Source organism: Sorex araneus, chromosome 3, assembly GCF_027595985.1.
Source record: "Sorex araneus isolate mSorAra2 chromosome 3, mSorAra2.pri, whole genome shotgun sequence".
Classification (NCBI taxonomy): domain Eukaryota; kingdom Metazoa; phylum Chordata; class Mammalia; order Eulipotyphla; family Soricidae; genus Sorex; species Sorex araneus.
Window position 1 is genome coordinate 193361050 of NC_073304.1, and position 60948 is coordinate 193421997.

At 42.3% G+C, this 60948-nt stretch overlaps 1 protein-coding gene across 6 annotated transcripts; it reads right to left on the reverse strand.

Moving 5' to 3' along the window:
• Positions 1-22503: 22503 nt before the first annotated feature.
• GOSR1 (golgi SNAP receptor complex member 1) lies at positions 22504-59513 on the reverse strand. Of its 6 annotated transcripts, none has more exons than XM_055131573.1 (10): positions 57924-59408; positions 57279-57303; positions 57011-57125; positions 52531-52618; positions 50858-50965; positions 48119-48210; positions 43212-43286; positions 33689-33718; positions 27314-27396; positions 22504-24497 (listed from the first exon to the last, which is right to left on the reverse strand). In XM_055131573.1, the coding sequence occupies exons 4-10, from the start codon at positions 52573-52575 to the stop codon at positions 24373-24375; spliced, it is 558 nt and encodes a 185-aa protein (XP_054987548.1). In that variant the 5' UTR covers positions 52576-52618; positions 57011-57125; positions 57279-57303; positions 57924-59408; the 3' UTR covers positions 22504-24372. The 6 variants fall into 6 exon arrangements, with proteins under 6 accessions (XP_054987548.1, XP_054987546.1, XP_054987547.1 ...); XM_055131571.1 differs by having other exon boundaries at positions 57005-57125; XM_055131572.1 differs by having other exon boundaries at positions 57005-57125; positions 59358-59385.
• Positions 59514-60948: the final 1435 nt, after the last annotated feature.

A 60948-nucleotide genomic window follows, 5' to 3' on the forward strand; every position in this document is an offset into this window, starting at 1 on the left:
TGTCGTTTTCACTTAGATATGCCAAAAACAGTAACAAGTCTCACAATGGAGACGTTACTGGTGACTGCTCGAGCAAATCGATGAACAACGGGATGACAGTGTTACAGTGCACTGTTCTATCAAAGACCTTGGTCTGTACTGATAAAAATCTTACAAGATTAAATTCTAAAGACTTCAAATCACATCTGATTAATTAACCGAGACAAAGGTCTGGTGCAAGTTTAAAACTGAATGACCCTTAATTTACATTCAGCTCAGTAATATGAAAACCTCTTGCTGTCAGTTGGTTTAATGTGAAGAGTTCACTTTTTTTCTTTTTTTTTTTTTTGCCATGCCTGGATGTGCTCTGGACTCACCCTTGGCTCTGCACTCAGGGATCACTTCTGGTGGGCTTGGGGTTCCAGGGACCAAACTCAGGTAGGCTGCATGCAGGGCAAGCACCCTATCCACTATACTATCTCCCTGGTCTCTAGCATTCTCTTTAAAATTTTCCTTTAAGAGTCCACTTTTATTTATTTGAAATGTAAAGCTCTATGCTTGCAAAAACATTTAGATGATTGTGGAAAAATTGTGGTTAAAGCAGGAAATGGTAATAGTTTCTCAATGGCATATATTGATCACTTCAGATGAAATATAGTTAAGTATAGTTATTAATTACAAGTATATACTTTCCATCTCTGTGTGTGTCCTTGCAAAACTGAAACACCTCAGAGTAGCTTTTCAGGTGCTTTGGAATTTACTGTCTCTCACCAGCAAAAGCAGTTTAAAAGCATGATCCAATAAGAGCTTCTGGAAAGGGGCTGGAGCAATAGCACAGCGGGTAGGGCATTTGCCTTGCATGCAGCCGACCTGGGTTCGATTCCCAGCATCCCATATGGTCCCCTTAGCATCGCCGGGGGTAATTCCTGAGTGCAGAGCCAGGAGTAACCTCTGTGCATCGCTGCATGTGACCCAAGAAGGGGGGAAAAAAGCTTCTGGCAAGTTCCAGCTTAAAATCCAAAACAAGCTCTTGAGCACTGCAGGTAGGCCCTAAACCCAAATATCAGTGGCCACTGGGCATTGTCAGGAGAGGCCCCAGGCTCCCAGAGCACTGCTGCTGTGATCCCTATAAAGATGTTTAAATAGAATCACATCCAACACCAGTCTTTCTGTCCTCAGATCCAGACTGTGCCTTTCTGCCTCCTTTGGCTCTCTGGCTTGGGTGTTCCCAGGACTGAGGTGTTTGGGAGTCACCCCCCTCCCCCCCCCCACACACAGGTGCTCTGGGACCAAGCCTGGGAAATCCTGTGCTCAGTCCTGTGAACAATTTCCTGAGCCCCAAAACCATCATGTTGGTTTGGGGGTTGCAGCCACCATTTCTAGAGTTTATTTCTGAAAGTTTCCTGGATCCAAAGCTGTTCTTCATGGTGGTCTGCCCATGAGGGGAGGAGTTTTACTTGTCCTTCCTGCGTTGCTTCTTCCAGAGGGTTCCTCTGCCTCTGGACGCCTGCTTTGCTTAGAAGCATCTCCCTAGATAGATCAGGGGTGTGGGGCTTGGGGGACTGAGTCCTAATCTTTTCTCTGCTGCAAGAAGGGATTCAGTGATCCTGGGAGAGAGAGCCCTCCATCCACAGGGACCTCAGCCTGCGCCTGCAGAGTCAGAGGACAGGGAGACATCACTCTCTGCCAGGCTGAGAGAGGGCAGACAGGCAGAACACAGAACATGGAGAGTTCCACAAGAAGCAAATCACAGATCTTCATTTCACTACTTCAATCTCATTCTTTGCTTTTTGGCTTTGTTATCCTCGGGATCCAGGCCCGGCTCTGTCCAGGGCTTGCTTACTCCTGGATCTGTGCTAGGGATCACATCTGTCCTAGGGACACCATATAGGTGATGGGAATTGATCCTGGGTTAGCTGTGCGCAAAGCAAGCACCCTACCCGCTGTACTTCCTTTTTAGACCCATCTCATTTTTTAAAAAATTTTTTGAGTGGAGCTGTGGGGGTCAGGGACTGGACCCAGGACCTCACACATTCGAGGCAACACCCCAACCTTCAGTCTCATTCTTCTGTTTTTGTTTTGTTTCTATACCTGGTGGTGTTGGGGGTACTCTTGGCTCAGTGCTTGGGGGACTCCTGCCAACAGTGCTCTGGGGACCATGCTGTGCTAGGGTGAGCCCAGACCTCTGCGTATAAGCCTGTGTCACTCCTTTGTGCTTTCTTTTTGGTCCCTATAATCTCATGTTTTCTTTTTCTTTCTGTTTTTTTTTGTGTGTGTGTGGTGGGGAATATTTAAATTTATTTCTTTTTAGACACTGCGATTTACATAGTTGTTGACAGTAATTTCAGACAGATATGTTGCAGCTCCCCCCTCCCTCCACCAATCACCTGGGTTCCCTCCCACCCTACACCTATCTCCTTGACAGACAGATTTTTACGAGCATTAAGCAATGCTTAAGGCTTACTGCTCTCAGGAATCACTTCTGGTGGACTCGGAACCGTATGGGATTCTGGGGATTGGACCAAGGCCAGCCACGTGCAAGGCAAGTGCCCTACCTGCTGCGCTATTATTGCTCCAGCCCAGTCAGTCTCATTCTTGATGTTCCTCGTCTGGGGATGACGTGCGTGCTCTCTACTTCACTCACAGAAGCTCTGCCTTATATTAAAAGTCAGATCCAGCACACATTTATTGACCACTTACCATGCACCACTCCCTTTCATTACGTGATCTCATTTGATCCTCATGTGAACCCGTTTTAATTTTTTATTCATTTTTGTTATTTGTTTTGGGTCGCCCAGGCAGCGCTCAGGGGAGCAGGGGACTCTCCAAGTGATTTTCAGCCAATGAGGACCTATGGTTTAAGGAGGACTGAAGAATGTGATACTGTTCGGGCTCTGTGGTGCCAGGGACCACCAGGGCTATCCTGATGATGCTGAGGGACCAATGGTGCTGGGGGCGCCTCTGGTGTCGGGGGTGAACTGTAGTCCCATGCGTGCAAAGCATGTGCCCTTAAGCTCTCTCCTAGGTCCCTCAATCTATTATAAAATAAGCTTCAATCTTTTTATTATTTAGATGAGAACAAAGGCCTGCAGATGTTGAAGCTGTGCTATCCAAGACACAAAATCCTAACTACTAGAGAATAAAAATAGACATCTTTGCCTTCTATCCTGACTGCAAAGAGTCTCTCCCAATTCAGTCCCTTTTTTCCCTTCTCCTAATTCAGTTTTTTTTTTTTTTGCTTTTTGGGTCACACCCAGCGATGCTCAGGGGTCACTCCTGGCTCTGCACTCAGGAATTACCCCTTGCGGTGCTCAGGGGACCATATGGGATGCTGGGAATCAAACTCGGGTCAGCCGTGTGCAAGGCAAATGCCCTACCCACTGTGCTATCACTCCAGCCCCTCCTAATTCAGTTTTAAGCCCATTAAAAAATTATCGTAGGGGCTGGAGTACAGTGGGTAGGGCACTTGCCTTGCACAAGGCTGACCAGGGTTCAATCCCTGTCACATATGGTCCTCTGAGCACTGCCAGAAGTGATTCCTGAGTATAGAGCTGAGTACCTGAGCATTGCTGGGTGTGCTCTTCTTCCACCCCCTGCCCTCCTCTCCCCCACACAATCATCCTATTTCAAGCCTACTGTTTGGTGTGCTGGACACATTCACAGCCAATACTACCACCCAGCTCCAGAATTCTTCATCTTGCAGCGGGAAATTTTGCACCCCTTAAATAACAACTCCCCATTTTCCCTTTCCCTCCAGCTCCTGCAACCACCATTTAGCTTTGTGCTTCTGTAAATTTGACCACGCAGTATTTTGCAGAAGTGGTCTCCTACATACAGTATTGGTTTTTTTTTTGTTTCTTTGTTTTGTTTTTATGGCTGGCTTTTCTCACTTAGTCTAAGATCGAGAATGCCCTTCTGTTTTAAGGCTGAATGGTATTCTGTTGTACAGCCACTTCACATTTCATGTCTCCTCCCATTCACCGGTTAAATATTTGAGTTGCTTCTGCTTTGAAGCTATCACATGATATTGAATTTGAACATGGGTATGCACATAATCACTTAGAGTACCTGTTTTTAATTCTTTGGGGAGGGAGTGGTTCATAGCTAGAAATAGAGTTGCTGAATCAGCTAAAATGGTTTTAGCAATAAAAATCTTGCCTTTCTGTGCAATGGCTTAAAGGGAGGATGACTAGATTAAGAAAGAAATAGAGTGAAGAGGAAGGGGAGAAAAGATAGATGAGAAGCCACAGCAGCAGGGCCAAGGGGATTCAGGTAGATTGGTGGTGCTAAGAAATGATATGGCTAAATATCAAAGCCACAAAGTCAACAATACTGAAATCACAAGACCCAAGCTTTAATAACCCAAATGTAAAAGGTGCCCGTGAAGATGGCAGGCTAGGGCTGGGGGTCAAGGGTCTGGGTGGAGAGAGAACTTGGGAACACTGGTGGAGAGAAGTTGATACTGGTGGGATAAAATGATGGAGCATTTTATGACAAAAACCCAATTATGAATAACTTTACAATTCATGGTGCTTTAATAACATAACATTTTGGAAATGAAAAAGAAATATTGCATTCTTATTATTATTCGAGGAGCCACTGTTTTGTTTTCCATAGCGGCTGCCCCATTTTCCATTATGCAAAGGGATCCAATTTTCCACATTCCTGCCAACCCAGCACTTGTTGCTTACACTGGGGTGGCCAGAACTTCCTCACCACATTCCATGGCACCAAGATTAAGCGCCAGACCACAATGAGTGCTTTCTTAGCTACTGAGTCTACTTCTGGGCTCTTTCTCTCTGGGGATCCCAAAGAGCAGAGTTACAGGGTTGCCTCCGTGTCTGATACCCAGGCTTGCACCCACCATCTTACGCCTGCCCAGGATGCTCTTTAAGTCATGGAGTCATGTTCTGAACACCCGCTGTGTTCATAGTAATCACCCCAGTGGGTGTGAGATATGAAACCACAAGATCCCAGTTTCCTCTCCTTTTTTTCTATTTGGCTTTTTGCAGCCCTTTATCCCCACCCCCCCCCCTTTTAATTGAATTGTCATGAGATACACAGCTACAAAGTTGTATATAATTGGGTTTCAGTCATACTATGTTCAAACACCTGTCCCTCCACCAGTGTACATGTCCCACCACCAATGTCCCCAGTTTCCCTCAACCCCCACCCCCAGCTCCCCCCGCCCCCCTCCCTTTGTGAATTATGTTTTCAATACTGAACGGTTAATATGTATATCCCTTTATCTCCTTTCAGCAGTCAGTTCTTGTCCAGAGTGGTCATTTCCAACTATCATTCTCATAGTGTTTCTTCTCTATCCTAACAAGATCAGTTTTCTATCCCACTCATCTTCCCCGATAACAGGAGACCCGAAAGGAAGGGACTGCAAAGTTCCACTTATCACAAGGGATCAGGATCTGCCAGCAGGAGGAGAGGAGATACCAACAATGCTTAAATAAGCACATGGAAAGATCAAGTGTAATACTGGAAGATTCAATGTTATAAAGAATTAATTCTCTTATCACCGATCACTTATCAATTACTGAATTGATCAGTCTTTAAAAAAAATTTTTTTTGTTTGAAACTGACAAAATGATTCTGAAATTTAGACAAAAAGGAAAGTGATAACAAATAGCCAGCAGGTGGAGCTGGAGAGTACAGTGGGTAGGGAGCTTATCTTGCATAAACTGACCTGGGTACAATCCCTCGCACCATGCATATATGGTTTTTGGAGGCTGCAAGGAGTTATCCTTGAGTGCAGAGCCAGCAGTAAAGCCCTGAGCACTCATGCACACACACACACACAGACCTCGGTACAACTTTTTGTTTTATGATTTTAGTTCTTTTATGTGTGTTATTTTGGGGCCAGACCCAGCAGAGCTGGAGGCTTCCTTCTGGCTCTGTGCTCAGGGATCACTCCTGGTGGTTCTTGGGAAACCATATGTGATGCTTGGGATTAAACCAAGTGCGCTCCATGTAAGACAAGCGTCTTGCCTGCCGAGCCTCCTATTCTGTACTATATCTTTAGCCTTCAAGCAGCACAGTCTTGACAGGGGTTAAGGGGGGGGGGTGGAGGGGTGAACAAATTTGCAGGACTTATATGATCAGTAATTAAGATAGAATATCTTGACTCAGAACAAAAACATAGGCTAATGGAAAAGATGGCGAATGTAGAAAAAGACCCAAACTTACATATTTTAAATACTGACTTGATTTATGACCAAATAGGCATACTCATGCAGAGAGGAAAGGAAGGCCTGGCCAAGAAAATGTGTTAGACTAACTGCACACCCCTGTGGAAAATAAATCTTGTCCTCTACTATGCACCATACATAGAAATTCATTAGGCAATAAAAGGAAGTTCTAAAGTGAAAAGTAGAAGAATACTTATGCTTGTTTTGGAGCCATATCTGGTGGTGCTTAAGGGTTACTCCTTATTTAGTGCTCAGGGGTCACTTCTGGTGGTGGTACTTGGGAAGCATGCAGCGATGAGAATTGTACTGGGTTATTACCCCAGTATGCAAAGAATACATTCCAGCCCTTTGAGCTATCTCCCTGGCTCCAAACAGCAAACTTTAGAAATAAAAATGAAGAATATCTTCCTGGTCTTTGAAGATAATAATAAACTATATTAACAGGATACAAAAACACCAACTATAAAGAAAAAACTTTGGTGAATTGGATTACATTAAAGTTAAGAATTTCTAATCATGGGGCTGGAGTGATAGCACAGCGGGTAGAGCGTTTGCCTTGCACGCGGCCGACCCGGGTTCAAATCCCAGCATCCCATATGGTCCCCTGCGCACCGCCAGGGGTGATTCCTGAGTGCATGAGCCAGGAGTGACCCCTGTGCATTGCTGGGTGTGACCCAAAAAGCCAAAAAAAAAAATTTCTAATCATAAAGTCAAAAGAAAAACCACAGAATGGGCTTGTAGACTATTAGTCAATGACTATACTTGTAATATGTTTTAAATACATATTATATATTTATTAAAAATGAGAATATCAACTGGAAAAAAGAAATTTTAATAGATCTGAAACAAATTCAGGGCAACTACATAAAGACAGATATCCTCTTGGTAAAAGGCATAAAAATATTTAACCTCATTAGTAACTGGGTAATAAAACTTCAGCCTGGCCACAAGTATGAAACTGGAATATTGACACATTGCTGTCAGGCAGAGATACTCGTCCAATCACCATGTGACAAAATATCATAAAGACAAATATATGTGTCACCTATAAACTGACAATCTCATTCCTAGGTATTCATAACCAAACAGAACAGTGTACGTGTCCCTAACCCATATCTCAGAACATCTGGAGAATCATAAATGTGATGCATCTACCAAATGGAAAGGCTATGTCGAATCTGGAGAGTCATGCAATGGAAAATTCTAGAACAAAGGTTCTCAGACATTAGTATATCTAGTAATTGCTGGGCTCTGTCTGTCTTTTCCAGCAACACACAGGCTAGTTTCTGTTTCTTTCCTTTTGCTGCTCTTGTCATAGTTGCAGGTGATTTCTGGTGCCCCTTGAATATTCTGCCCCCAGCTCAGCAAGAAAAGATGGGGAACTAAGAAAGCATCCCCGGCCTTTTCTCTGACTGTATGTACGAACACAAAAATCACTCTTGCCAAGTCAGCATCGAACCTGATTGCTGAGTATTATTGCCTCATAGAACTCTGACAACATGATTAGGACATAATTATGGCAGATATCTTTGCCCTATTTTTTTTTAATAGAGAAGGAACTAGTGGGACTCATGGCAAGTTCATATTGGTCAGGCAAAGTAGAAATGAGATCCATCTCCTGGCTCTGGGTCTCATGCTCTCTCTTTCATACCGGCTGTCTTCCCACAATGCCAGGCTCTTGCTTCTCGACCAGTCACTTGCTCCCAAACTCCCAAACTGCCCTGCTCTCCGTGAGGCAGTGTCAGCTATTTCTCCAGCTAACTGGCAGTCTGGAAACTGGATGCGACTGGAGAGGTGTGATCCACCCGTCCTCATCACTGGAGAGAACTAGCATAGTTTCCTGCAGGCACCAGCATATTTCAACAGAACTCTTGTTGACAGCACAACAGATAGGGCATTTGCCTTGCATGTGATCAACGCAGGCAATCCCGTACAGTCAATCCTCAGCATCCCATTTGCTCTCCCAATCACCAGGAATAATTCCTGAGTGCAGAGCTAGAAATAACTCCTGAGCATCACTGGGTGTGGTCCAAAGACAAAAACAAAAACAAAGAGAGAAGAGAAAGAAGAAACTTCAACATGAACCAGGGGCTCAAGTTCAGCATGAGGCCAAGACGCCATAAAGTGAAGGATCTCAGCCCTGGCTGCAAGATGGAATAGCTGAGAGTTTCTTTAAACATTCTCATGCCAGGGCTCCATGCCCATCTAACTGGCTAGTAACCTCCAGGGTGGGTCTTTTTATCCCAGGCTTGAGAGGGATGCAGTCATGAAACAACAAACAGGAGGCAGAGAGTTCCCTGGAATAAGCAGCACTGGTGGCTAGAAGACTGAAAATGCAACAGAACCTTGGGCTGGAGAGATACCACAGAGGTTAAGGTGCTAGCCTTGCAAGTAGCAGACCCTGGGTGATTCCCGCCACTGCATATGTTCTATAGAGCATCACTGAGATTGATCCCTGAGCACAGAACTAGGTAAAAGCCCTGAGTACTGCTGGGTATGGTCCCCAAACAAACAAAGTAAAGAAAAGGAGCCTACAGGAGAGTTGTTAGCTCGGTCCCTGGACCCTGTTAGCTCTGTCCTGGACCCTGTGTCCATGAGAATCATACTTGGCCCCATCTCAGTCGGTGAGGCAATGTTCCTCTCTGCCACCATGTCGTCTGCGTTGAGCTCCCTTCTTATAACCACCAACAGCCGAAACATCCCTCATGACAAGTTGGTGGGCACATCTGGTTCTAATTCCTCTCTCTCCCCTGCTCCCCTTCCTCTCTCTCCATCTCAGAAAGAAACCAAGAGGCTCCACACACAACAGTAGTGGGGGCGTTGGCTGGGTTTATATGCTGCTTGAAAGATTTTTAAAAGTCCAGTGTGGCTTGCTAATTTATAATGGAATAAAAATGAGAAACCACTTTGCAGTTAAAAAGTAGGGCGTGGATTATATTTGTACAACCAAACTATTAGCAGTTTGGTGTCTGCATAATGAAACCCAAAGCACACAGTGCCCACTAAACTGCTTCTGAGAATATAATGACCAGCAAGTTGCCCAGGTTTACATGATTACATGAACAAGTCTGGTCACAAGACAATGGGCACCATGGGATGCCATGGCCATGATGAGTTATTCAGGACACACAAATTAAAACCACAATGAGAGAGAAGCTGGAAAGAGGGATTAAGGGCACCTGCCTTGCACGCAGTTGACCTGGTAGAACTCCAGGATGGCATATGGTTGGCTGAGCAATTGCCAAGCGTAAGCCAAGAATAAGCCCTGAGTATCCCTGGGTATTGCCCAAAAACCCCAAGGGGGAAAAAATCTATCAGGACATCATGAAATATCTGGGAGGTGGTCGGCCCAAATGCTGGTGAAGATGTAGATAGATGAACTGCAACTCCAGCTGGATAACTGGAGTTGGATAACACGACACCGTTAAAACAACTGGGCAGTTTTCTTTTCCTTTTAAAAATATGTAAGAGCTGAGCTGAAAGTAGGTAATGGAACATGATAAACTCTCAGTGTCTGTGTTGCAGACCATAACGCCCAGAAAGGGGGCAGAAAGAGGAGAGGAGGGGGGTGGAGGGAGAGAGGGAGGGAGAGAGAGACAGGGAGAGATGAAGACAGAGACAGAGAAGGAAAATGCCTGCCCTAGAGCCATAGGGGCAAGTTGGGACAGTGGGTGGCGGGAGGAAACTGGGGTCATCGGTGGTGGGAAATGGACATTGTTGGGGGTGGGGGTGTTGGGTCATTGTTTGACTGAAACCTGATCGTGATCAGCTATGTAACTGTGTACCTCATGGTGACTCAATTAAAAAATATATTAAAAGCAGGGAAAAAAACATGTAAGAGTTGAGAGGGATAGTACAGCTAGGGTTATGTCCCGGGAAGGGAGTTTCGCTCGCACACTGACCAGACCGGACACGAGGATGCAAATGCAAGGCCCCTTTATCTCTAGCTCGAGCTAGGGTCCAAGTCTCATCCAATGCAGTGGACCCCAACTCTGAATTCTGAGCAGCTTATATAGGGTTTGGTTACATAACAGCATTTCCCCAGGAACTGACAATGTTTCCAATTTTGGTCCCAGTCCTGTCTTAGGTGTGACTTCAGGGACCAACATTGTTTCCAATTCTTAGTCCCAGTCCTGTCCGGGACTCGTCTCCATTGGCCCTCTCTACTTGGCTGGGCGCCACTGCGCATGTGCCCTATTTTGATAAGCTGTTGGCACGGGGCGGTTTATCTGCCCAGGATGACATTGTTTTCTGAGAAGTCGGGACTTTCTGATAGAGGAAACCGAAACTTAGGCCTGCTGAGTTTCGGTCTTAAAGTGGAGCCTGTCATGGCGCCACTTCAGCTTCACACTAGAAGAGATGACACGGTGGGCAGGGCACTTTCCTTGCGTGCAGCCAAAGTGGGTTGAATCTCTCGCACCACATACAGTCTCCGGAGCTCCAGTAGGCGTGATCTCTGGGCCCAGGGCCAGGAGTAAGCCCTGAGCACTGCGAAGTATGGTGTAACCCTCTTTTTTCTTCTTTATTGCTTCTTTCTCAATAACGACTTAATTTTCCATTGATATAGATTGCAGAATTCATTGAATCACCTTCCACTCAGGGTTGTTAGGGTGTTTGGGTTTGTTTGCTTGCTTTTGAGGGGGGCTCCCAGTCAGGCTCAGGTGTCCCTTCCTGGTGCATCAGTGTAAGGGCCTGCGGATGCAGAGCTGCTCAGGTCCTGTGGCTGGCCATGTCTGGGCCACCCCATCGGTGCTTGGTGGCCTCCAGGGCTAGAGTCAACACTGCCTGGGGGACCATATGGTGCCAGGGTTGAAACAAGATTGGCCACTTGGGAGGCTCGCATCTGTCTATTCTAGCTCTCCAACCTAACCCCTGTTCTATCTCTTCAATGCCACATTTAGTTTTTTATAGTCCTTGTTTCCTTTTGGGCTGGAGCGATAGCACAGCGGGTAGGGCCTTTGCTTTTCATGCAGCCAACCCGTGTTTGATTCCTCTGCCCCTCTCGGAGAGCCTGGCAAGCTACCGAGAGTATCGCGCCCGCATGACAGAGCCTGGCAAGCTACCCATGGCATATTGGATATGCCAAAAACAGTAACAAATAAGTCTCACAATGAGAGATGTTACTGGTTCCCACTCGAACAAATCGATGAGCAATGGGATGACAGTGTTTTCTTTTCTTTTTTGAGGGGCACACCACCAGCAGTGCTCATCATGGTTTACTCCTGTGCTCAGGACTGGGGCTGGTGGGGCTCAGGAGACCATATGGGGTGGCTAGGGAATGAACTGAGGTTGGCCAAGTACAAGGCCAGCACCCTACCTGCTGTACTAGCTCTCGGCTTAAAGTCTTTGTTATATATTTAACACTGATATGAACAGCCCTTTTCACGTACAAGACAAATTCTTAGAATCGACCTTGAAATTGTTCAAAGGTTCAGGAAAGCTCATTTATGATTCCCATAAGTCCTATGAAATGGCTGCATTTGTTCCACTGTGCTGCCCTCTGCGGAAAGGGGTAGTCCTGCAATGTGTACTAATTAAAATCACATCCAAGTGTGAGCCACTGGTGGTTCACACCAGCATCAACACTAAAAGGACCTGCCGGCTGAGTTCCACAATGCAGGGTTTCCCGGAGCAGCTCTCCCAAGAGCTGAGAGAGCAGCCTTTAGTTTGCCCTCACTCTGGTTCCATGTTTTCTCTGGCAACAGAATTGCCTTGGAATGGTTGTGGGCAGTCAGCATCCCCAGCTCTCTCTCCCCCTTCCCCAACTGATGGAGCCTCCAGGGAAACTTGGAGGGTGCAGTTAAAGTTGCAGCAAGAGCGCCACCAGCATCCACCCCTAAACTCCATGTCTTGTGCGGGCTCCTAGGTCCTTCATTTCTCTTCCTGCGCTCTCTTTCTTGCACATACATTGAGAACCGGCTATGACCAGTGACAGGGCCTGTGCAAGCACAAAAGCAAATAAATAGGGGGCTCACAGGAGAGGCGGGTCAGGGAGTCTTCCCAGAGGAAGACTTCTTAAGGAGGTTTTGCGCTTCTCACTTAAAAAATTTATTTTGCGATGAAATCCTTCTAACACAAAATACAATACTGATCATTGAAAGCGAAAGGTATACAGAGAAGTAAAGAGACCAAGGTTGAGAGGAGAAGGAAACTGAAGCAGGTTTATGGGGGTGCTCACGAGTCTCTAACAAGGCCAGAGAAGTCACACCCAATGTGGGGCTGCCTGGACATCTTCTGGGGCAATTTACTGTGAGGGAAGGGGTGGGATGGAATGAGGGAGTCGGAGCCTCTGTGTAAGTTCCAGGAATTCCAACAGGATGAAAAAACCTCCGGGCGGTTTCACGAGCCCCGTGTGCAGGCGCTCACCAGCGGTTTCAGGGTGCTGAACAAACCCCAGGCCAACCCAACAGAAAGCAGATGTTCCTGGAGCCTCTGGGACATTCACACGCTCCGCACCCTGGCATTTAGTGAGCAATTATTCCACAGAGGTCAAGATTTGAAAGGAGGAAGCATTTCCCCGGCAGCCTGGAAAGGTCAATCCTAATGAAGCCCTTTACTAGGGCCTGGGCTGGCACAAGCCTGGGTATGGGGCTGAGAAAGGGACAGGGCGAGGAAGGCAGGCCAGGAAGTGCGGTGGGGAGAGCACTGTGCTTGCTCTGTCCTCAGCATCTGAGTGCAGCTGATGAAGGGCAACAGCAGCTGCAGAGCCCCCTGGAATTCCCTTCCTCAGAGGGGGCCAGACCACTGGGGATGCACTCAGCTTATCAGGTTTTTTTTTTCCTCACCCAACTGTGCTCAGGAGACCATATGGGGTGCCAGGGAGTATACCTGGGTCGACTGCATGCAAGGCAAGTGCCCTCCCCACTGTCCTCTTTCTAGCCCTTCACTAAGCTTTCTCAGTCATGGCGGTCCTCACATTTTGGATGAGATAATTCTCTGCTGAGGGGAGGTGTCCTTTGGACGATACTGAGCACCATCTCTGGCCTCCACCCTTCACCCCCTAAGAGCACCCAAGCTCCCCTCCCAACTGGGATGGCCAAAGATGTCTGCAGACATGGCCAAGTATCTCCTGGGGGAGACGCCCATCATCTGCAGAGACTGCTGTCTCTGCTGACTCCACATCCACAGTTCCCACGAGAGGGTAAGCCACCACAGGCCACAGAGCAGGAACCACTCTGAGAGCTGGGACCTGGGCCCCAAGTTTACATACAAACACCAGCAAATGGTGTTGACATTTGGAGGCATTTTATTTGGGAAGGGAGGTGGTTTGGGCCATAGGCGGTGACACTCAGGAGCACTTCTGCCTCTGTGCTCAGAGATTACTCCTGGGGGTTCTGGAGGGCCATATAATTTCATATTTTAAAAAATAAGGGCGATTCCTAGGGGTTCCTAATCTAGCACCATTTGCCTAACTTTTAGGGTGCTCAGACGTGGCGGTGCTTGATGCCACCTGGTCTACATCCTGAGGTGCTAGAAGGGGTTGTCATGTGGTAATGTCAGTGATGAAACGCAGGACCAAGAATTCTGATGAACCCCTTGAGCTCTCTCTCTGACCCTTGTGGTGCCTTAAATTTCCTTCCTCCAAGACTGCAGAGATAGCACAGTGCGTTAGTGTGTTTGCCTTGCATGGCTGACCTGGGTTTGATCTCTGGCATCCCATATGGTCGCCCAAGCACCGCCAGGAGTAATTCCCAAGTGCAGAGCCGGGAGTAACCCCTGAGCAAAGACAAGTGTGACCAACACTGCCCCAGTTCCCACCCCCAGAATTCCTCGTCATTCAACAGCCGTGGAAGGTAGGCCACTGCTAGGGCCCGAGGTGTCTGCCCCTGGGGTACTGCATTGGGATTAGATGTATAATACTTTCTCCTACCTCCACAAACAGGACAGCTTTGTTTCTTTTCTTTTTGTCTTCATTTTCTGGGCCATACCCAGCGACACTCAGGGGCTATTCCTGGCTCAGTGATCAGGAGGTACCAGGATCAGGGCAGTGCTAAGGGGCCCATGTGCTGTGCTGGGTTTGCATTCCCTGCACTCAGTTTGCCCGGCTCGCTGAACTCTCTCCAGCCCAGGAGAGTTTTCTCAGAGAGCAGTTCATCCTAGAGCGGGGAGAGAGGAGGGAGAGGTGACTGAGGGAGAGGTTCCCATGGGAGACAGATGGGAAGTCCTCAGAGGTGGGGGGCTGCCGGGATCAGCTGGTACCTTGCTCCAGGCCAGGGTTCCAATCCCCACACTGGGCTCCTGGGAGTGGCAGCACTTCAGGACAGTAATGAATGCAATGGGGTGCCCCCAGGGAGGCTGAACCTCAGGCGGGGTGAGTCAGAGGTCGAGGTGAGTCACTGTCAGCCTCAAATGTATGAAGACTCATGGGAGCTTCGCACAGCCCAGGAGGCGAAGGGAAGGCAAGTCAATTAGGGCGGAGCTGGATTTTTCCCCCTTGGCCCAGTGGGATGGGGGCTCTGAGTTGAATTTAATTGAATTTAGAAGCTGTATGAGTTTCCTCCCTCACCCAATTCCCTTCCTTTTGCTGCTGAAGTTGTCTCAATGGTGGTCAGGGACGCAGACTTCAGCTGTGCCGTCTGTGAACATTCTGGGTGTGCGGTCTACAATGCCAGCTGCACCTCTGGCCACAAGGCAAGCTCATCATTTTTCAGTTGCAGGGGTCTACCTACAGACAAGAAACCTGAACTCAGAGTGGGCGAGCAACCTGCTAGTGGCCTCAAAGCATCTGTGCCAGAATAGTCTGAATGCCAAGCCCCACCACCTCCACCACACTATGGCAGCGCTGATTGGTCCAGGATGGATGAACAGGCAGAGGCGGCTGAAAACCCAAGACCGGTGGGACAGCTAGGGGCCTGGACTGTGCCCTGCATGCAGAAGACAGCAAGCTCAGAGTGGCTGGTAATGAATAATGGGGGTCCTAGTTGGTGGGACATGCGATGGGAGATGGAGAAGGAAATGGAGAGGACAGGGCTTATTCTAGGTGAAGAACCAAGATGCCCTATTCTCAACAAATAGTCCATGATGAGAGAGGGAAAATATTATATTATACTCATTTGAAGTTAACTCGCCACTGAGAAAAATTATTGTTTAAAACATAACTTTTAGGGGCTGGAGTAATAGCACAGCGGGTAGGGCGTTTGCCTTGCACGCGACCGACCCAGGGAATCGAAATTCCCAGCATCCCATATGTGGTCCCCCAAGCACAGCCAGGAGTGATTCCTGAGTGCATGAGCCAGGAGTAATCCCTGTGCATCACCGGGTGTGACCCCAAAAGCAAAAAAACAGAACAAAAACATAACTTTTAGGGGTCAGAGGTAGTACTAAGGTGCTTGCTTTGCACATGGCCAACTCTGGTTCGATCCCTGGCACTAGAAGTAATCCCTGAGCATCTCTGAGTGTGGACCCAAAACCCAAAACAAAAAAGAAAAAAAACCATGCCTTTGGCATTGCTAAGTCACCAAACATATTTGCACGTTGTATCTTACACTGTAATTTGGGGTCTGGGAAGGTAGCACGGTAGTCAGGGGTGCACATGTTGCATGCACAGGACCCCAGTTCAATCTGTGTGCACCCCACCCCACCCCAGCACCTCGAGCAGTGGCCTGACGCAACCCTACATACACCACAGGGTCTGAGCAGAACTGCATCCTTGGGCCCAAGCAAGGAACTGAGGCCTGGGAGTGATACACTGATGTCCCCCAACACGACTTGGGGGGTCTTCCCCCGACACTGGACATTTGACAAGGTCTCAAAGATACACGTGTGCTGATGACCTGAGCTTGACTATTTGCTAAGAGTTCTTTTTGGGTTACACCCGGCCATGCACAGGGGTTACTCCTAGTTCTGCACTCAGGAATTACTCCTGGCAGTGCTCGGGGGACCATATGGAATGCTGGGAATCGAACCCGGGTCGGCTGCGTGAAAGGCAAATGCCCTACCCGCTGTGCTATCGCTCCAGCCCCGAGTTCTGTTTCTTAAAGGAGGAAAACAGTATAACAGATCAAGGTGGTACTTTTATGAGGGAAACACTGAATCTCTAGGGGTTTCTTGGAGAAAGCTGCAGACTTTTTAGCACCCGACCTCCTTATCTTTAAGTGTGTTCACTCAAACACATTTTGCAAGCTGAGTGGGAAATCTCAGCCAAGTGGAGTGGAAGGCCTCCGGCTAAAGTGCATTCCTCTCCGCACCAACGCAGCCAGCAAATACTAGCCAGAGAAGCAGGAAAATGTGCCCTTTTCCCTGTTATTTAAGAAACAAGAAGAAATCTTTTGGTTGTTGTTTCAGAGACCACAACTTGCTCCCAGTGGTGTCTGGGCAGGGGGCACGGAGCATAAGCTCTGCTCTAACCTTTTGAGTCCTAAAGGAAACACTCTGAGAGCGAACACAGTGCGACCCTCCAGCCAACTCTGTACCAGGCAGCAGACCCGCAGGGCAGAGCTTCAGCTCTTGTGCAGTGAGAGCCCATCAACAGGCGCCAGCCTGGTATACCTGCCACAGACTGAGGGCCCCCTGTGCTGGGGGTGGGGAGGGGGGCTCACTAGGGTTGGCCTCAGCCACCTCTCAGACTTGGAGGGGTTAAACTAGAATGAAGAGTTGGGCAGAAGTTGGGTACATATCAGGAGCTGGAGATAGAGTTTAGTGGGGAGGGCACTTGCCTTGCACGCAGCCCATCCAGGTTTGATCCCCAGCATCCCATATGGTCCCCTGACCACTGCCAGGAGTAATTCCTGAGTGCAGAGCCAGGGGTAAGCCCTAAGCATCACTGGGCATGATCCCAAAGCAAACAGATTTAAATTCTTGCTTTAGTGGTCATTTCTTATGAAAAGATTACTCAATGAATAGAAAAAGAAAACAAGGGGCTGGAGAGATAGCACAGCGGGTAGGGCGTTTGCCTTGCACGCGGCCGACCCAGGTTCAAATCCCAGCATCCCATATGGTCCCCTGAGCACCGCCAGGGGTAATTCCTGAGTGCACGAGCCAGGAGTAACCCCTGTACATCGCCAGGTGTGACCCAAAGAAGAAGAAAAATAAAGAACCACAAAACCCTTTGATCCAATAATCTTACTTTGAGAAATGTTTACCCTAAAGGGAGGGGGGATTTAAATATCTGTCAATTAAATTTAAAAAAAAAAAAAAAAGAAAACAAAACTACTGAATCCTTCTGGCCTTGTTCCTTGACTGGATAAAAACCAAGCAAAGTACCTCAAAGGTGGTACTTTTGATTTGCATCTCTCTGATGATTAGTGATGTGGAGCATTTTTTCATGTGCCTTTTGGCCATTTTTTTTTTTCTTTTTGGGTCTCACCCGGCGATTCACAGGGGTCACTCCTGGCTCTGCACTCAGGAACTACCCCTGGCGGTGCTTAGGGAACCATATGGGATCTGGGAATCGAACCCGGGTTGGCCTCATGCAAGGTGAAACGCCCTACCCGCTATACTATCGCTCCAGCCCCTGTATTTCTTTCTTTTTTGAGGAAGTTTTTGTTCATTTCTTCTCCCCATTTTTTGATGGGGTTGGAGGGTTTTTTCTCATATAATTCTATTAGTGTCTTGTATATCCTAGATATTAATCCCTTATCAGATGGGTTTTGGGTAAATATTCTTTCCCATTCTGTGGTCTCTATTTTGGTCACTGTTTCTTTTAACCTCTCAGTATCTGCATTGAAAACCATAATGCCCAAAAGTATAGAGAGAGTATGGGGAATATTGTGTATGGAGGCAGTGGGAGGGTGGGAAAGGTGGGGGTATACTGGGGATATTGGTGGAGGGGAATGTGCACTGGTGGAGGGATGGGTGTTTGATCATTGTGTGATTGCAACTCAGACATGAAAGCTTGTAACTATATCTCATGGTGAATCAATAAAATTTAAAAAACCAAAAACCAAAAAGATGGTACTTTAGGCCCTGCAAGTAGATGGAGGGGGTTGGGAGGAAACCAGGTGGTCAAGAAAGGAAATAACGGGCCAGAGCAATAGTGCAGTGGGTAAAGTATTTGCCTTGCATGTGGCTGATTTGGGTTCAATCCCTGGTCCTCCGAGCACTACCAGGAGTGATCCCTGAGTTCAGAGTCAGGGGGAGCCCCTGAGTACAGTCGTGTGCCCTTCCCACTTATTCTTACCTAACACCCCTTGCCCCCCACAAAGAAAGGGGTAGTAGTGGAAGATATAAAAGGATCATGAGGAAGGGAGTCATTGTTAGAGACTAGGTTTCTTTTTGTCTTGAGTCCACACTTGAGTCCATACTCCTGGTTGTGTTCAGAGCTTACTCCTGGTTCTTTGCTCAGGGCTAAATGTAGTGCCAGGAATTAAACTGGGTGAGTGTGTATAAGGCAAACACTTTTTAAAATTGAATCACCGTGAAATATACAAAGTTGTACACGGTTAGGTTTCAGTCACACAACGTTCCAACACCCGTCCCTCTACCAGGGTACATTTCCAACCACCAATGTCCCCAGTATCCCTCCCATTTCTTCATCATCTTCTCTCTCTCGCTCTCTCCCCTCCCCCCTTTTAGGCATTATGATCTGCAATAGATACTGAAAGGCCATCACACCTGGTCCTTTACCTACCCACTTTCATCACACATCTCTCATCCAGTCATCCCTCCATCACTGTCATAGCGATCCCTTCTCTATCCTAACTGCCCTCTCCCCCAGCACTTGAGGCAGGCTTCCAACCATGGACTAATCCTCCTGGCCCTTGTTTCTACTGTCCTTGAGTGTTAAGTCTCTTACTACGTTTCTTATATCCCACAAATGAGTGCAGTCATTCTCTGTCCTTCTTCATGTGACTCATTTCACTCAGCATGATATTCTACATCCATTTATAAGCCAATTTCATGGCATCATTTTTCCCCCTCTAACAGCTGTATAGTATTCCATTGTGTAGATGTACCAGTGTATTTAACCAGTTATCTGTTGCTGGACACTCAGCTTGTTTCCAGATTCTGGCTATTGTGAACAGTGCTATAATAAATATTCAAGCGCAGATGTTATTTCTGCTGTGTTTTTGCACCCCTGGGGTGTACTACCAAACGTGGTACTGCTGGGTCATATGAAAGCTCAATTTCTAGTTTGTTGAGGAATGACCATATTATTTTCCAAAAAGACTGGACCTGTTGGCATTTCCACCAACAATGAATGAAAGGACCTTTCTCCCTGCATCCACACCAGCACTGGTTGTTCTTGTTCTTTTTGATGTGTGCCAGTCTCTGTGGTGTGAGATGATATCTCATTGTTTTGATTTGCACCTCCTTAGTGATTAATTGATGTAGAGCATTTTTTCATGTGCCTTTTAGCCATTTTTATTTTTTTGAGGAAGTTTTTGTTCATTTCTTCTCCCCATTTTTTGATGGGATTAGAAGTTTTTTCTTGTCAAGTTCTACCAGTAAGGCAAACACCTTAACCCCTGCACTATTTCTTTGGAGTTTCTATTTTGGGGTGATAAAAACAGCTGAGTGTTAAATAATACTGCTGGTCATACAATTTTATGACTAAAAGTTTCATACAAGATTCATACAACTAACTTTTATGACTAAAAAGTTTCATGAGTCATATAACTAAATGAATCAGTATACCTTAAGATGAATTTTTTCCTTAAATGTTTTTCTATTGTTGTTGAAGTAATGTGGTTATGACAGTGTTCATATTTATCCTTTTGGTGTAGGAAGTTACTAGTTCTTTATCACCACAAAGTACAAGAAGTGAATTTCATAGCATGTGAATTTTACCTCACTTGCCATTAAGAAAAAAAAAAAAAAAGGCAGACCCTGGTTTGTTCCCAGCACTTACCTGGTCCCCTGAGTACTGCTGGAAGTGATCCCAGAGCACCAAGCCAGGAGCAACTTATGCATTGCTGGGTGTAGCCCAACCAAATAAAAATAATAATAAAAGGTTCAGAAAAATGAAAGCATATACTTGGGGAGAGGTAATGGGAAACAAAAAATTTAAAAATCATTATTTAGGAAAGGTGAAAACTTGTTTTCTTGCAAAATTCTGTAAGTTTACATTCCCATAATGTCTCTGACATTTTTATGAGATTCTCCACTTCTTAGGCTAAAATATTACTGAAATGTAGGTGATAGAGTTTCAGACCCATATTGTTTCACTTTGGGTTTTAGGACATTGTGAGAAAAACATGAATATCCAAGATCTCCTAACTGTTATATGAAACTGCCTTGATAGTTTCTGTTTCAATGCAAACAACCATAGGCACAGCCATTTAGGTTTCTAATTTATTATTAAATTACATAACAAAGTTTCTTCTGTACAGTCAGAAATGTGCATTTAGATGAGAACAAAACTTACAAGTACAATAAAACTGGTTCTGAGAAGCCATTTTGAAAGCAAAAATTAGAAACTGCATTTAGAATAGATTTAAAAGAAATCTCTATTGGCATTTTTCATGAGGAAATACCTTCCATCATGATCAAGTGTGACTGGAATTGATTTCCGATTTCCCTCTCTAAAAGCTAATACAGGATAGGATTAGGTGGAAATACCAAGATTTTAAAGTGAGACTTTAGGTACAAAGAAAATGAGAAAAACCTCTTAAACAAGGCCCAACATTGTCTCAGCTTCTTAACCAATAAATATTCTGACCTCACTTTCTTTTCTTCTATGCACCATAAGGATATGTAGGTATATAAAGAAATAAGACTTAGCTTATAAAGACCATGATGAAAAGCTCTATATCTTTCTAGAGACCAGGCTAACTCAAAAGGAAAACACAATCCTTTAAATTTTCTTAGAAGAATCTTTCAGTTACATTTGTCAAAAAATTCAGTAACGTTGGTCAACTCCCCAAAATCCACATCTTTGAAGATAAAACATGAACTATCAGAAACCAAAAGGAAGAGCAAATTTCCTTAAAGATTTTTACATCAGATTAGAATTATTAACAATGAAAGAAAAATTAATGGAAATGCAAGACTAAGGTGCTTCTACCCTATAGAGACCAAAAGTCATTGCATCAAAATGCTCGAGCATTTTTTTCCTTTTTTTTTTTTGTTTTTTTAGGACCATAGCTGGTTGTTCTCAGGTCTTACACCTGACTCAGTGCTCAGGGATCACTCCTGGTGGGACCTGTGGGACCACGTGGGGTGCCAGGGATTGAATCTGGGTTGGCTGCATGCAAGGCACACTCCCAACCCACTGTACTATCTCTCCCAGCCCCTATCATATATATTTTTTTCTTGTTTAGATTTAGTCAGCATCCAATGGAAAAGAATTCAAATAAATATTATTTAGCTTGAGGTAGGAAAAGACTTCAAAGCTTATCTTTTTGTCACTTATTCCAATTTCAGGATGTAATTCCCAAGTTTGATCCTAGTGTTGGGCAGTATATAAAAAGATATTCTCCATAAAACTAATGTGGATACAAAGGAGAAAGAGGGGAGAAGGAAAGCCACTTTCTAACATTAGAAAAGTAAAGGGGGAAAAAGCAGATTGTACAAATCCTTCAGTAGCAGCATTAATAATAAAAATTAAAAATTACAGTGGAATGTAGAGAGCCTGAAGAGGCCAAAGCACCTAGATATCTTGGCTTGAACTTGGGCAACAGATTTATTAAGTATTTTTTTACTAGAGTTATAAGCTTACATCAAAAGAAAATCTCAAAAGTACTTCTTTTTGTGATTTCTGCCTTTTTGCTGTCATGATTTTAAGTGCAATGATGATTTCTAAGTCATTACTAGAAAGGCCCCGAAAGGAAAGATCCATTTATATAAGTCAATGGCTGAAAAATATACCTTCCAAGAGGCAACCTTTGGGATCAGAAATAGAAAATACTTTGGATTTCCCAGCTCTGACAGGCTCTAAATAAGTAAATACCGTTAACTCACAAGCAAACAAGTGCAGAAAACCAAGATGATCTTAAAAACAGAAACATGGCACAAAACTGAAGAGTTCAAATCAGTGATCATGGGATCATAAGCGGCACACTTCTATTTCTTTGCTTTAGTGATTCTTTCTGCAAAAGAAGAAACTGCAAGAGGGAAGGACAAGCACTGTCCTGGCTACCCGCTTCTGTCCCTGGGCCACCTCACTATGGGCCAAAGCCCTGGGATCCTAGTCAGACTCACCTGACACCAGCATCTACTCTAAACCTTTTCAACTTCCTTAGAAGAACTAGTTAATTTTCATAAAGAAAATAACCAAAGTAATCCTATTCCTTCAATTAAGCACAGCTCTAATGGAAATGCTCATCATCCATCCAAAGTGTCTGTTTGCTTAATGGCAACAAGCCAGATTAGCTTGTGGCCTAGTTTTACTCTCACACAATCTGCTTTAGTGAATGCACCAAATAATCAGACCAGTAAAGAAGTCTGGTAATATAATTAAATAAATAACTTTATTTATGATACTTCAGATTTTATAAATGCCAACTATATAGCAACCAAAGTCCCATATAATCTAGCTGAGGCACAACCACCAATCAAGGATCTTTGAAAAAAATCAAAGACAATAAAGTATCAGGGGAGAGAAGTTTTGTTCTCTTGACAGAGAATTTAATAAATTAACTTACTTCCCTGATTCTTTAAGGTTCACATTGGGAAAAACTTAAGTTTTCTTCTAAGGGCATCCCCAATTAACTCCATCAATCAACCCATACTTAGAAAAATAAACCTGTTTAAAAAAAAAATATCAAATTCCCTCCAGACCCAGAACATAATACAACTGTGACGCCAGAATGAAAAACCTCTCAGTCTCTGTACCAGACCAAGGGTTACTCTACCCAGGGGTCTAGAAATCAAGTCCATTGAAATAGAGTATTGATACACTATTCTGTAGTTAAGAACTACATGCTAGAATCTTTCTGTTCCCTGCAGAACAGTTTGAAGCCAATATTATAAATACCATAGTCAATTTCACTGATGAACAACAGTCTTCCTTGCGAAGAATAGAGAAGCTGGAAGTTTTCAAACTTTTTGGTGATGGTTCAGTTAGATCATAAATTTATAGGAACTGAGAAGCAGTTAAACTTGAATCCAATTCTGGTGGGAGGCTTAACATTTGTCACTGTCCAGGGATGGCAACAGCAGAGGTGCAGGTGGAGACTGATTCTGTTGCATGCACCTTCAACAGTGAAACCATTCTCTAGGTGTTTGAAAAGTGGAGCAGATTTGGAATGAACAGCTTTTTATAGAACACAGTCTTTCTGGCATATCAGGCAGAGTAGTTCTCAAACTTCTGCTCATAAATAGCTGAGCATATACAAATGGCATTATCTGGAGGGTGAACCCTAACATCTTTTACATGTGGTTTATTGAACATATCTCACTGAAAACGGAATAGGTGCCTTCTCAGTTTCTAGTATTAATCCTGACATGAGGAGGAATAGCTGGGGGCACTGATAGACATTATTAGTTTCTTTTGTCACGGTAGAATTGAGATTTCACTTTCCTGTAGTAGTAATTATTCCAAGTGAAAAAATGAAAAAAAAAAATCAAAACAATGACTGATTCATTTTTAAAAAAGTCTTTCATTCTTGATATTTATCCCGTAACATAGTTAACCCCAGTGTGCACAAACAGACACAAAAAAGAAAGAGAAAAATGTGTTTTTTGCAGTGTTTGTCTTTTGTTTTAGGTAACTTCAACTGTGCTGAAGTTTGCCAGTCAGCACTCAAAGAATGGTTTTAAAAAAAAAACAAACAAACCCCCAAAATAGAATTTTCTTTGAAAACCAAGAGATGGGGGCAGAGAGTAGAAATCTATACACAGATCACCCCAAGATGACTTGTGATTTCTCATCATAAGGATAAAATCAAAGGACAAGAACTACTTTTATTCACAACCCAATTGGTGGCTGGGAAGGAAAGCAGTCTTTGGATAGAGAGAAACTTGGTTTCCTGAAGAGTTCGGCTGTAAGGCCTGGCCCATCAACAGCCTTTAAGACTATCACTGAAACACCAAAACTCTGCTTTTGATTGGTTTACTTACCTCTTGGGGGAGAAAAATCAACTGAAAATGGTTTGTTTGTTTTTTAATAACTGAAACCAGATGGAAATGTGTTAGAAAAGGTAGCACAGAAAAACTGCAGCTTCAGCTCAACCTGACCATGTCAGAGTCCACTGTTATTAGTCTTGGATTAATCCTGTTGGCCAAGCTAATTATCAAGACTGTCAACTTCTCCTTTTCCTTATTCCAGGTCACGGCGCGAAAGTGGCGGTAATCAAGAGTCTCTGGAGTTGTCCCATCAATGGAATGCGTATAGCAGCAAGAGGATGGTGCACACGCCAATCACGCCGCCCAGGATGAGCGAATCTCGCCGCTTCCGAAGGTTGATCCGTTGAATTAGGCTGTTCACAGCAGGAAAACGATCTTTGAGAAATCTTTATTAAGGTCATTACTTGTGAGAGCCTCTTCATTGAAAAGCCACAGAAATTACAAGAACAGAGATCAGTGATGTCCAGAAAAAAGCAGCATTGCAAAAGGGAAAGAAAGTTACCCCAAGACTTCAGTAAACTGCCAAATGAGAAAGCTCCCCTACTCAATGTCCTAAACAAATCATTCCAATACACAGCAGTCTACAAGAACAGTGAAGAGAAAAATCCACAGAGGAAAAGAAAAACAAAAATACTGACAGCAGCTGAAGGCATTACTACCTGCAGGGCAGCCTGGGAGCCAACCTGGTTAGGTACAGGGCATCTCTGCAGGTCGCCAGGAGGCACAGATCCAGCCAGGAGCCAAAACCTCTCACTCTCTTTGGAAATCCCTTCCTCAGGAGACTGGAAAGTTTTATCAGAAGGGTACTAAAAAAGTATCTGACCCTGGGACTAAAAAAAGCACTTGACCTTTCCCCTACATGATCAATCGCCCTTAGATTCAGGTAATTGGTGCACCAATTCTGGGATCTATATAAAAGGCACCGGAAAATTGTTTACATTTTTTGCTTTGTAGCAATAGGGAGAATATGGTAGGAAAATGAACTTTAGGAGTTGCTCTAGCTGTGTTATATGGGGAAGAAAAGCAAAGCTATCTTTACTAAGGAAAGGTAAGGTGTAGCTACAGCAGTTCCCACACACGATGTGCATGCACACACACATGAACACACGCATGCACACACACACAGAGCTTTATGCTGCTGCTTGTACATGTGCTAAAGATCAAAGCACATGGCTGTGCTCTCTCTGGTCTGCATTCCTAGTGACTGCTTCTGACTATGCACCTGCAGGAGCAGCCTCTTTGCGAGTAGCAGTATCACATCAAGGTCGGAAAACCACTAACAAAGCCACCTGGGACAGCAGACTGTCAAGAAGATCACTCCTGCTCTCAGTGTCATCCCCAGACTGCCTGCAATGAAATGACTCCAGCAGATGTGCACTTATGTGTATTCTTATATATTCGACATAGTATGTGATCAGCATTACTTTTTCTTCCTGTATTGAATGTTTTGTGTTCCAAGAGTAGTTGTAGAACAGGTATTCATTTGTTTTTTAAATTATTATTATTTTTTAAAAGGACAATTTATAGACACAATTTTTTTGGAGGGGGGCCCACAGCTGGCAATGCTCAAGGATCACTCCTGCCGGGCTTTCGGGAACATATGGGATGCTGGGGATCAAACTTGAGTTATCCACATGTAAGGCAAGTGCTGTACTATAGCTCCAGCCCTACAATGGTATTTTTTTTGAGGGGTGGGATGGGGGGGGGGGATGTAGAACCACTTCCAGCAGTGCTCGGGGAAGGGGAACTGACCATATGTGGTTTCTGGGATTCCAATTGGCGTTAGCCACCACTGCCACATGAAAGGCTAGTGCCTCACCTCCAGTGAGGAATATGCCCTCCCCTTCTCTGGCTAGTGCCTGGCTTAGGAACGGCCAGTGACTCAAGCTGGGGTGACAACCCCAGTTTCCAACGGTTGTGCTTGGGGACTTCAAGCACAACCGTTGGAAAAGATAGTCTATTCCCAAGGAGATTTCTGAGCTGGCAGGAGTTGAAACATGTGGTCATCTCTATTACCATGAGAACACCTACCTCAGAACAGGTCAATACACACAAAAGTGGAAATAAAAGATGGCATTTCCAGAGAGAGGAATATGTTTGATAATAAAATGAATTCAGACATGCCCTAGGTCAACTCGTACCCCTGAATTTTAGCTATCTGAAAAAACAATCCTCCCGTCCACCCCAAATAAATCTGAATTATAGTTTTGGCTGGTGCCTGGCCATGATTCTAGAGAATCATGATTCATACCCATTTTATTTGATTTGATTGAACTCAAACTATTGGAATCATTATAATTGTAGTAATGAAAAAAAAAAGGGATAATGTATATATTGGTACTCTGTAAATGGCAGAAACTTATATAAATTATAAATGACTTTAGATCTGTGGTTCTATACTTAGGGAGACAAGGCAGAAACAAAATATACCAAAACTGTGAAATACCAAAACACCTTCGAATATTCTTAGGTAAATAAGGCATCAAACTAAAAGTAACCTTAATTATCAGAAGACCTGAAGATAGTCAACTTTTGAAAATTAAAGGTTCTCCCCCTCTTAGTAATTGGGAAGAAAAATTTTTTCCCCTTAAAAGGCTAAACTTCTCAAAGAGCAAACAAAATGTTTCTAAGCATCATGCTCATCAGTTTCCACACTGAGTTCCTGGAAAGAACCAGTAATTCTAATTCAAATTGGGAAACTGAAGGAGAGACAGGTAGAAGTTGTAACTGAGAACAGGGAATCTATGTACCCTAGAGTTGAGCCGCATGAAACAAGCCACCATGAAAATACTCTCTCAGCAGTTACAACCTACCTTATAGCTGTCTCCTTCCTCCCCCTTCTAAGCATCTTTCATTGACTTATTTTCCAAATTGAAAAAAAAAGCATATAATTCATGATATTGGGTAAGAATGATGTATTTTGTGAAATTCCAATATATAAGGAACTTTTAAAACGTAAATAATTGGAAAAAATCATTTATAGTTTTCCCCTAAATCTACTACTGAACCTTTGGTATGAAATATTTTAGAAATAGTATGAACTCTCATTAAGTTGGGGTGCAAGGTATATTCATATTCTATCATTACTAAATCTCTACTGTTACTGATAATGGCAATCCATCAAAAAACAGAAAAGAAAAACACACAGATTATCTTTAAAAAAAAACAAACACAAATTTTAAAAAGGATACTGGCCAAAGTATTCATTTTGCTCTGAATTGATTTCAACATTCCTCTCTGGGAAGTCATATTTTCTTTTGTTGCCATAGCGATACTGTAAGGGTGGAATAAAAAAACAGTTAAATAGGCACTAAAGATGATCTTGCATGCATCCATCATACCTTTAAAAGTGAACAGAAGACTAAGGTGAGCAATAACATCTCAGAAAGCAGTATGCATGAACGTGAGACATTTCCTATGCACCTTCCCAGTACCCCTTTTCTGAACGACTGCTTCACCCCTACTGCAATCCTGCTATCTTTTCGGATTAACCAAGTAAACTATTTCCTAGGAATTTCCCCCCCCAAGTAACAAGTGAAGATATTAACAGACCAATCATGTATTACAAAAACTTCTTAAAATAGTTTTCAATGAGGTGAACTATTAAAATATCCTGAATCAGAAAAACTGGTGTGTGTGTTGGGGGGGCGGTGCGGAGAAGCACTCCCAGCAGTGCTCTGGGGTCACTCATGGCTCTGTGCTCAGGAAATTACCTTTTGGCGGACTTGGGGGACCATATGGGATGCCAGGGATCGAACCGGGTGGGCTGCATGCAAAGCAAGTGCCCTACTCGCTGTACTATCTCTCTGGCCCCAGAAAAAAAAATTGAGAGGGAATAGTTATATTTCAGCACTGTAGCACTGTTGTCCCATTGATCATCGATTTGCTCGAGCGGGCATCAGTAACGTCTCCATTGTGAGACTTGTTACTGTTTTTGGCATATCAAATATGCCACGGGTAGCTTGCCAGATTCTGTCGTTCGGGCGGGATACTCTGGGTAGGTGGCCGGGCTCTTTGAGAGGAACGAAGGAATCGAACCCAGGTCGGCTGAGTGCAAGGTAAACGCCCTACCCACTATGCTATTGCTCCTTGTACCACAAAATATTCATAATATAAGCAACCATTGATTTATGAAAAGAATATGTTTCAAAGTTATACATGAAGAACTAATGAAGCAGATTTCAGGATATATATGCAACATTATATTTAGCTTCCAACTCAGACAAGCCAGCTTACGGTTTCATTAACGACCAAAAGAAAAGCAAGTAAGTCATTCCTGGTATCATCTCCTTCACAGGACTACTCTGATGTTCTGTTTAAAAGTCTCTCAGTTAAAATCTTTTTCTATCATGACCAGAATTAACTTTAAAAGTTTTATCTTCCTGATTCCAGTGTCATCTCCTATGAGGGCACCAGAGAGAGGAAGGTCTGTATCCTTTTAGATATGACAGAGACAGAGTAGTGCTTAGATACTGACACTGGGAAAAGCAATAGGAAATAAAACGTTCTTGAGTAGAACTGAAAATTGTGATTTTTTCAAAAGTAGGGGGCCAGATTTAGGGTCCTAGCCTTGCACAGTCAACCTGAATATGATCCCCAGCACTCCAGATGCTCCCCCGACCCCCCTCTGAGCAGAGAGCTAGAAGTGAGCCCTGAGCACAGCTGGGTGTGGATCCATTCGTCCCTGTTGTGTGCTAGTGTAGCCTGATGGTGTATTGGGGGCTCTTTTAGGATCAGAGGAAGGAGGACCCTCATTGTTACTGTTTTTGGCATATCGAGTACGCCATGGGTAGCTTGCCAGGCTCTGCCATGCAGTTAAAACAAACACTTAAAAGTGACAAAAAAACAAACACTTAAAATATGGTCATATAAAAAATTACAAGGGCATTTTTTGGGGGAGGGTGCACACCTGGCGATGCTCAGAGGTTCCTCCTGTCTCCACACTCAGGAATCACTCCTGGTGGTTCTCAGGGGATAATATGGTATGCGAGGAATCAAACCCTGGTTGGTCACATTCAAGTAGTGTACTACTGCACTGGCCCCTATAAAATGTTTTAAAATAGGTGTTAAAGGGACTGGGGAAAGCATTAAAAGGTTTGGAGCACACATATTGCATGGGGGGGGGGCCCTGGTTTGGATCCCTGGCACTGGTCTTCCCCTAGCACCACTGGGTGTGGCTCCCAAGTGAGCTGGGAGCAGCCGCTAAACAGAGCTGGGCATAGCTCCCAAATACTGCTGGGAGTGTTCGTCCCGCTGCTGCCCCCCTCCCCCAAAAACACATTAACCTCCTCCCCAATTGGTATTATAGTTTTTATAAAGTAACAGAATTCAAGTCTGACCTGAGCAATCTGAGGCCAATCTTTGAATACATATGCCTCTTTTTAATTAAGAATCATATCACCATCTCCTATGCACTTTGACTCAGAAGTAAATAGAAAAAATTGAAAAATAATTTCCACAAGCACTTTCTATTCCTTGGAGAATGGGTATTATATCATACAGTGTGCTATTATCTTGTTGAATATGCATGATTTCCAGTACCACACAAAGTATATCTAGACATGCCTTCCCATCTCCCTCCATCTCTGGGAGTCAAGCTGAGCGAAAACTAGATTGTTGTTTTTTTCCAAGGGTCAACTACTTAGAGGCAAACACAAGCTGCGAATGATATATAATGCTTTTAAAAGGATAAATCATTGATGTGCTTACTGGAACTTCAATTTTCTTACCTGTTCTATAAACTAACGTCAGACTTTTTTCCCCCTATTAACAGGTAATACTAGTCATACTAATTAAAGCTAATTAATTTGTAAATATTGGAAATACTGGTTTTCAATAAAGTGACTAACTAAGGTCAATATTTAGTGTACATTTAAGCTAAAGTATTTATTTGGTTTTGGTTCAGTAGTACAGTGTCTGAGGTCATTCCTGGCAGTGTTGGGGGCCAATACAGTGTAGAGATCAGCGATGAAACTGGGCCTGTATGCACGGCATGCATTTTACTGAGCTATCTCCCTGGCCCCATTTATTTACTTATTTGTTTGTTTGTTTGTTTGTTTATTTATAGGGCGTTTGCCTTGCACGCGGCTGGCCGACTGGGGTTCAATTCCTCCATCCCTCTCAGAGAGCCCAGCAAGCTACCGAGAGTATCCTGTCCGCAAGGCAGAGCCTGGCAAGCTACCCATGGCATATTCAATATGCCAAAAACAGTAACAACAAGTCTCACAATGGAGACGTTATTGGTGCCCGCTTGAGCAAACCAATGAACAGAGAGGACAGTGCTACAGTGCTTTATTTTTTGGGGGAAGAGGGGGACGGGTGGCCATATCCTGTGGTGCTCAGGAGCTACTCTTGGCTCCATGCTCAGGAGTGACCCCTGGTGGTGCCTAGGGATGCTACATGCTCAGTGTCTTACCTCCTGTACTACTTCTCTAGAACCTCCACTTTTTTTTTTTTTTTTTTTTTTTTTTTTTTGCTTTTTGGGTCACACCTGGCGATGCACAGAGGTTACTCCTGGCTCTACACTCAGGAATTACTCCTGGCGGTGCTCAGGGGACCATATGGGATGCTGGGAATCGAACCTGGGTTGGCCGCGTGCAAGGCAAACGCCCTACCCGCTGTGCTATCGCTCCAGCCCCCCTTTTTTTTTTTTTAAACAGAGGCTTTAAAAAAAAGCTACTGGTCAATCCCAGTAGTGGTTGACCTGGTACTGTGGGTCTGGCACCTGACCGTTTGGTGCCACAAGGGAAGGCAGGGCCATGAAGTTCTAGAAAGTGAAGTCCTTGTGACATATTTAAAAATGTACATCCAATAGGAAAAGGAAAAAATTCTGCATATAGAAAACTGATATTTAACTTTTATAATAGTTGTCTATAAGAAATCATAACATGGGGCTGGAGCAATAGCACAGCAGGTAGGGCGTTTGCCTTGCACGTGGCCGACCCGGGTTCAATTCCCAGCATCCCATATGGTCCCCTGGGCACCGACAAGGGTAATTCTTGGGTGCAGAGCCAGGAGTAACCCCTGTGCATTGCCGGGTGTGATCCAAAAAGCAAAAAAAAAACAAACAAAAAAAAACCCCAAAATCATAACTACTTTTATGTTTAATAAAATTCCATTTATGAGAACTATCACATTTTAATAAAAGGAAGTAGTAAAAAGGACTTCTTTAATAAAATAGGAATGATTCAATAATTCTCAAATATTTCTATCCTGTGATGAATTCCAAATACATATAAAAAGAAAAAGGATTATATAAAAAATCTAAGTTAAAAAAAAAAATCCCTGGTAAACTGTGATTGACTTTATAGGCTAATGAAAGGGAGTCATAAAGAAATATTTTAGTCAACAATCAAGTATGCAAAAACTGGGGCTGGAGTGATAGCATAGTGGGTAGGGCGTTTGCCATGCACTCGGCCAACCTGAGTTCAAATCCCAGCATCCCATATGGTCCCCTGAGCACCGCCAGGAGTAATTCATGAGTGCATGGGCCAGGAGTAACCCCTGTGCATCGCTGGGTATGACCCAAAAAGAAAAAAAAAAAGTATGTAAAACTTCATTTAGATGGAAGACGTGCTACATGCAATTTAATTAAAATACCAAGAAACCAGAATGGCATTTTTTATGATTATAATTTATTAATATTATTAAGTATAGTCATATAATCCATTGAATAAGATAAGGATTTACTACAAGATAATTAAAGAGGAAACAAACTTTGAAACATTTAGGGGTAAAGAAACTCACATCTGCAACAAATTTTCAAGTGGTTCAGAAAAATATTTTGAAAAAAAATGCAGTAAAATGTTAACACTGGGAATTTCAGATAAAGGGCATATGAGAATTCTTTTATTATGGATACATTGCAGAAACCTGGAATATGAAAATAAAAAGTAAAAAAATAATTTAGAGTTACCATTTTCAGATTACCAAAATCAGCCAGCTAGGCACTGTACAGGCATTTTACTCATATTATCTTTGGCTTCACATCAGCGTTGGTATTACAATTAATGCCTTGTTTTATTTAAAAAATTGTTTTTGGTTTTTGGGCCACACCTGGAGATCTCAGGGATTATTCCTGGCTCTGTGATCCAGAATTCTACTTGGCAGTGTTTGGGGATCATATAGGATCAAACCAGGGTCAGCCATGTGCAAGGCAAAAGCACTGCCCACTGTACTACCATTCTAGCCCCAATTCCTTGTTTTGAAACAAATAAATGAGGGTTATCCAAGAACAAAGATCTAACGAGTAGCAAAGACAGATTTCAAACCAAATCATACTCCTAAGAAGCTCATATATGTATTTTCAACAAGTGGTGTAAATACAGAAGTGGTTGAGATCAGTGTTTCTCAATTTTTTTCTGACATGCCACCTCTGACCCCGATTTCTTCCTGTGGCCGCCATCTATGATTGGCCCTGGTCTCGTCATGGCCCCCATTTATGGTATTTCTGGTTTTCTTGTTGTTGTTTTGTTTTGGGGCACACCTGGCAATGCTCAGGGGTTATTCCTGGCTCTGCTCTCAAGGAATCGCTCCTGGTGGTGCTCGGGGGATCGTATGGGATGCAGAGATAGAATTCCAGTTGGCTGCATGCAAGGCAATTGCCCTATCTGCTGTACTATCTCTCCAGCCCCTAATTATGGTATTTTACCTGTAGTCTGAATTTGAATCCATCAGACTAGAAATAAATCAATGACCATTGGCAACTTTTTTTTTTTAATTGTTTTTGGTTTTGGGGAATGCCTGGCAGTGCTGAGGAGGTGATGCTAGAGGAACCATACGCAGTGCCAAGGATGAAACTGGGGCTGAATATACACAAGGTAAAAACCTTAACCCTGTATTACCTATATGGCTCTCTTCCCCCCAGTTTCTTATCTGAATCTCTTGATGTTTTGGAGATAGTATACAGCTATATCATGAGTTTGAAGAAACTTAACAAAGCACATAAAGCACGTGAGCACAATACAAGGTATGGTAAGAATATAAATATTTGTTTCCAGGTGGTTTATCCTAACTCTCCTGGGAAATACACTCCTGGGAGACACTGCTGAATTCTAAAGTTTATATCTTGTTAATATACTTTTTACTGTTGTCAAGTATTTTAAAATTCACCAAACCAAGCAAATCAAATATTTCAAGCCAACAGACCAATGCACCTCACTCTAAGCAAGACAATACCTCAATATTATTAAAAATCATGCATTGCTGCAGATTTTCTATAGCTGCTTTAACAAGAAACAGATCTACATACCTGATACAAATTAGACATTTGCTTGTTAAAGTTTAAGACTGTTTCCCAATAAATTAAAAACATGATGTTGAAATTACTATAAATTATTAGAAAAATTAACTTATATAAAACAGCCTAATTCTAGGAATTCAAGAAACAAATGCTTTTGGCTTCAACTATCTTTTATACAGGAAAAACACAGGGAAAGTATGTTACAAACTAGTAAGACGCTCATCTTTAGAAAGAATGAATTGACTTTAGCTGTAATAATAGGGAATATCCCACCTGCTTATTTTTATGCGAATAAGAAAAAAACAAAATGAAACATCTTTCCTACCTTATTGTTTCTTCTATCAGACGATCTGAACTACAAATAAAAAGGAAAATTGAAATGGAATTATTAAGAACACATTAAAACTTGTACTTAATGTACTTAAAACTTGTACTAATCTGTTTATAAATGTTTATAAACGGGTTAGTTCTTCTGTCACTTTAAAGAGTACGCAGGCATTAGAAATCACCTAGAGGAAATTCTAGATGGAAAAATTAATCTATCCATGTGTGTAATTTTTATTTATTAGCTTAAATTTATTCTCCAGAGACACTTGATAATAAAGTCAAAATGCTTTCAATGATAGCATAAAGAAATGAAATATCTTTTGATAGCCAAAGTTGTCTAGTCAAGGCAATGAATTACAAAGTAACTTGTTCAGACAAGATGGACAAATATAGTTGTGGTGACTATAAGTAATAATTACTTACACCTTAAAGTTCTTTCTTCTAGGGGAAAGAATAATTTTGAGAAACTAAAACAAGTATTAATTTATACTTCAGAATTAAAAATTTGAGTATCTTTATTGCACATTTGATCTATAAAATGTTTATACCTTTGATCTATAAAATGTTTCCTTTTATGCATCACATACTGTAAGAAACATATAAAAAAATCATTTTCGGGTGGAATTTGTAGGTCGTTAAGTTTCATAGAAGGGTAGTTTGTTAGTAGGAAGTGGGAAAACAAATTCAGAATTCTTTATTCATCTGGTATAGTGTAAGCAGTGAACCAGGAACTCAGTTTCATGTCCACATTTTTTTTTACTAGTATATATGGAAGTATAATCGAGTTTTGTGTATGTATTGGGTTCTGCAATCTTGCTCACCTCACCTATTAGTTTTAAAAGTTTGGTTTGGTTTGATTTGGTCTTTTGGGCTACACCCAGCAGATCTCAGGGCTTATCACTGACTCTGTCCTTAGCACTCACTCCGGGCTGTGGTTCAGGAGACCATATGTGGTGCCAAGGATCAAACTAGGGTCTACCCATGTGTAAAGCAAGTGCCTTAATCCCTAGATTATCTTTCTGACCCAGTTTTCAAAATCTCGGCGAAATGTGGCCCAGATGTAATCCTGAGTAGCCGTACATGAGCGACCCTTCCGTTCCTGAAAGTCCACGATCCCAGAGGCCAACTAATTACTTTTGGCACCTAGCAGCTTCTTGCAGAAATGCCTCTAGACTGTGAACTACACTACGGCCCCATGCCACCCAGGGAGGAGAAAGGTTTTTCTCTCTTGTCCTTTCCTTTCCCCGGTGGCGGCATGGCGACTGCCATCTTATAAGGCCAGCTAAACAGAGGTAAAAGCTTGCAATGATGTGATTTCTGGCAGAAATTTCTCTGGATTTAATTACTAAAATACCAGAAATCCAAAACTTCACATGCTCTTCATTGTCAGCAATGGAAAACAAATTATCAAATGATGCCTTTTTGGCAGGTCAGATTGTTGGGAGAAAATTCCAAATAATAATAGTGAGTTTCCTGTTGAAATATTGAATGTAATCAAAGTAAAGAGAGAGTAAAGTGAAAATCATCAGCCACACAGGCAGGGGGTGGGGGTGGGGTGGGAGGTATACCAGGGTTCTTGGTGATGGAACATGTGCACTGGTGAAGGGATGGGTGTTTGAGTATTGAGTATGACTGAGACTTAAGCCTGAAAGCTTTGTAACTTTGTAACTTTTCACATGGTGATTCAATAAAAAATTTAAAAAAAAAAGTCTTGGTGAAATTTGAAGGGCTCAGGGGACCATATGGGGTGCTGGTGATTGAACCTGGGTCAGCCATGTATAAGGAAGCTTACCTGCTGTATTATCTCTCTAATCCTAAATATCATATTTTATGTTTATTATTTTTCTAATCAGAATGAATAGAGGAAGAAACTGGGTCTGGTTATTCTTTGATTCCCCAGAGTCCAGTATAGTACCTTGCTCACAGGAGACATTCATTAAATGCTTGACAAATGAATCAGGAGTAGCAAACATTTGTTGGATTAATAATCACTCCAAGTTAACACTGAATAGTCTATAAATTTCCCAAGAGGGGGATAAGAAATATTTTATATTATACAAATGCAACTCTGGAAAGAAAATTCCTCACTATAGCAAACCACTTTCAACTTGAATGTCTTACTGTTTAACCAAAGCCATTTTCTAACTCAAGTTGAATATGTCTCTACAGCTTCAAGTGACAAATATAAATTAGTTCTATATTTTTTCCATTTTTTCCAGGTTTTGGCAACACTCATGGGCTACTCTTGGCTCTGTGCTCAGGGATCATTCCTGGAGGGACTCAGGAACCATATGGGGTATTAGGGATAGAACCTGGAACAGCCACATGCAAGGCAAGCACCCTACCTGCTAGACTATGTTTCTGCCCCCTACTTGTTTGTTTGTATGATCTGAAGTAATTAAACAATTACACTTTTTAACCCAGCAAACTATAGAAATATTTAAAGTATTAGTATCCCCAGGTATCAAAGGCATGTTCTGAGTCTTCCCCACTGCTCCTGGATGGACCCCAAAAAAGGTTTTTGCTCCCAAAAATAAAAACAAAAAAAATTTTTTTTAATGTTTAAAGTATCTTCACTATTTTGAATTATTTTTAAATTGATGTGAATTTTTATGCTGACTTGATGAATATATCCAGTCTGTAATTCAAGCTATGTATCATGTCAGGTCCACAAATTCAGTACCTCCATTAAAATAAACATCATAAAAAAAAAACAAACACAGCCTCCAAGCATGGATGAAATCTTCAGCCTGAATCTTTAGCTGATTGCACATAATTTCAAATATTTTCCCTTTTCCCTCAACTCTCTCATTAATTTTATTATTGTTGGCAAGAAAAAAATCACCAATCACTTTTGTGATGCATTTTCAAGTAAAACTTTCAATTTCTCTGTGCAGTCTTCAAACAGCTGCCAGCAAAGAGGAGGAATTATTGCTGCAATGCGTGTCAAGGACAAATAAGTGGGCTAAGATGGGAGTGTAGATAGCAAATCTCTTTTATGGATTACAACTAATTAATTTCTTCCTAGAGTACTGAATGTTAAAGGATTCTGAGACTCAATTTGGAGGCACTCAGAAAGGTAATGAAAAAAAAAAAAAGAATCGTTAAGAGAGGTTAAGTGTAGATTTCAGTATTATGGTAGCTGAGATTTTTTTAATGAGGAAGAGGAAAAAGATTAAGTGTCAAATGAAGTCAAGCAACATCTGAAGAACAAAAAAGTGTCTATTTGATCTGTAATTTAGGAGACTGCTGCTGTCCCAAGTGAAAATATGTACAGAAGAGTTGTGTGGGAAAGTCAATAGGTTGAGGCAATAAATAAGTACTGACACAAAGACAGCGAGTATATTTATAAGCGAAGTGACAGAGGGGATGTTTAAGAAAACCCGAGAGGGAGGGCTGCAGGGGAGGAAGGAAGGCAGGCAGGAAGAAGGGAAGGAAGTACTTTAGATTATAGGATGGGAAAGTCAAGAAGAATTTGAGAAAGAGCAAACCAAAAGGGTCAAGAGAGCAAAAGGTCTGGGATAATGCTGAATACTCAGATAAGGCTAGAAATAACACATTTTAAATGGTAAATCTGGGCCAGGGAGATAAAACAGGGGTCAGGGAATGATGCTTTGCATATGCCCAACCCTGGTTCAGTCCCTGGCACCAAGCACCACTGGCTGTAGCCTGGAGGCCTCTCTCTTGCCAGGAATGCCCAGGTGGTCCCAGTGCTGCAGCACCCTCTCAGCACCATGCCATTGTTCTCTTACATCAAATCATCTGACCTGGCTGAGTATCACTCTATTAGGCTTGCAGAAACAGTAATAAAACTGAACTGAATGGCATTTTCCAAGGGTACAGCATAAAAAAATACAGAAAAGACCCAAGGCTGTGTTTTCATCAACTACGGCATCAGGGATAGCTGGGTAGGAGGGCAGGTTGTAAGGAAAAAAAAAAAAAAAAGACAAGACCGTCCCAAATTGGAACTGAAGATTTCTGTGGTTTAATTATAGATGAGAAGATGAGGTTGCAGTCCGGCTACAATGGCTCACTTAGGATTACTGGTACAAGTCTGGGAAGCCGTCAGGTACTTGCAATCTGTGTATACTTAGCTCCAAATTCAAATCTCTCATGACCACTGAAATGTCTACATTCACCAACTTCATTAAGATAAATGTGAAAGACATGTTTTATTCAAAACAAGAAGGTTCTTCTTGAGAAAAGGAACAAATCCGGCACATTACAGAGGAAATGACTGGATAAATAAGAACTTTTTAAGCTTTGGGGTAATCAAATCTTGTATACCCTCTGTTCCTTATTTTCCCATTTGTCAAAAGAGCAGCAACACAATCAGTCCCACAGTCTTTTAAAAATAAATATCTAAGGGGCCAGAGAGATAGTACAGTGGGTAGGGAGTTTGCCTTCCACGCAGTCGACCTGGGTTCTATCCCTAGCATCCAATATGGTCTTTGAACGATGCCAGGAGTGATCCCTGGGTGCTGAGCCAGAAGTAACCCTTGAGTATCTCCAGGTGTAAGCCCTCAAAGCAAACAAAATACTGAGAGGGGCTAGGGCGGTAGCTCAAGGGTGGAACAAATGCCCAGCATGAGCCAGGTCCCGAGTACCATGCTGCCGACACCGGTTCCTACCATCAGGCCCTTATCACCTATCACCAAGAGTAACCTCCAGGGACTGCCAACCCCTCAATGCTAGCACCACGGGGGGAGGTCCCTACAAAAAGACTATACAAATATCAAGAAAGACAAGATGATAAGGGGAAAAGGAAAAAAACCCTAACACATAAAATTTAATTCAGACACATCTTTCAAAAGGAAACTACTAGGGAGCAATCAAAAAGGACTAAAGGGATAAAAGAATCTAAATAGCAATCAAATAGCAACCACAATCTAGTGAAAACCAAAGAGGTACAACTAGACATGGATTCAATTTACTACTGACACTGAAATATTCAGGGAAAGAGAGGTCAAAAATGAAAAGGAAGCGCTGAAGAGACAGTACAGTGACTAAGGCATTTGCATTTTATGTGTCAAACCTGGGTTTAATCCCCAGCTCTCCAGGTGGTTCCCTGAGAACCACTAGAAGTGACTCCTGAGTACCAGAGAGTGGTCCAAAAACCAAAACCAACCAACAACACCTTCTCCAGATGGAGCCCTGGCGTCACTGAGCAGCAACTAGCACAGCTCCGGGATTCGGGACTGGGACACATCCGAGCTGCGGGGGGGCACTGAAGTGGGGCGGCGCCAGCCCAAACTCCAGGAGGTCCCGGCCGCCGGAAGTCATGCCCTCGACCCACCCTTAGCGCCATCTTGCCACAATCAACAGAGAAGCGGCCAGGCATTCTGGTGAGCAACGCGGCCCGGAAAATGCTCCGAACCCGAATTGGGGCCAACAACATCGGGGAGCCGGAAGGAGGAGGTGCAGCCACAACAGCTTCTCCAGATGGAGCCCTGGCGACACTGAGCAGCAACTAACAAGGCTCCGGGATTCGGGACTGGGACACATCCAAGCTGCGAGACCGCTAATGCGGCCGCACAACCTTTTCTAAAACCTGAAAACATACAATCTTTTGATGGAAAGCTAATTATCAAATGCTTCCTTAATAGGGTTGTCTTGTTTGGGGGTATAACTCCCACAACAATAGTGAGTTTTGTGTCGAAATATGGAACGTAATCAAGGTGAAGAGAAAATGAAGTGAAATTCATCAATTATACAGTTGGGGTGGGGGGCGGGGGGTATACCGGGGATTTTGGTGGTGGAATAGGGGCACTGGTGAAGGGATGGTGTTTGAATACGGTATAACTGAGACATAAACCTGAGAACTTTGTAACTTTCCACATGGTGATAAAATAAAATTTAAAAAAAAAAACCCCAAAACCAAAACTAACAAACAAAAATTGACAAAAAAATGGACAAACCGCATGTTATCCTACAATTTATCATATAGGAATAGAAACTATCTTTTGTTTATTTTTTGTTAAGATAAACTGTTACGAACTAACATTCATTTTAAAAGAAAAATGTATTAAGAAGATCTGGTCAAAATAGTTCATTATAAGTAATTTTTGTATTCATCTATCAAAGGTTTTTTACTTTCGGGGCTGGAGCAATAGCACAGCAGGAGAGAGGGTTTGCCTTGCACGCGGCTGACCCGGGTTCGATTCCCAGCAACCCATATCACCACCAGGGGTGATTCTTGAGTGCAGAGCCAGGAGTAACCCCTGTGCATCGCCAGGTGGACCCAAAACAAAACAAAACAAACAAAAAAAACAAATAAATTTAAAAAAAAAAGGTTTTTTTTACTTTTTCAGGCAAAAGTACGTAGAAATTTACATTAATATGAAAAAACAATACTTATGAGTCCTAAAAAAGTCTGATCCCATTATACAAAAATCAAACTAGTTAACTGAATCACTGGTAGTTTAAAAATATTCACAAAAGGGGCTGGAGCAATAGCACAGCGGGTAGGGCATTTGCCTTGCACTGCGGCCGACCCGGGTTCGATTCCCAGCATCCCATATGGTCCCCTGAGCACCGCCAGGGGTAATTCCTGAGTGCAGAACCAGGAATGACCCCTGTGCATCGCCAGGTGTGACCCAAAAAGAAAAAAAAAATCACAAAAGATCAAAATATATTACTAAACAACCAATTAGCATTGTGAAAATAATAACCTTGTCATATTTTTGTATGTATTTTCCATAATTTTATTACCAAAAATAATTTGAAATTTATACAAAAGGCTGATTTTACAAAATTTGTACAATGCTGTGTTTTAATGTTAAATGATTATGCTCTGTTTTTTTGTCTCAAGAATTCTCCATACTAACGAGAATCATTCTTTTACTTATTTTTTTGGGGGGTGTTATTTGGACTTTACCTGGTGATGCTCGGGAACCATATGCGATGCTGGGGATTGAACCTAGGTTGGCCACATGCAAGGCAAATGCCACCCGGCTGTGCTACTGCTCTGGCACCATCATGAGAATCAATTTATTCAACTTTACCTTGCCTATTTCTGAGACTTGTACTTTGATGAAAAAAGAAAGAAGAAAAGACCTTCCAATGCTCTCATGAGTTTTACACACCCAAACAAATTACTTGATTTGCTTCCCAGCATTACTTCGAAGTTTTCATGTTAAAATGAGTATAAAATGAGTATTAAAACCAGAAAGGTTTTGGGGCTGGAGTGACAGCACAGTGGGTAGGGCGTTTGCCTTGCACGCGGCCGACCCGGGTTTGATTCCCAGCATCTCATATGGTCCCCTGAGCATCGCAAGGGGTAATTCCTGAGTACAGAGCCAGGAGTGACCCCTGTGCATCGCCGAGTGTGACCCAAAAAGAAAAAAAAAAAAAAAAAAGCAAAAACCAAAAATCCAGAAAGGTTTTATAATTAAAAGAAATTAAGAAAGCTTTTCATATAAAATTTATAGTGATACTCTTTGAAACAATGAAATAAAGAATATACATTCATGCAAGTACTCTGGTAGGTTATTTTCACCATGAAATCATTTCTTTTTAAGTAACTAAATTACTGAATTTTTATTTACTTCTGAGGCTGTAATTATGGAAACACTGATAAGTATAATCTTTATCTTGTGCTACTTAAGAATGCTATGCCTTATTCTGTATACCAAATTCATTAATATAGTTTAACATATAATGCTAAACATATAATGCTAAATTATTTTTAGGTCACTGTCACTGTCATCCTGTTCCTCATCGATTTACTCGAGCGGGCATGTCTCCATTCTGAGACCTTGTTTGTTACTGTTTCTGGCACGTTGAATACGCCACGAGTAGCTTGCCAGGCTCTGCCGTGCGGGTGAGATACTCTCGGTAGCTTGCCGGGGTCTCCGAGAGGGGCAAAGGAATCAAATCTTTATTAAAAACCAAAGTATTCACCAAAGTTATGAATAACTATAAATATTTATCTAGGGAATACTGCCCCCTTGTGCCAACTAGTAATATTTAATAAATTAGGAAACACCAATAGTGCCTGAGGGATAGTACAGAAAGTAGGGTGCTTGTCTTGCACATAGCCAACCCGGGTTCGATCCCCAGCATCTCATTTGATCCTTTGAGCACCCTAAGGAGTAAATCCTGTGTGAAAAGTCAGGAGTAACCCCTGAGCACTGCGGGTGTGCCCAAAAAGCTATCCCTGCACCCCTACCGAAAAAGAAAAAAAAAAAAAAAGTATCATCTTAATTTGGGGAAGGGTGGTGGTGCTCGAGTCACAGCAGTGCTTAGGGCTTACTTCTGACTCCATGCTCAGAGTCATGTCTGGAGGTGCTCATGGAACCATACAGGATGACAGCGATCAGGGACTGAGTCAAGATCAGCCACTAGAAGGCAAGAACCTTACCCACTGTATTATCCCCCTGGCCCACGAGTAACATGCAATACTAGAAACAACTTGATTTTTAAAAAGATCTTAACCTTTCTGTGTTATGACTTCAGAAACTTATACTTAAAGTGGCAGTATTTATTTTTTAATTTTTGGTTTTTGGGCCACACTGGACTGTGCTCAGGGCTTCCTCCTGACTCTGTATTCAGGGAGCACTCCTGGTGGTACTCAGGGTATATGGCGTACCAAGGATCAAACCTGGGTAAACATGATATCTACAGAACTCTCTCTCTGGCCCCAGAATGGTGACATTTAAAGGAAAACTAAATAATATGGTAAGCTAATATGAATATAATTAATTTATGATATTCAACTGTGAATATAAACAAAATTCCTGATGCTTTTACTATGGATACTAGCTAAGCGCCCTCAAGGCTAAGCTCACAGAGATAAGTAATTTTGTAATCTCTTTAAGTTCTATAACAAAAGCAGAGAATATTTAAATCACTGCATGTCAGAGGAAAAAAAAGAATAGGCACAATATGATATTTGTTAATTATGTAGATTTTTTTTGTTGTTGTTTTTGGGTCACACCCGGCGATGCACAGGGGTTACTCCTGGCTCTTCACTCAGGAATTACCCCTGGCGGTGCTCAGGGGACCATATGGGATGCTGGGATTAGAACCCGGGTCGGCCTCGTGCAAGGCAAACGCCCTACCTGCTGTGCTATCGCTCCAGCCCCAATTATGTAGATTTTTTAAAGGCATTTTCTTCTCAAATTTTGGAAAACAGTATTTTCTTTGGATCTGATGTACAGCCAATTACCTTTATGTACAAGTGGTAATCATAATTCATTATAGCACTATCACTATCATTATTAACACCTGAGTGGATAGTAATAGAGAAACAAATCTGATGAAGAAAAGAAATATTATAGCAATAAAGGACATTTACTGGTAACAAACTAGTGATATAAAAAATGCAGATTGCAGATATTTGATAGTATATCTTGACTAAGATATTTATGGTTGTATTATAGTAATAGTTGCAATTACAATTTTACTTTACAGGTCATTAGAAGAGTCAAACGCATGAGTATTAATGCACTTCCTAAAGTAAATACCAACAACTTTTACATAAGGGAAATCAGAGTATGCATATATTCTGCAATACCTACTTTCGCAGGTGGTCGTGTTCTTTCAAAAATAATTCAGTTCTTCTGTTGTTTATTCCAGACCCACTTTTATAAGACCTAGAACAAAAGAGGAAATAAACTTTAAGTTAATATACACAGTGGACAAACTGAGCCTCTCCATAATTTTAAATGAACAGTTAAAATATATAATCCTTTTCATTGCTTCTAAAAATGATCACTGCCGGGGCTGGAGAGACAGCACAGCGGGTACGGTTGTTTGCCTTGCATGCGGCCGACATAAGTTTGATTCCCAGCATCCCATATGGTCCCCCGAGCACCGCAGGGAGTAATTCCTGAGTGCATGAGCCAGGAGTAACCCCTGTGCATTGCGGGGTGTGACCCAAAAAAAATTTAAAAAATTGATCACTGTCACTGTCATCACTGTCATCCTGTTGCTCGATTTGCTCGAGCAGGCATCAGTAACGTCTCTATTGTGAGACTTGTTACTGTTTTTGGCAATCGAATATGCCACGGGTAGCTTATCAGGCTCTGCCGTGTAGGCGAGATACTCTCGGTAGCTTGCCGGGCTCTCCAAAAGGGACGGAGGAATTGAACTTGGGTCGGCCGGGTGCAAGACAAACGCCCTACCCGCTGTGCTATCACTCCAGCCCCGATATCTATTTTAAATAAACATGAACACCTCTCTAGTTTTAGAGGTTTTTTTTTTGTGGGGGGCACACCAAGTAGTGCTCAGGGCTTACTCCTAGCTCTGTGCTCAATGATCACTCCTGGTGATCATAGTGATTTTGGTGATCACTCCTGGTGATCATATTCAGATCATGTACAGGGACCATATACAGTGTGAGGGATTGAATTGGGATCGGCTGCACATAAGGCAAGTGACTTACTTAACCTTTTTTACTATTTCTCTGGCCCTGAATATCTATTTAGGCTAAGAATCCATTAGTTTTACACTGAAATAATTCAACATTTTTTTTTTTTGGACAGTCAATAGAATCAAATCCAGGTCAAGCCAAGCAAACATTTTTATCTTGAGTCAACATTCTTAAACAAACAAAAAAATCTAACTTTTTCTTTTTCTATTATCCCCAACACTTAAAAAAACATCTATACTATACTAAAGTAATAGACTATACAAGTATCTGTATGTTTGAGGAACATAATGTTACCACAGCACACATACCACTAAAGTGCCCAAATCCCTCCACAACAGAACTCCTCCTATCTTTATCCCTTTAGGTAGCCTCAAATACCTTAAAGTCTAGAGTCTGTTGTCATTAAACACTATTTCCTTGCTCTGTATCTTTCCTTTTTTCCTTTCTTTCAATTCTTAAGATACCAAGATTTATTTTGCTTAGCCAGTCAGTTCCATCTATATTGTAGCAAAAAGCAAGGCTTTGTAACCTTTTTTTTTGGTGGGGGGTGTTCAGGGAAGACACCTGGAAGTGCTGAGGGCTTACTTCTGGCTCTGCATTCAGGGATCACTCCTGATGGGGCTCCCGAGACATAGGGGATGCCGGGGATTAAACTTGTATTGACCGCATGCAAGGCAAGCGCCCGACCTGCCCAGACCCAAGACTTCATAATTTCTTTCTTAGCTATTTTCCAGTGGGGGTTTATACCATAATTTTTTTTTTTTTTTGACCAACCCAGCAGTGCTCAGGACTGACTCCTTGCTATGTACTTAGAGATCACTCCTGGCAGTGCTCAGGGAACCATATGGGGTGCCGGGGTCAGTTGTGTGCAAAGCAAACATTCTACCTGTTATATTATCACTCCGGCCCCTCATTTTTCTTGCTGTGTGAAAGCAAACACTCTACCTGCTATACTGTCACTCCGGCACCTCATTTTTGCTTCCTTTTAGGCACTGTGGTTTGCAATAGTTGAGAGGGTATCATGCACATTACTTTACCTCCTTTCAGCACCCAGTTCTCATCAACTGACCACTTCCCTCTATCACTGTCACTGTGGTCCCTTCTCCTCTCCCACTATGGCAAGTTTCCTAACAGATCAATTTTCCTGCTCTTTGTTTCTATTGTCTTTGGGCGTTAGATATTCCCCTACTATGTTTCTTTACTCCCGCAAATCAGTGCGATCATTCTGTCATCCTTCTAAATCATTTCATTCTACATGACACTCTCCAGATCCTTCTACACAGCAGCAAATTTCATCACTTCATCTTTTCTAATGGTCATATAGTATTCCATTGTGTAGATATACCATAGTTTCTTTATCCAGTGATCTGTTCTTGGGCACTTGGGTTGTTTCCTGATTTTGGCTATCATGAATAGTGCTGCAATGAACATAGGAGTGCAGACATATTTTCTGCCTTGTAATTTTGGGATTCTGGATTATATTCCCAGGAGTGGAAGTGCTGGGTCATATTGAAGCTCAATTTTCAGGGTTTTTTTTGAGGAATTTTCACATTGTTTTCCAAAAAGGCTGAACCAGTAGACATTTCCCAGCAGTGAATGAGGATCACTTTCCTCCCCACTGCATCCACACCAACATCAATGTCAAGAACCCTTTGTGGTAAGTGCCAGTCTCTTTGTTGTGAGACAGTATCTTACTGTTCTGATTTGCATTTCCCTGATGATTAGTGGTAGAGAGCATTTTTTCATATACCTCTCAGCCATTTGTATTTCCCCTTTGAGTTTCTGTTCATTTCTTCTCCCCATGGGGAGATTTTTCTTTTTTTCTTGCAAAGTTCTACCATTGCTTTTATATCTTGACTATTAATCCTTATCAGATGAGTGGTAGGTGGGCAAATAATTTCTCTCAGTCTACAGGTTTTGTATTTTGGTCTTTTTTTCCTTTGAAGTGCAGAAACTTTTTAATTTAATGTAGTCCCATTTGTTTATCTTTGCTTCCACTTGCTTGGTCAGTGACATATCACCCTTAAAGATACCTCTAGCTTCAATGTCATGGAGAGTTCTGCCACGTTCTGCCAACATTTTCCTCTATGTACCTTATGGATTCAGGCATGATACTGAGGTCTTCAATGCATTTTGATTTGACTTTCATGGCATTATAAAGAGATCTGACATTCTTTTTTTTTGGCATGTGGTTGACCAGTTTTGTTAAGACCACTTGTTGGAGAGGCTTTCATTGCTCCTTTTCATATATTTTTTTCTCTCTTACTGAAGATTAACAACCCTATACCTGAGGGTCTGTTTTTATTCCATTACTGTTCTGTTTTAATTACTACCGTTTTGTAGTACAATTTGCAGTTGGGAAAAGTGATGCCCCTCATCTTCTTTTTATCAGGAATTTCTTTGGATACGGGTGGCGGGGAGGGATGTGTTACAGTTCCATAGGAATTTGCAAATGTGTGGTCTAGTCTTTGAAAAATATCCTTCTCTTTATAGGGACTGCACTGAATCTGATAATGGTTTAGGGAGTATTGTCATTTTGATGACGTTAATTTGTTTCTGTTCTCAAAATATTAGAAACAATTTTAAAAATACAACTGCACACATACTGCAATGAGAAAACAAGCTGCTGAAAATGATGTGCAAATCACAGCAGGAAAGATTGTATCAGGAAAAGCAGCATAATCAAAACCAAACTAAACTTGGAAGATAAATGCTTGGATTTAAAGCTATCCTAAATAATATGTTAGTCAATTTTAGATATTATCTTAAGTAGCTTATTACCAAGTATAAAAAACCTAGTTTTTATAAAATGGAACAAAATATTTCCTCTATTATATGAAGCTAATAAGAAAATATGAAAAAAATGTTTCCAAAAACCTATTAAATTATCACAATGCTAAAGAGATAGAAGAAAAGAACAAATCTTTAAAATAACAGAGTGAGGGCTGGGAAATAGTTCAAATGGTAGAGTAACTACTTAGCATATGCAAAGCCTCAATCAGTTCTCCAGCACTGTGAGTGTGGTCTTGGTGGCCCCCTGCCACCACCAGGCCTGATCACCACTGGGTATGGGCTCTAAAGAAAAACACCATGGCTTGAGATCAGTATAAATTGTTGGAAATTCTTAAATAATTTGCCATAAAGCTAAGGATTTATACAGAATCTGGAATCAAGGATTTTCAGATTTCGGGGAAGGCTTTACTGATAGCTATCTGAATGAATATATAATTACTGGGACAAAGTAAAGAGTAGGAGTAGGTATTAATCAAGAGGGCCAACAGGTAGATCTTCAGTTACTGGAAATGTTATGATTTTGAGGTAACTTTAATAAAATGTTGGTGTTATAAATCTGAGGTAAATTTACAATGCTATAAATTTGGGCCACACTCTGTAGAGTGCTTAAGAGCTACCCTAGCTCAGTGCTGAGAGGTTAATCTCAGTAGTGCTTGAGAATTTATGTGGTGCTGAGCTCAAACTTAGGCCTTTTGCATGTAAAACATATACCCTAGCCCCTGGAGCTATCTCTGGGACCCAATGTTATAACCCTAAAAGCAGGTAGTAGAAGACCAGAGAAAATGCTTATGAAATTCTCAAGAGTGTTTCTTAAAGTGGTGGTACTGCTGCTTTGGGGGGGCAAGGGGGAAGGCACTAGAATAATGGGGGGAAGGTGCAATTGAGAGCACTTTCTGTTTGTTCCCTTAATCAAAGTTGATTTCCAGTGAAGAACTGAACAATTTTTTTTTCTGAAAAGGGGGCTTCCCTGTCACCTCCCCCCAAAAAAGTTGGGTCAAGTAAGTGTGAGAAACTTTGAGTTATTATCTCAGCTAGATTTTGAGTTGAGACAGGAAATCGGTGTTGAAAGGTGCCCATGAAAATTCTCGAAGCTGGAGATAAGACCAGAAAAGCAGATTAGGACCAAATTGCAGCAGCAGTGTTTAAACATTGTGAAACAGGATGAGAAATCTTGAAATCCAAATCAATGTTTGGCTACTTAATTACTCAAAGTCTAAACCTCAATGAACATTCTACAAAATACGATAAAAGGTGACTTACTCAATATCCTTTCGTACAGATCCCATAAGGTTCTCCCGTTCCCGTATTGCCATAAAGTTTGCTTTGGTTTTATGGAATTCATGTGTGTAATCCTGCAATAAGCCAGCATCAAGATTTAACATACACTAATTATACATTATTAACTTACTGAACTAGTTATAATCATACTATACATTTCTGTCCAAAAACTGTTAACAAATATAACTACCAAAAAGTAAAAATAATGATCACCTTCCTGAATTAACTTTCTTCAAATGAAAACAATTCAGTGCTAGGACAGTGCCATTAAATCACTATCTTTTGCATCTTATTCTAATCTTATGCGGCAGAACTATAAAGGAAAAAAAGGTAAGAAATTTAATTTCTATGCCCACAAATGAGAAACAAAAACATGACAAGTACAAATAATAAAGTGGTCGTCAAGTATTTTCTTTTTGTTACTACCAGTTTGTTTTGGGGGTCACACCTGGTGGTGCTCTGGGCTGACTCCTGGCTCTGTGCTAAGAGATCACTCCTGGTGGCTCAGGGGACCATATGGGGTACTTGGGACTGAACTGGATAAGCTGCGTGCAAGGCAAATGCCCTACTCACTGCACTACTACTCAGACCTCATTACTACAAGATTTTTTAAAAATTAAAGAATATTCATTATTTAGTTCAGAAAAATATATAAAAGCATTTAGCTCAGCATAGTACTTTGCCCTGCATGTTTAAGGAACTGCAATCAATACCCTGTGCACTACGCTTCCACCTTCCCCACAGACACTGACACAATCTCATCTATTAGAGAGCTCCTACTGACTGGTTAGAAACAAAAATAATAGGGACCAGAGCAAAAATACAGCAGGTAGGGCACTTTCCTTTTATGCAGCTGACCTAGAGTTTGGTCCCCAGCACCCCTACATAAAATCAAAACCATCCTGCTCTACAATTCAAAACTACTACTACTTTCTTGTATTTTCTTTCCAAAAAATGTATGTGTATAAAAGCATATTTATTATTTCATTTATGCTAAAGAAATCATATTTTGCTCTGCATGGTTTTTATACATAAAGAATATCAGCAATCTTTCCTGATTGTAATAACTCATTATTAATAACTACATTATTAATAACCACAGAATTTTATTAGTATCAAAATGATAAAATCCCTACTGATAAACATTTTGGTTATTTAAATTTTTTTTTTTTGCTGTTAAGAAAAGCTGCAATAAACATTCTTCTACATGTATTTTTAGTACAATCCCTTTCACAAAGAGATGGGTTCGGTGGTACAGAATGCAAATGTCTTACATGCCTTAGATGCTGAACTTGATCTCTAATGTGAGGGGTGGGGGATGGGAGGTTCAGGTATTAAAGTATATCTGAAAAGTAAATACCTAGCAGAATAAAATCATTAAATGTTGCTAGCGCTATGCAATTTATGTTTTCACAATGGTAAATTCTCATTATTTTCTACATAACAAATTACTTCCACACATTTTCTAATCTAATAGGTAAAACATGGCATTTGTATTTTGACTGACTGGGAATGTGGTTTTATTTATTTATTTTTTTTGCTTTTTGGGTCACACCCGGCGATGCACAGGGGTTACTCCTGGTTCTACACTCAGGAATTACTCCTGGCGGTGCTCAGGGGACCATATGGGATGCTGGGATTCAAATCCGGGTCAGCCGCGTGCAAGGCAAACACCCTACCCACTGTGCTATCGCTCCATCCTCTGGGAATGTGGTTTTAGTCACTCATTCTTTATAACAAAATCCCAGATATTTGCCTATTTTCTTATTGGATTTTTCTTTACATGAGTTTTCTGTGTAATGAATTAGTCATGTTATAGTTTCTGATACTAAATTTTACTCAAAATTTATTAATTTTCCTCATACTTTTTTTTTCTTTTTGGGTCACACTCAGCGACACTCAGGGGTTACTCCTTGCTCTGCACTCAGGAATTAGTCCTGGCGGTACTCAGGGGACCATATGGGATGCTGGGGATTGAACCCAGGTCCGTTGTGCGCAAGGCAAATGCCCTCCCCGCTGTGCTATCACTTCAGTCCCATTTTTTTTTTTTTGGCATATCGAATACGCCACGGGTAGCTTGCCAGGCACTGCTGTGTGGGATACTCTCGGTAGCTTGCTGGGTTCACCCAGAGGGACGAAGGAATCGAACCCGGGTCGGCCGCGTGCAAGGGAAACCGCCCTACCCGCTGTGCTACTGCTCCAGCCCATCATGCTTTACTTCTTATTTCAAACTTTCATAGTTTTTCTATATACAATTTTAAAAACTTAACTGTGATTTGCAAAGTTATTGACACCATCAGTGTCAACTTTCTTCTACTAGTATTCCTATATTTAATCCCTATCCCAACCTCTACTGCCCCCCCCCCTCCAACCTGTCAACTTGACAGGTACATTACCCAGTTCTAGTGACTGCATCTTAGAGTTCATGTTTTCAGTGTTTTGGGGTCTGTGTTTTGGATATCTGACAATACGAGTCATGTGTATCACCAGAATAACTGAAGTCCTGACCTGAGATCAGAGATTGCACTTGGTTGTAGCACCCAAACGGCCATGCTGTGGGGTTTATAACTGATGTGCAGTGCTGCAAGGGATTGAATATGACCTTTCCCTGAGCTATATACCTCCCTTTAAAATCATGGAACCATTACAGATTAAACGTATTCTATTTAGGACACACACAAATTTCCATGGTAACATAAAATCACAAGTGCAATGTGCTACCTGCAGGATGTCTCTGTGCCGCTGTAACGTATGCATCAGTGCTGCATTCAAGGAAGGAACACCTGCGTTGTTGGTATATTCTGCCATCTTATCGTTCACTCCTGTGAGCTAAAAAAAAAAGAGAAAAGGAAGACCAACAGAAATATTTCAGACAACACTAAAGAAGACAAAAGTTAATTATTTGCCAATCCTTTTAACTGGTAGCAAAACTAAAACACTAAAAAGAGAAAAAAAAAATCAAGATGTCAGCACAGAAAGATTCTAATATTACCCAAGCCACAAGACTTGGAAGTGGATGTCATCAAATTCCATGCCATGGAGGCATTCATCTTGAATGGATAATTTCAGTAAACATATCTTCATTGATATAATGAATATTACATTGGTGAAGGAAACATTGTACTCCTGAAACTAGATCATAAATAACTTTATAAAGTTTTTTATCAAGGTGATTTGATAAAAAAAATTTAAATATATAATGGGTATCATATTTAACGGGAGCTTGGTTTTGTAGTCTCTGGATGTTGGCTGTTGATGGCATTACATGGCACTGGGGGCAGTTTCTGTGTGTGACTGCCTCGCTACTGGAAAATGGAGGATCTGGGTGGAAGAGGCCCAGTCCCGATCCGAGCTGCCTTGGAGATCTCAGCCCCGGGTCCCACACACCTGGGTTCCTCTGCAGGTTTCTTCACACATGAAGCTCGTCTGAACGTGTGGAGAGTGGCCTTAAGCATGGCTGTGGCTGGGTTCTGGAGGTCTTCAACTGTCGAGGCTCTGCTTGGGGCGGGTGGAGGAGGGAGAAATGCAACCTGTTTCCCTCCGAGGGGCTCTGGTGAAGACAGCCAGGTACAGAGTGCAAGTCACTCTGTGTTACTCTCTTCCGGGAGCTTGGTTTTGTCTTCACCGGGGCCCCTTGGAGGGGACGGATTCCGTCGCCCGGCCCCCCTCCCCCCAAGCAGAGCCTCGACAGCTGAAGTCTTCTGGAACCCAGCCACAGCCATGCTCAAGGCTACTCTCCACACGTTCGGACAAGCCTTACGCATGAAGAAACCTGCAGAGGAACCCAGGTGTGCAGGACCTGGGGCCGAGATCTCCAAGGCTGCTCAGATCGGGACTGGGTCTCTTCCACCCAGATCCCCCATTTTCCAGTAGCTAGGCAGTCACACCCAGAAACTGCCCCCAGTGCCATGTAATCCCATCAACGGCCAACATCCAATGACTATAAAACCAAACTCCCGGAAGCCTAGTTCTCCCTCTTGGAGAAGCTGACAAGCTACCAAAAGTCTACTACCCAAACGGGAGAGCCTGGCAAGCTCCCCATGGCATGTTCATATTCCAAATACAGTAAAAGATACATACATACCTCTCGGAGAGCCGGTCTAGCTCTCAAGAGTATCCCCTTGCATGGCAGAGCCTGGCAAGCTACCTGTGGTGTATTCAATATGCCAAAAACAGTAATAATAGGTCTCATTCCCCTGACCCTGAAGGAGCCTCCAATTGTTGGGAAAGACGAATAAGGAGAGGCTGCTAAAATCTCAGGGCTGAGTGTAATAGAGATGTTACTGGTGCCCGCTTGAGTAAATTGACGAACAACCGGTTGGCAGTGATACAGTGATCATACTTAACAAGTACACAATTACTAGCAAAACAGCCATTTAACAGAAGGCACTTACCCTTGCCAAAAGTTGTTCAATCTCAATTGCCATTGTTTCAAACATTCTATCTTGGCTTGATCCATTTAAAAGGGGTGTTGTGTCAGAGCTAAAGAGAAATTCAAGAAAAGAGAATCTACTCTTAAATGTAATTCTTTAAAACACACTTAAATAAATTAATTACTCTTAAAGAGGTCAACTGGTATTCTGAGATATTCTGTTTAAAAACTATCATTTTTCATAGTTCACAATATTAAATTCAGTATAAAATATGACTAAGTCTAAGACTTTCCCAAACTTCCCCAAATCAAAAAATGTAAATGAAGGACCCAGAAGAACACTCAAAGCTTTGCATGCTGGTGGCCCAGTTTTGATACCCAGCACCGCATGGGGCCCATGCTATTCAGTCACACTAGAAGTAGCTCCTGAGTCCTCTGGATATGGTCCCTAACTAAAGATAGTGATAATGATGACAATAATACTACTAGTATAAAAAACCACAAATGATTGTTTACTATTACCTAAATGAAAGTTAAGCAATGGCAGTACCCAATTAAATACTGACTTTAAAGGAATAAATTATGTGAAAAGAAAAAACTGTGGAGCTATACATCAGAATATAAAGGAAGCATATATTATAGGACTATTAAGGAATGATCTTTAAAATTCTTTTATTTTTTTATCCTTAAATTTTTTATCCCAAAGCAAGTATGATTTCTTAGATTCCTCAAGTAATATGTTATCACCTAAATGGCTCAAAACAAATTCTAGTTACCCTAAACATAGATAAACCCAGCAATAACTTGCTTTCCAATCTGTTGAAGCCTTTGTCCTGCCTATGATAGAGCCAGGGTGTGGTAGAAGAATTTTTAATACATCAGCATAACACTGATGAAACTGGGTGCGTTCAGGGTGGTATGGCTGTAGACATCAGCATAACACTGAAATAAATACACTATTTACTACTACTTCCCTTCTTGTATGTGTCCATAGTATAGTCAAAAAGTATTTAATAAGGAAGTCACTTCAGTGTACTTAACATGTATTAAATATCTACCTAATTTTAGGGCCTGAAAGATAAAGATGCTTGCCTTACACCAGGCTGACCCAGTCTGATCCCCAAGCACCATCATAAGTGATCCCTGAGCACTGTCTGATGTGACTCCTACCCTCAAAAAAGGTAATATGTAGCTGGCTTGTTAAAATAAATATCTATAGTTTTTTATTAATGTGAGTCAAACCAAGTTTCTTTGATTATTACTTAGAATAAGCCTACATCTTCACCTATGGAAAAAAGGAATGAACCAAAATGGGAATGTGGAAGGACACTATGAAAAAGCAATGGACCAAAATGGGAATGTGGAAGGACACTATGCTTTGTAAGTGCGCGAGCGTGCACAGACACACCCACCCCCCCCCAACTTATTTTTCTGGAGAATAACTACAATTCTCCAGAAAACTATTATTCAGCTAAATTAAATTAAATTTACAGGGGCTGGAGAGAGAGAATGGCTTGTCTTGCATGCAGCTGACCTGGGTCTGATCCTCAGTATCCCATATTCATATATGGTGGTCCCCTGAGCATTGTCAAGAGTAATTCCCGAGTGCATGCAGCTGACCTGGGTCCGATCCTCAGTATCCCATATTCATATATGGTGGTCCCCTGAGCACTGCCCAGAGTAATTCTTGAGTGTAGAGCCAGGAATGAGCCCTGAGCACTATTGGGTGGCGCCCAAAACAAAACCAAAAATATTCTATTCAATCTATAGGTGTTTTTCAGATCATAAAATTCTCAAAATACATTAAAATCTCAAAATCTTGGAAGAAAAATTCTGGTCCTGAGCTTTTTTTCATTATAACAAGCTTTCAACCTAAGAATAAAGTACTTTAGAAGCATTATCTAATTGTATCTCTTAACAAGCAGGAATTTTATTTTAAAATAATTGGGAGATTGGAGAGTAGGATACATCTAGTGGTGCTTAGGGTTTACTACTGGGTTTGTGCTCAGGGATCACTCTTGGTTTTTGGTGGCAGTCAACCAAATGCTCTGCCAGAGATTAAACCTGGGTCAGCTACTTGCAATGCAAAGTTTTGCCTACTGTATGCTCTACAACAAGCAGGAATTTAAAAACTGTACTCACTGCCACATCCATTTGGGAGAACTACATTCTGGAAAAATACTTTCCAATGATTAAAAAAAAGTTCATTTTATGGAAAAGAAAATTGCCTTCACTTGCCAAAAAACAGGTGATATACTGTAAAGCAACATCAAAATCAAAACTGTGACATGCAAATAGCTTACTCTTAGGTCTAAGACTCAACATGCTGGTCCTACTACCTCTAACTTTAATTATTTAATACTAGACCCTAATTAAACAGAAGCAACAATCTGGCTACAGTGTTAAGGGGAATGAAGATGGATTCAAATCCCATCTCAATTTTCATTGTTTTTATTGTTGGCCAAAAAATATTCCACACACTAAGAATCCTTTAAAACATATGTGAAATAAAAAAGAGGGTAGCAACTAAAAATTCTCCTACCAGAAATTCATCTGATGGGTATATAGAACATTTTTATCCATAGTTATTTCCCAGCAGCTTTTATGTTAAACTCTTATAACACGGGATGAAAATCTCGTGACAGCTTTTAAAAAAATTCATTAGTAAAAATTAGAAATCATGTTCCGCTATAGTCAATTAAATTCATGGCACCCATCACTTTATCTTAAAGATAATGTTAAACAAAAAAGCAAGGTGAAAATGTAGTAGGCTACTACTATCAATTGTTTTTGGGTGGGAGGGTCTACACCCAGTGGTGCTTAGGGCCTACACCTGGTAGTGCTGGGGGTCGAGGGGAACCACATGCAGTGCCAGGTACTAAGCTGGGCTGGGCCATGTGCAAAGTAAATTCAAGCAACTTAACTCTTATACTATCACTCCAGCTCCAACTACCAGCTGCTCAGGAAACACAAACATATGTACTAAAAATATATGGAGATTATGAGAAGGGAGAAAAGGGAACGCTATCATGGGCTTCAAGTGAACTGGCAATGATTATTTCTCCATTTGGAAGACAGGCAGATGGGAATTCAGACCTTTCTAAGTAACACCAATGTTTCCTATCCTTTTTTTTTTTTTTTTTTAATAACTGAATGCCTAATGAGCACAGAAGAGGGGCCAGAGAGAACGACTGTTCAGGGGTAGACCTGAATACCATCTGGGGTTTACTCACAAGCACCACTGAATGTGGCCCAACACCCTCTCCTCAAACAAAAGTGAGAATAAGATTCAAAGATAAAAAATACATATGTTCTTTTCACATTCAAAGTTCAATTAAATATATAAATAAAATTAAAATATATATGTACTTTTCACGTTTAATATTCACATTCACTATACTGTTACTTTTCAAAAAGTATCAAAATTAAAAATATGCCTATTATGTTTAGTAGTAAGGGCATATGCTGCATTAGATTCATTATAAATCATCAGAACAGTAGTTTGAATACCTTGCATTTGGGTAGTTCCTTAGCTCAATTTAAAATATAACACAATATGGGCAAATATTAGACCATATTTTCTTACATTTTTTGAATCAGAAACATTTATTTCTGATATAGTGCATTCTTCCCCCCCCCCCTTTTTTTTTTTTGGCCATACCCGGCAATCCTCAGGGGCCACTTGTGACTCTGCACTCAGGTATCACTCCGTGCAACGCACAGGGGACTCCATATAGGATGCTGGGGGCTGAACCTGGGTTGGGCTGCATGCCAGGCAAGCGCCCTACCCTCTGTACTATCTTTCCAGACCCACAGACTCATTCTTAAATCTCAGCAGTTCCCTACTAACACTGTCACAACTGTTGCCTAAGCATCACAAAGAAAGGTTTGTCTCAAGAACTAAAATTGGGGTGGGGGTATGGATTTGCTGGAAAGATAGTTTAGTGGGTACGGCACTGGCCTTGCATGCAGGCCAATCAGGGGGTTCATCCCCATCTCCCAAGCCAGAGCCAGGAATGAGCCTTAATCACTGCTGGGTGTGAGCCCCCCCTCCAAAAAAAAAATTAGGAAAAATATGTTACAAATGACTGAAAGATAAGTTGATCATTAACAAAGAAAATAAAACACAAAGACAGCACAAGAGGCTGCATGCAGGCTCTGCATGCTAGAGGCCCGGGTTCCACTCCTGGCACTGCAAGGTCCCCCATGCACCCCTGGGAGAGGACCCTAAGGACACCATCAGGTGTGGTCCAAAAAAGCAACAACAAAAACTAACAACAACTGAATGAAAAAAAAAAAATTTTACCAAATGACTAAGTTATGGAGTTTTATATACTCCCTTAGTTTTTAATACTTAAGAAGGTTCTAAAACTGGGAGTGGCTGGCTGAGCAGTAGAGCACAGCTTCATGTGTAGGAGGCCCAGGGCTCTGCATTCTCAGCACAGCCTAAAAACTAAAAGCAGTTTAAGACATAAATAGATAGAATCTGGTAGTACCTATACCTGTCGCGTCTTCCATCTCGGGCACTGCTGTGGCTGTAACTTGTACATAGTTTACTGAAGGAAACTAGTTTCAGGTCAAGTTCATTTTCCAGCTGTCGAGCCTGTTTCCTGAGATCTTTTAACAAAATTATAAAAGCAAATAACTAGTCCATCGGTAGATATGAACATCACAAAACTTTTAAGAAAGCTATGCAAATAATCACATATTGATCTAGTTGTTACCCCCCCTCCATAAGGAGAAATTATTATGAGGAAACCGAAGACTTACCTAAGAAAATAAATTATCAATCAAGCTTCAGATAGGACAAGGGAAGAAACAGTGGGAAATTCAAAATTTCAGCTTCACCCAAGACAACTTGACAACAAACTTCTAATAATCCCTGAAATTATTTCTAAGCAGTAACTAAAATTTTTAACTTGAAAGAAGGCAGAAGACTCTAAAGGAACTGAATATGCTTTCTCCAGCATTTTATTAATTTCACAACTTTATGAAAGAAAAACTAAAACTGCTTTGACAGGGATTTTTCTATCGCATTATGCTCCAAGTTTTATCCAAATTCATATTTTCCCCTTCTTTTTTGGGGGCTTGTTTTTTGGACCACACCCAGCTATTCTCAGGGATTACTCCTGGCTCTGCACTCAAGAATTTCTGGGAGGGAGGTGTTGGGGGGGAGGGATGCCAGGGATTGAACCCTGTGGGTCGCATGCAAGGCAAGCATCCTAACCACAGTACTAATACTCCAGCCTCTGAAATTATTTTCTTATTCAAGAATATCTTAGTGACGGAGAGTAACCAACAAGTAATTTTGACTGAGATTTTTTTAAACGGCCAATAAGTTCACTAAAACAAATTTGAGAGTCTAAATAAATGTGCTTCTAAAGAAGCCAAACGAAGTATAGAAATTTAACATACCCGAGAGCACAAGTCTTAAAGGGGGAGAAACAAGCAAGCCAAGTGAGTGGTATAGCTGGCATCTAAGGCTGAGTGTACCCAGACTAAAAACCCACAAGGAAGTACTCTCACAGCAAAAGAGCTGAAATACAGAAGAAATGGCATAAAGATCTTATCTTTCCAGAAAAGAGAAACGTATTCTCAACAACATACTATCAACAACGAGAAGTGTGAAGCTGAATAATACAGTGGAGTATTGGCACAGACACCAAATCTCAGAATTCCATCCAGTCTAAGGTTCTGAAATTCTGAAAACTGGCACTTTCATTTACTTAACAAACTAATCTCTGAGTCTGCGTGTTTTGTTTTCGAAAACCTCATGTAACATAGAAAAATCTTTAGATTTTTCTATGCATTAAAAGATCACATGTTTAAAACCACCTGGCACAGAGTAAAGGGTGCCAACAAAACGGCACTAATTATTACAAGGCGCTTAAAAAAAAAAAAAGCATAACCTAATGACGAGCAGTAAAGCATTTTCTAGCTGAAATGCCTATTTCCAACAGGCACTTTAATACGTTTTAAACCAAACGCATGCTGCCCTGTCACTAGTTAACTGTCTTCTTGATAGAGAACAGCAAGGAAGAAGCATTCTGCAAGTATGACAGGCACGTACGAAGGACTTTAGAATTAAGGGGACAGCGACAAAGCTGTCGTTCTCTGTGATGGTTTCGGGGGGGGGGGGGAAGGCTTCGGAGGGAAGTCATAGGAAACACATCTAACAGGGGGAGAGGGTGCTGAAAGGAGTTTCTCTGTTGCGACGGGGCAAGGCGAATTCCAAGCAACACAGCAGCCTTCTCCGAGCTTCGTCGACGGGAGCGCACTGGACCGGACCGCACGCTCGGGAACGAAATAAGCCCGGTCGGTAGCCGATCCACAACGGGGTCTGCGGGGATTACAGTTCATCCCGGTCCGCTCGCCTTCGCCTTTGGACACACTCGAACTCCAGAGCAGAAGAGGAAAAGTCCCGTCCTCGGAGTCCCGGCGGACGCCGGGGACCCTCCTCCCTCGACGGGCGGACCGACAGTTCCGCCTTTCTCTTTTCCGACAGTCACCTCAACTCCGCTCTCCGCGGCTCCACAGTCATTGCCGCCGAGAGCCCCAGATCGCGAGCCCCCTCCACTACAGTCGCAGCCCCCCAGCGCCCGCGGCGCCCGCCGGGCTCCGCCCGCCGCTCCCCAGCCCCTCGCCCCGGGCCGCTCGCGCTCTGGATCCGCCCCCTGGCCCGGCCGCTCAGTTTTCTCAGCCCCCAGCTCCCGGGCTTCTTGAGGGACCAGACCCGCTCCTCAACTTGGCTCCAAAGGCCAGACTCTTCCCTCTGCTGCCTCCCCCAAGACCCGAACTTCATTCAACCGTCCGCAGCCGCCTGGACCCGCCCGGAGGCCTCGTCCTCACCTTCCCAGTAATTGCTAGTTCCTGCCGCCATCTTTGTTGTCCAACGTCAGTCCGGAGAGGAGTGGAGGCGTGTGAGCCAGAGAGTCACTCCGCGCGTCTTCCGCCCTGGCGCAAGGACCTATGGGATACGCGATCTTCCACAGACATCGCCCCCTGGCGGCCCGGTCATCCTCGTACAGGCTCCGAGTCGTGGGTCCGGAAGCACTCCAGAGCTCCAGCGCCTGGCACTGCCTTCAAGCCGCCTTAATCCCTTTAAGTTTTGACACCAGAAAAGTCTTTTTCGTTCTCAAATCCGGTCTCGGTTCCCCAGACCATTAACATCGCCCTCAGCTTGACTTATTCTCTTGATATCAAGGGCTTACTTGGTTGAGAAGAAAGTCATCCTCAGACCTGTCTCTGATTGCCTCATCACATCTCATGTGTGTTGAGCCAGTGTTGCGAGATTTTACAAGAGGTCCTTTATTTGTAATGATTCAGCGCATGATGTCCTGATGCAATTTCATCAGAAGATGGTGTTCACTGTGACCGAAGTAGCAAAATGTTCTGAGAACTGAATGTGCCTGTGATCAGCCAGTCTGTGCAACTGTGCTCAAATGCTTTGGAGGCCTGAAAGTACAGTGGGCAGAGCATTTGCCTTGCATGCAGCCTACCTGGCTTCGACCACCGCAGCACACGTGGTCCCCCAGCCCTGCCAGAAGTGATGCCTGAGCACAGAGCCAGGAGTAAACCCTGAGTACCACCAGCTGTGGCCCAAAGATATATACCTACATATATACATATGTGACCATCTAGACACTGGCACCATGTAATCCCATCAAAGGCCAAGATCCAGAAACTATAAAACCAAGCTCCTGGAAGTGACATCTTATAGCCTAGTTCTCCCTCTTGGAGAACTTGGCAAGATACCGAGAGTTTCCTGTCCGCATGGGAGAGCCTGGCAAACTCCCTGCGTTGTATTCATATGCCAAAACCAGTAACAGTGATGGGTCTCATTCCCCTGACCCTGAAAGAGCCTCCAATGTGGCACCGTTGGGAAAGACAAGTAAAGAAAGGCTTCTAAAATCTCAGGACTAGGATGAATGGAGACGTTACTGAGACCGCTTGAGAAAATCGAGGATCAATGGGATGATAATGATGATATACATGTGTATGTAAATATTATAAATAATGAATATAAATAAGATATATGATTTTGTCGCCCACAGCATCTCCTGAAGAGTCCCCAATGAAAATCTCAATGAAATGGTCCTTCTGCTGAAATTTCTCCCAGCTGACCAAGGACATAGAGCTCTTCCTACCAGGCAGAAATAATTGTACAAAAATTTGGTGCTTGTAGACCTTATTTTTTGGTTGTGTACAAGCAGGAGGTTGAGGTGAGAGGAAACAAATTTGGTAATTAGGTTAAGAAGACAAAGAGCAAATGTCAAGATTACTGGTTGAAGTCTTGGCTGGTAATGCTAGTTTTCTCTCTGTTGATAAAAGCCGTAGAGGTCATATTTAGGATAGGTGATGGAAGGGTAGAGGAGTTTGTGGCCCAGACCCCATTTTAGTGACAATTATCTAATAATGGGGGCAGACTAGTGAGGTACAT

Bases quoted from the DNA above. Each gene is read 5' to 3' on its own strand.
- GOSR1 (XM_004604996.2), bottom strand. From the start codon at position 59,388: ATGGCGGCAGGAACTAGCAATTACTGGGAAG. The intron at 50,966-52,530 runs GTAAGTGCCTTC...TTTTTTTTTTAG, and splicing joins TTGAACAACTTTTGGCAAGG to CTCACAGGAGTGAACGATAA. The intron at 33,719-43,211 runs GTAGGTATTGCA...TTTTATTTGTAG, and splicing joins GAACACGACCACCTGCGAAA to TTCAGATCGTCTGATAGAAG.